Source organism: Eurosta solidaginis, chromosome 2 (genome assembly GCF_040869045.1).
Source record: "Eurosta solidaginis isolate ZX-2024a chromosome 2, ASM4086904v1, whole genome shotgun sequence".
Taxonomy (NCBI): domain Eukaryota; kingdom Metazoa; phylum Arthropoda; class Insecta; order Diptera; family Tephritidae; genus Eurosta; species Eurosta solidaginis.
The window spans coordinates 184,447,338-184,519,426 of record NC_090320.1 but is presented as its reverse complement, the minus strand read 5'-3'; positions in this window follow the sequence as shown (position 1 = coordinate 184,519,426).

The following is a 72,089-nucleotide window of genomic DNA, read 5'->3' as shown; positions in this document are numbered from 1 at the left end:
TCTCCGAAAAAAGGCTCTGAAAATTGGAAAACCCCAAAACCGGTTTGCCTAAAAACCAAATTTGACGAGGGATGGCGGAATATTGTTGCATTATACATATGTACATCACATTTTCTTATAGTGCACTTTTATTAAAATAGAAATTTTGACTTTATTTATAAAGTCTTTGGGTCAAATTAAACATATTTAGGAAGAAAATAGTTCTGCACAGAGAAGTTTGCAATTATAGTTTTCGATATTTTATGACTTTTATTTACTTTGAGACTACAAATATACTACTGATTTTGCGTTCATATATTAACGGTTTTTGTAAAGACTTTTGTAAAAATTTGGTTCCCGAATTTGATTAATTGTAACCAATTATTATTTTTGTCCTTCTGGGCAGTATTTCTTGGTCAACGGTCTTATTGCCGAATTTTCACTTTCTTTACCGTCTGGAATCAAGCAAATAAGTATGTTTAACTTAATTATACCATAAGTTTTCTACTGGGATACAATGACACTCAAAGAAATTTATAATGTTAAATTTTAAGAAGTAATGAGGGTTAAAACTACAAATATTTCTTAAATGGTTCAAGAAATATTCAAAATGCATGAAATTTTATAAGTTAGGCAACATCTCATCCACACTCACAATCATTGTTTAACTATGGAAACCGCGCAAATGTAAACAGTTTCATATAAATTTGCGAGGTTTAAATGTCCTACGAGCTTAGGCGAGGGGTTTGCGAGCTTTCATGAGCTGATCTAATATTTTTCAATACAAGAATTTCAAACTTAGCTTACTAGGTGAATACAAAATTGTCTTTCTTATGACTTAGACACAGAGCATAATCAGGAGTTGAACGAAAATTTCAATCATCAATTATGATATAATAGTGAACAGCGGAATTACTACTTATAAAAGCACTGCTATAAACCCAATGTTGCAAGCTTTCGATAGCGCGCCTATAAGTATTCCACACAATTAGGATTAAAAAACATATAGAATTAATATGTACCTAATGATGTATAAAGGAATAACAACAAAAAGGCAATACTTAGAGACCAATTGCAAAGCGAGTAGCGGGACATTCGTGCTGGCTGAGTGGATAAAGACATGGTAGATGTTTATACTAGTATAAAGTATGAATGTTGGAGATTTCGAGTTCATTACTCAGATCTCGAAAAGCTGGCTGATGAAGGAGTAAAATTCAAACACATGTACTAGTAACCATCGCTGTTTGCATACTTTGTAATTTTTCTCTAATATCAAAAACAAAACATTTGTATAAAGCAATTTGAACATGTCTCGCTAACTAAATACAGATAAAATTTTTTGTTTGATGTTGGTACTTTTTTACCTAGCAAAGTAGATTTTTTGGCTATTTAGTACCTGAAATTGTATTTATCATACCTGGCAGGAAAACGTCTGTGAGTGAGAACGTCAAAGAGAGCTAATGCGAAGCGGAGGAGAATTAAAATAAAGCATTTAATGCTGTACAAATTAAAAGTGTGTGTGTGTTGCCCTTGTTGCATTATTGATGCATTAAAATACAAATGTGCTAAAGTGATTGTAACTTATGTCAATCCTCATGGTAGCGGGGTAGTAGGTGGCGTAACCACAGGAACGCGACCATTATTGGTGTTCGTTTTGTTTAAATTTATATTAATATTTTAGTGTATGTATGTTTAAATGAGAAAACATATTATAGCAAGATTAAAAATTGTTCTTAGCTGCTATCTTTGCTAGCTAACCATAAAACTATATTCGATACACGATGCCTTCAATTTACATCCATCCATGCATCTTTTATCATGAAGTCTCCAAAGTTGGATGCTTTTCCTTTCAACAAAGTCCATGATTTCGAGACATACATCATAACAGCGATGATGATAGACTTATGTAACGTATTATTTCTGTACCGGGCTAGAATTTTACCTTAGAATTGTCTAATCAGACCGCGATAACATAAGTTGACATGATCGTCCGATGGATGGATCCCCCAGCGGGTTAAGGGGTCAGAATATACCCGCGGTAGGTTTGCCTATCGTAAGAGGCGACTAAAATACCAGATTCAAAGGGCTGTGTATAGCGCAACCCTTCAGGTTGCCAGCGCAATATACAGGTTCTCCAAACACAATTGTCAACTTCACCTATCCGCGGCGAATCATGTTTCACTAACAGACGAGGCTCTGGCGACCCCAAGCTCCTCACGGAACCTGGAGGTGGGGAGGGAGGGATGACCTGAAGGTTTAATGTGGCCACATATAAATCGTTCCGAGATGGTCGGGCTAGCACCTTAATGGTGCTGTGTTACCGAAGCGTACCGGATCTGTATCCGGCAAAGAACCATCACATCGATAACACTCCCCAAAGCCTTCGGGGAGCAACCTTATCGCTACAACAACAACAACATCGTCCAATGGACGATGACTGATATTGCTTTGGTAGTAATGCTGATTCTCAAACAGACCCAGTCATTGACAGTTTCTGGTGTATATTTCAAAGCAGTGATGTGATTTTCAAGACGGAAGTAATTTGTCTGGTCATCACTTAGCATAAGTCTATTTAATTAGGCGATTTTTGTCGTTGCATAGCAAGTCACGTCAGTTATGCCTTCATGATAACTAAAGCACTGAGAGAGGTCAAGGCTTATTCCACCTTCATCTTCAAGCTCAGTGAGATCTCTCACACATAAAACACACATGAATAGAAAGCGACCTATGAAAAAAATCGCCGCTAAGTGGCGAAGGTATCGAGATATTCAAAAAAATCGTATTTTTCTCCGATTAGGCTCATATTTGGAACACATATTACATACATGAATAGAAAGCGGCATATAAAAAAATCGCCGCCAGGTGGCGCAAGGATCGAGATATTATTATGATCCGATTTGGCTCATATTTGGAACAAATATTACTTACAGTCCGGTAGAAGTGACATCAAAATACTTTGGAGTTCGAGGAGGGACAAGAATATTTAGCGCCGAGTCGAGTAAAGTCTTTGGAAGGATTATGTATTGAGGACTTAGATTGTAACAAATTGTCAGGAAAGACTCCTTGTGATAATGAGTCACTAAATGAAGTAAATAGAATGAGAAATAATAGGAAATTAAATAAAGACTAAAAACTTGAAAATAAAATAACTAAAAACAAAATTTTTAAGTTAAACGGTTTTATTAAAACAATACTTACATTAAGTAATAATAATACTAAAAGCTAGAAAATAATTAGGTAGGTCCTAGGTACTAGTCATCACAGTCGTCATCAATTTAGGGCGTTGATCATACAATTAAAAAATACCTTAAGCGCGTGAAATTTCTAAAAATGTGAGGCGTAGCATAGCCTGATTAAGGTTCAGTTGGTCTTACTTATGGCTATCAATAGAAAATTGACGCGTCCAACGCTTTTATTAAATTATCTTATCAACGCCCTAGATTGATGAGGAGTGTCATGACTAGTACCTAGTGCCTACCTAATTATTTTCTAGCTTTTAGTATTATTTTTACTTAATGTAAGTATTGTTTTCAATACAACCGTTAACTAATAAAATTTTTTTTCTAAAATTCACGAAAAAGAAGTGGCTTAATATTCTCACAAAATAAACCAAAAGGAGTAAATAATAATCACCATAAAGAAATGAGCCAAATAATAACAAACAATGGCAGACACCCAAATTACTTGATTTTCGAGTTTCAAAAAAATCACAGCAATTTTAAGAAATAAGAATTAAAACTGATACGGAAAAAGTTGGAAATAGTTGCAAAGATTTTTGTAACAAGTCCTAAAATGCCTTTCAATGCAACCGAAGACTTTCAGTTTTGCAATGAAAAATTTTCAAAACCTAAGCAAAATAAATATCACCCATAATTACTTTATTTAGACTTTTATAATATAAATTGTTTCATAAGTATTATGATACTTTAAAAAGCCCGAACAAAATAATTATTTTTGATTCGTACAATTTTCAGTCACTCCTAATTATTATAAACATTTTTTGTTCATATTTCAATATAATGATTTCGTTTCGACTATTACAAATATTTGTTATAATTAATATGTCCATGAGCAGAAGATACGTTTAAGAACCTCAAGTAGTAGCTTTAGACGAGTTTATTGAGGATTTCTGGAAGCTGGAGTTAGGGTCAAAAATCTAAATATATATTAAATCTGTTGAAATTCAACTGAGTTATCCCACTTTGACCACTAGTCGTCAGTTATTTGTACTGCAAACGCAAGGTAAAATTTTTTACTGCTTTTTTTTCAGGTTAAATCGTTGGAAAACAATCAAACAAAGTCATAACCCACAATCATGTTTTACCACTTCATCGGTCTTTGGTAATGAATTCTCGCCTTTTTTCCATTTTTCCAAATATTTTATATCGAAATAGTGGTTATCGTTCGATTTGGCCCATATTCAATACCAATATATTTTAGGTCCAGATAAGCCAATATATCAAATTCCGTAAGTATGTCTGTCGTAAGAGGCGACTAAAATACACAAATGATTCAAGGGGTTGTGTATCGCAACCCTTTCAACGGGACGCCACAGCAATTTACAGCTGCTCCAACCAAATTGTCAACCTCACCTTCCCGTGGCGTGTACTGTTTATATAGCAGCCGAGGCTCTGGCGACCCCAAGTTCGTCTTGGTAATCGGGGGTGGGAGACGGGATGGCCTAGAAGGTTCAATTTGCTCATATTAAATCGTTTTCGAGATGGTCGGGCTTATATCTTAACGATACTAGTTACCGGAATGTACCGGATTTATATCCATACACATCGATAACACTCCCCAAAACCTTCGGCGGATGCTTTATCGCTACAACATCAACAACAACAACCAAATTTCATAAAGATACATGTTTTAATTTTTGCTCAAGTTATCATGTCAACGCACGGACGCGGCTCAATCAAAATCTTTTTCCATGCTGATAATCTGCGTATCACCATTGCTGATATCTACCTTCTACCGTTATCGAATTAAAGTAAAAATAAGTAAGAAAGTCTAAGTTGGGTGCAACCGAACATTACATACCCAGCTGTGTACTTAAAACGCTGTTGTTGTTTTCTTTATGTGGTTAAGTGTTATAAGGCTGCGCAATAATACTGTAACGAATTTAGTGCAATTCCCCTTATTTGCAACCTTCTACTAACGTTGAATAAATAACTCCACTATTCAATAGTGCAAACAGGCCTTTATTAAAGTACTTCACAATAACACTAATACATCACAACTTATAGCTTGCTTAATCAAAACTGATTCTCGTGCCTCTACTGTTGCTGCCTTTTATACTCTTCGATTTCTTCGTTCCATACTTCTAGGAGTTTCTATTTCCAGAATTTACTAGTTAGTTATCTAAAATATAAAATTCTTCTGTCACGGTTTTAGAGGCTGAACTCCTCCGAAACGGCTGAACCAATTCTCATGAAATTTTGTGAGCATATTGGGTAGGTCTGAGAATCGGCCAACGTCTACCCCTTTTTTTGCTACGTGTCTAGGGTCTTGAGATCAAATCGTGGACCCGGATACCCCTAGAATGTGTTTATACAATATGGATATCAAATGAAAGCTGTTGACGAGTGCTATAGTACAGGATAATTTTCATACAACGGGAGGATAGGGTCTCGAGATATAGCCCAAAACGTGGACCCGGATACATCTAGAATGTGTTTTTACATTATGGGTATCAAATTGAAGCTGTTGACGTATGCTTTAGTACAGAGTAAATTTTACACCGCTGGGTGACTACGGTCTCGAGATATAAGCCAAAACATGGACCCGGATACACCTAGAATGTGTTTTTATATTATGGGTATCACATTAATGCTGTTGATGTGTGCTATAATACAGAGTAAGTTTTACACCGCTGAGTGACTAGGGTCTCGAAATATAGGCGAAAACGTGGACCCGGATACCCCTAGAATGTGTTTATACAATATGGATATCAAATGAAAGCTGTTGATGAGTGCTATAGTACAGGATAATTTTCATACAACGGGAGGATAGGGTCTCGAGATATAGCCCAAAACGTGGACCCGGATACACCTAGAATGTGTTTTTACATTATGGGTATCAAACTGAAGCTGTTGACGTATGCTTTAGTACAGAGTAAATGTTACACCGCTGGGTGACTAGGGTCTCGAGATATAAGCCAAAACATGGACCCGGATACACCTAGAATGTGTTTTTATATTATGGGTATCACATTAATGCTGTTGATGTGTGCTATAATACAGAGTAAGTTTTACACCGCTGAGTGACTAGGGTCTCGAAATATAGGCCAAAACATGGACCCGGATACCGCTAGAATGTGTGTGTAAAATGGATATCAAATGAAAGCTGTTGCTGAGAGCTCTGAAGTTCATTGTGATATTCGATTTAGTCGCATCAACCTGACAAAACTGATAAATATGCATGCGAAGCCGAAAAAAGACATGAATTAATAATACCCACATACTTATTTGCATACGCCCTATTTGATTTGCCTGAAATTTCGTATATAAATTTGCCTATATTAGTATTTACGATGCTTTTTGTCGGGAAGTATAATAGAGACGGACTGGGACTGGGATTAGGACTAGGACTGGGACTGAGACTGAGACTGAGACTCGGAGTTGGACTGGGACTGAGACTCGGAATGGGATCGGAACAAAATACATACCACCCTCTGGGACTGGCAATAAGAGATGATGAAGAAGGAGAAAAACTTGAGAGAAGAGAAAAGAGAGAAAGAGACTGAGAAAGAGATAGAATGAGATGAAGATGGAGATGAAGCTAAAAAGATGGAGGGAGGAGTGAATAAAGAGATTAGGAAAAAGTGTAGAGGGGTAGAGCAGAGCTAGACGGAAAAAGCTTATTAAAATGTATGCAGATAGGCCGAATTTAGGGCAGAACAACGTCTGCCTTGTCTGTAGTCATCTATAAATTTCTCAGCTATAACTGCAGATGCACGGTTTTTATAGCTTCTCTCATAGCCCATGCGCGTGTATATGGGAGTAATACTTGCACAATTATTGCATACTTTCAGGAGTATCTCAGATATATGCACGTGGTTGTGCGTTGCTTCTCCGCTGCGTATACGTACATATGTGTAGACATAATGATTAATTTGGCTATGTGCATACAAGTCACTGCTCAGAATCGGCTTAGAGATGGTAGTACCCCTTATCGTTGCTAGTATTCGTCACAATACATTTAAAGTTCTATTCTGAACTAATTTTCGTTAAAACGAAGCAAAAATGATACGGGGCTACCTCTAATGAACTTGAACGGTTAAAAATGCATTTTTCATTCAGATATGGGGATTTTCCTACAAATACTCTTGATTTTAAAATAAAGATATAACAGAACAATAAACATAAAATCACAAATTCCATTGTACTAAAAAGCGTTATTGCCCGTTAACGGTTGTTTTTTTTTACCTAGCTATGCCATAACCAAAACTACATCGCTGCAATGGTACTGTGTGTTATATAGTACCAGGTAGTAAATTATTTAGAATTTTGTTAACTGTGGAATTGCGCTTTGAGTGGCTCTCATGCGATTTCTCTCATTTTCAGAGCAAACTGTTGTAGCTATGAAGAAAAATGTTTATGCTAAATTTCGTTCGGATTGGGAGATTTTTGTTCGACTTATGTCATTAAAAGTATTTTGGGGGAGTAATAAAAAAGCGGCGGGTCACGCCCGTTTTCAAAATTTGTTTAAGTTTTCTTCTTAGTTCAATCATACCAGTACTGAGGTAGAATATCAGTCAAATGTAGTTAAATCCCATTGAGTTACTGCAAACTTTGTTAAAGTTAGACCTTTAGGAAAAGTAGGCGTGGTCTTTAACCGATTTTGATTATCTTCACTCAGTCTAAAAATTTGGAAAGGATAGTGTCTCTGCCAAGTTTCAATGTAATATCTTTAATGGCTTGTTAAAGTTCCAAATTTTCTTCTTCTAAAGGTGGGTAGTGTCACGCCCATATCCCAAAATATTTTTTTGGAATCTGTGTTTACGCCATAAAGCAATAATTCTACCAAATTTAGTTAGCTTGGCGGTATTCGGTTTTCAATTAGCTAATTTTTCAAAATTTTCGATATCTAAAAAGTGAGCGTGGTTATAGTCCGATTTCGCTAATTTTTTATAAGAATCTCTTCTGGGTCTAGGTAAGCCCGTATACCGAAATTGGTTAAGATATCTCAATATTTGCTCAAGTTTTCGTTTTAACAGGCCACCCTTTTTGGGAAGCAGGCAACACCCTTGATAGTAAATACTCCAAATTAATTTATTTGGCCAGATATTAATCTTAGAAGTACGTTCAAACTTATGTTTTATATGTCTGTTGGAACAGAGAAACAGAATTAAACAAGGGGTGCAACAGGGTGATGTCCTATTCCCACTTCTGTTTAACTTCTACATATCAAAACTACATTCACCACCAGAAGGAATCACTATCATTTCCTACGCCGATGACTGCACATTAATGGCCACATACCCAAGCCCATAGATCGATGAACTTTTGTAACAAAATAAACAGCTATCTCCCTGATCTCTCCAGTTTCTTCACCTCGCGAAACCTGACATTGTCACCGACCAAATCATCGGCGATCTTAGTTACAACATGGACGTGCCAAATGTCAACCAACTTGAACATCCACGTCGATGGCATCACGCTACCGACTGTCTTACACCCTAAAATCTTGGGTGTGACAATCGATCAGGATCTACATCTGGGAGAGGATGTAACCGCAATTGTACCGAAAATCCAGTGCCGTAATAAAATTGTCAAATCTCTTGTCGGCAGCACTTGGGGTATAGACAAAGAAACGCTCATTACTACACTCTAAAACTTTTGTATGAAATTAAGATTAAAATGGGAGTAAATTCCTGTTGAAATAATTTTTTGGCCTAAAATGCCCATTTTTTGTACGTATTCTTGTTGAAAATAAAAAAAATGGATGATATTACTATAAAAAACGTGTAATATTTTGATTTACACCCGACAAGTTCGTAATGTTGCGCAAGAAGTGTGCAAAAGTATGCATGCTTTGTAATTTTGCGATAAACAAAATAATAAAAATATTTATTAATTTTTTTAATTTATTTCAAAAGGAAACTATTAAAAATTATTTAAAAATTAAAGTACAAATTACAAAGTACAATTACAAAGTATATATATATAAGTATGTATATGTTATAATAATTATCACTATATTGGGGAGCAAATCCAAGAAAATTTAAAAGAAATAAATAATTAATTAATATTAAATGTAACCTTTTTTCTTTTTTATTGTATTTGTGTTTAAATTAGTGTTAATAAGTATGTTTTGCGGTTTAAGTAAATCAATTGAAAAACTTTTAATAGTATCTTTGTATTGAATTGTAAATATTTTATGTTTCTTAGAGATAACTTTGAAAGGTCCTTCATAGGGTGATTCTAAATTAGATTTACGAAGAACTTTAAAACAAAACATACTCACAATTTTAAAATTTTATAGGAACGAAAAAGTTTTCTTTGTTATGATGAAAAACTTTAGAACGAAAAGCAAAAAATATTCTCTTATTTTATGAAGAGCGTCATTAGAAAAATCATGTTCTTTATTATTATTTGAAACAATTAATTCACCAGGTATTCTGAGTGTTTGGCCATAAGCAAGCAGATGAACATTTTAAATCTTCTTTAATAGAAGTTCGTAAACCAAGAAGAATGAATGGTAAAATGTCAGACCAATGAACTGGATCGTTTGATGCTATAATTGCTGCTTTTAAAGTTCGATGAAATCTCTCTACCATGCCATTTGCTTGGGGATGGTAAGGTGATGTATGAATTTTATTAGAACCTAATGGTTTAGTTAATTCAGTAAAAAATTTTGAAGTGAATTGTGAATCTTGATCTACTGTAATATTCAACGGTATACCAAATCGTGGTATATAATTTTGAATAAGGGTTTTTAGTATTTGTTGAAATGTCTTTAAGTGGATAAGCTTCAGGCCAACGTGAAAATCTGTCAATAATTGTTAAAATATAACAATTTTCTTAATTTATTTAATAATTTGGGAAAAATTAAACAACGTGACATCAGGACGGACAATTGCATAAAGAAGGCAATTGGGAAAGACTTCACAACAGGCATGACGTAGCTGAATGCGTTTACAACCATTTCAACTATCGTAGGGGTGCGAGTTCGACTCCCACTCCCGGGAGAAAAGGCTTTGAAGAGATTTACAAGGTATAATCGAAACAGCTGTCGCCTTGTCCGTCCTGATGTCACGTTGTTTAATTTTTCCCAAATTATTAAATAAATTATAAAAATTAAAAAATTGCTTCAAATAAATGTTTTCATACATTTAAAAAAAAACAAAAAAAAGCAATATGGGCAATCCCCGATTATTAAAAATCATACAAACAGACAAAATTGGTTAATTCGTTGTAGTTCTATAAATAGAACGAAAACAGCAACAAAAAAAACCAAAGTTTCTTTGAAAACCGCCGTACCAAGCATAGCTTTAACACATAATTGCATACGAAGTATGCAATGTGTAAAAGATTAAAATATGCATAAAGAAGGCAATTGGGAAAGACTTCACAACAGGCATGACGTAGCTGAATGCGTTTACAACCATTTCAACTATCGTAGCGGTGCGAGTTCGACTCCCACTCCCGGGAGAAAAGGCTTTGAAGAGATTTACAAGGTATAATCGAAGCAGCTGTCGCCTTGTCCGTCCTGATGTCACGTTGTTTAATTTTTCCCAAATTATTAAATAAATTATAAAAATTAAAAAATTGCTTCAAATAAATGTTTTCATACATTTAAAAAAAAAAAAAAGCAATATGGGCAATCCCCGATTATTAAAAATCATACAAACAGACAAAATTGGTTAATTCGTTGTAGTTCTATAAATAGAACGAAAACAGCAACAAAAAAAACCAAAGTTTCTTTGAAAACCGCCGTACCAAGCATAGCTTTAACACATAATTGCATACAAAGTATGCAATGTGTAAAAGATTAAAATATGCATAAAGAAGGCAATTGGGAAAGACTTCACAACAGGCATGACGTAGCTGAATGCGTTTACAACCATTTCAACTATCGTAGGGGTGCGAGTTCGACTCCCACTCCCGGTAGAAAAGGCTTTGAAGAGAGATTTACAAGGTATAATCGAAACAGCTGTCGCCTTGTCCGTCCTGATGTCACGTTGTTTAATTTTTCCCAAATTATTAAATAAATTATAAAAATTAAAAAATTGCTTCAAATAAATGTTTTCATACATTTAAAAAAAAAAAAAAAAAAAAAAAGCAATATGGGCAATCCCCGATTATTAAAAATCATACAAACAGACAAAATTGGTTAATTCGTTGTAGTTCTATAAATAGAACGAAAACAGCAACAAAAAAAACCAAAGTTTCTTTGAAAACCGCCGTACCAAGCATAGCTTTAACACATAATTGCATACGAAGTATGCAATGTGTAAAAGATTAAAATATGCATAAAGAAGGCAATTGGGAAAGACTTCACAACAGGCATGACGTAGCTGAATGCGTTTACAACCATTTCAACTATCGTAGGGGTGCGAGTTCGACTCCCACTCCCGGGAGAAAAGGCTTTGAAGAGATTTACAAGGTATAATCGAAACAGCTGTCGCCTTGTCCGTCCTGATGTCACGTTGTTTAATTTTTCCCAAATTATTAAATAAATTATAAAAATTAAAAAATTGCTTCAAATAAATGTTTTCATACATTTAAAAAAAAAAAAAAAAAAAAAAAAGCAATATGGGCAATCCCCGATTATTAAAAATCATACAAACAGACAAAATTGGTTAATTCGTTGTAGTTCTATAAATAGAACGAAAACAGCAACAAAAAAAACCAAAGTTTCTTTGAAAACCGCCGTACCAAGCATAGCTTTAACACATAATTGCATACGAAGTATGCAATGTGTAAAAGATTAAAATATGCATAAAGAAGGCAATTGGGAAAGACTTCACAACAGGCATGACGTAGCTGAATGCGTTAACAACCATTTCAACTATCGTAGGGGTGCGAGTTCGACTCCCACTCCCGGGAGAAAAGGCTTTGAAGAGATTTACAAGGTATAATCGAAACAGCTGTCGCCTTGTCCGTCCTGATGTCACGTTGTTTAATTTTTCCCAAATTATTAAATAAATTATAAAAATTAAAAAATTGCTTCAAATAAATGTTTTCATACATTTCAAAAAAAAAAAAAAAAAAAAAAAAAGCAATATGGGCAATCCCCGATTATTAAAAATCATACAAACAGACAAAATTGGTTAATTCGTTGTAGTTCTATAAATAGAACGAAAACAGCAACAAAAAAAAACCAAAGTTTCTTTGAAAACCGCCGTACCAAGCATAGCTTTAACACATAATTGCATACGAAGTATGCAATGTGTAAAAGATTAAAATATGCATAAAGAAGGCAATTGGGAAAGACTTCACAACAGGCATGACGTAGCTGAATGCGTTTACAACCATTTCAACTATCGTAGGGGTGCGAGTTCGACTCCCACTCCCGGGAGAAAAGGCTTTGAAGAGATTTACAAGGTATAATCGAAACAGCTGTCGCCTTGTCCGTCCTGATGTCACGTTGTTTAATTTTTCCCAAATTATTAAATAAATTATAAAAATTAAAAAATTGCTTCAAATAAATGTTTTCATACATTTAAAAACAAAAAAAAAAAGCAATATGGGCAATCCCCGATTATTAAAAATCATACAAACAGACAAAATTGGTTAATTCGTTGTAGTTCTATAAATAGAACGAAAACAGCAACAAAAAAAACCAAAGTTTCTTTGAAAACCGCCGTACCAAGCATAGCTTTAACACATAATTGCATACGAAGTATGCAATGTGTAAAAGATTAAAATATGCATAAAGAAGGCAATTGGGAAAGACTTCACAACAGGCATGACGTAGCTGAATGCGTTTACAACCATTTCAACTATCGTAGGGGTGCGAGTTCGACTCCCACTCCCGGGAGAAAAGGCTTTGAAGAGATTTACAAGGTATAATCGAAACAGCTGTCGCCTTGTCCGTCCTGATGTCACGTTGTTTAATTTTTCCCAAATTATTAAATAAATTATAAAAATTAAAAAATTGCTTCAAATAAATGTTTTCATACATTTAAAAAAAAAAAAAAAAAAAAGCAATATGGGCAATCCCCGATTATTAAAAATCATATAACAATTTTCATTTGAAACTGGAAAAGGTCCAACATGTTCAAAACGACCTGATGGTATTTCAATTTCTTGAACAGGATATTTAGTATGTCTTGAAATTTTGGATTTTTGGCAATTGATACAAGATGAAGTCCAATCGATAATTTCTTTACGCATGTTAGGCCAATAATATTTATTTTGAATTAATTTTCTAGTTGTTCTTATACTTGGATGAGATAGTGAGTGAATTTTGTCAAATATAATTCTTCTCATAGAATGTGGAACATAAAGTCTAAAAGGTTGTAGAGAAACATTGCACTATATATTTAAATTAATTTCTGTTGTTATATCGGCCTACTGATTTTAAGATCGCGGGTTCGAATCGAGCTCAAGGCCTAACAATAATTTTTTATCATTATTATTGTTATGATACATTTTTTCTTAATTGAAAAAATTTTTTTAAATTAGAATAGAAGAAAGAAAAAATTTTAGACAACTGCCAAAGCTCGTTGTATAGATCCATTTCGGGAACTGCTAAATTCCTTCATCGGCAACGTTTAGGCTCCGCTGCTATAACCATTCAGCCACCACAGCGGTTTTTTGTTTGTCTTCATTAATCCTACTTCTATTCTGGTTCGTGCCAATTGATATTCACAACACTGCGACATCTGTTGCAGAATGGCTGTGAAAATTGGACTTGTTTGTTGGCAATGCTGCCATAGTGTCATATTTTATTGACACTTTTTTCCCCGTGCTCTGGGATGTATTAACAATTTTTGTTGTTATATCGGCCTACTGATTTTAAGATCGCGGGTTCGAATCGAGCTCAAGGCCTAACAATAATTTTTTATCATTATTATTGTTATGATACATTTTTTCTTAATTGAAAAAATTTTTTTAAATTAGAATAGAAGAAAGAAAAAATTTTAGACAACTGCCAAAGCTCGTTGTATAGATCCATTTCGGGAACTGCTAAATTCCTTCATCGGCAACGTTTAGGCTCCGCTGCTATAACCATTCAGCCACCACAGCGGTTTTTTGTTTGTCTTCATTAATCCTACTTCTATTCTGGTTCGTGCCAATTGATATTCACAACACTGCGACATCTGTTGCAGAATGGCTGTGAAAATTGGACTTGTTTGTTGGCAATGCTGCCATAGTGTCATATTTTATTGACACTTTTTTCCCCGTGCTCTGGGATGTATTAACAATTTTTGTTGTTATATCGGCCTACTGATTTTAAGATCGCGGGTTCGAATCGAGCTCAAGGCCTAACAATAATTTTTTATCATTATTATTGTTATGATACATTTTTTCTTAATTGAAAAAATTTTTTTAAATTAGAATAGAAGAAAGAAAAAATTTTAGACAACTGCCAAAGCTCGTTGTATAGATCCATTTCGGGAACTGCTAAATTCCTTCATCGGCAACGTTTAGGCTCCGCTGCTATAACCATTCAGCCACCACAGCGGTTTTTTGTTTGTCTTCATTAATCCTACTTCTATTCTGGTTCGTGCCAATTGATATTCACAACACTGCGACATCTGTTGCAGAATGGCTGTGAAAATTGGACTTGTTTGTTGGCAATGCTGCCATAGTGTCATATTTTATTGACACTTTTTTCCCCGTGCTCTGGGATGTATTAACAATTTTTGTTGTTATATCGGCCTACTGATTTTAAGATCGCGGGTTCGAATCGAGCTCAAGGCCTAACAATAATTTTTTATCATTATTATTGTTATGATACATTTTTTCTTAATTGAAAAAATTTTTTTTTTAAATTAGAATAGAAGAAAGAAAAAATTTTTGCAGTTGTCTAAAATTTTTTCTTTCTTCTATTCTAATTTAAAAAAATTTTTTCAATTAAGAAAAAATGTATCATAACAATAATAATGATAAAAAATTATTGTTAGGCCTTGAGCTCGATTCGAACCCGCGATCTTAAAATCAGTAGGCCGATATAACAACAAAAATTGTTAATACATCCCAGAGCACGGGGAAAAAAGTGTCAATAAAATATGACACTATGGCAGCATTGCCAACAAACAAGTCCAATTTTCACAGCCATTCTGCAACAGATGTCGCAGTGTTGTGAATATCAATTGGCACGAACCAGAATAGAAGTAGGATTAATGAAGACAAACAAAAAACCGCTGTGGTGGCTGAATGGTTATAGCAGCGGAGCCTAAACGTTGCCGATGAAGGAATTTAGCAGTTCCCGAAATGGATCTATACAACGAGCTTTGGCAGTTGTCTAAAATTTTTTCTTTCTTCTATTCTAATTTAAAAAAATTTTTTCAATTAAGAAAAAATGTATCATAACAATAATAATGATAAAAAATTATTGTTAGGCCTTGAGCTCGATTCGAACCCGCGATCTTAAAATCAGTAGGCCGATATAACAACAAAAATTGTTAATACATCCCAGAGCACGGGGAAAAAAGTGTCAATAAAATATGACACTATGGCAGCATTGCCAACAAACAAGTCCAATTTTCACAGCCATTCTGCAACAGATGTCGCAGTGTTGTGAATATCAATTGGCACGAACCAGAATAGAAGTAGGATTAATGAAGACAAACAAAAAACCGCTGTGGTGGCTGAATGGTTATAGCAGCGGAGCCTAAACGTTGCCGATGAAGGAATTTAGCAGTTCCCGAAATGGATCTATACAACGAGCTTTGGCAGTTGTCTAAAATTTTTTCTTTCTTCTATTCTAATTTAAAAAAATTTTTTCAATTAAGAAAAAATGTATCATAACAATAATAATGATAAAAAATTATTGTTAGGCCTTGAGCTCGATTCGAACCCGCGATCTTAAAATCAGTAGGCCGATATAACAACAAAAATTGTTAATACATCCCAGAGCACGGGGAAAAAAGTGTCAATAAAATATGACACTATGGCAGCATTGCCAACAAACAAGTCCAATTTTCACAGCCATTCTGCAACAGATGTCGCAGTGTTGTGAATATCAATTGGCACGAACCAGAATAGAAGTAGGATTAATGAAGACAAACAAAAAACCGCTGTGGTGGCTGAATGGTTATAGCAGCGGAGCCTAAACGTTGCCGATGAAGGAATTTAGCAGTTCCCGAAATGGATCTATACAACGAGCTTTGGCAGTTGTCTAAAATTTTTTCTTTCTTCTATTCTAATTTAAAAGAAATTTTTTCAATTAAGAAAAAATGTATCATAACAATAATAATGATAAAAAATTATTGTTAGGCCTTGAGCTCGATTCGAACCCGCGATCTTAAAATCAGTAGGCCGATATAACAACAAAAATTGTTAATACATCCCAGAGCACGGGGAAAAAAGTGTCAATAAAATATGACACTATGGCAGCATTGCCAACAAACAAGTCCAATTTTCACAGCCATTCTGCAACAGATGTCGCAGTGTTGTGAATATCAATTGGCACGAACCAGAATAGAAGTAGGATTAATGAAGACAAACAAAAAACCGCTGTGGTGGCTGAATGGTTATAGCAGCGGAGCCTAAACGTTGCCGATGAAGGAATTTAGCAGTTCCCGAAATGGATCTATACAACGAGCTTTGGCAGTTGTCTAAAATTTTTTCTTTCTTCTATTCTAATTTAAAAAAATTTTTTCAATTAAGAAAAAAATGTATCACAACAATAATAATGATAAAAAATTATTGTTAGGCCTTGAGCTCGATTCGAACCCGCGATCTTAAAATCAGTAGGCCGATATAACAACAAAAATTGTTAATACATCCCAGAGCACGGGGAAAAAAGTGTCAATAAAATATGACACTATGGCAGCATTGCCAACAAACAAGTCCAATTTTCACAGCCATTCTGCAACAGATGTCGCAGTGTTGTGAATATCAATTGGCACGAACCAGAATAGAAGTAGGATTAATGAAGACAAACAAAAAACCGCTGTGGTGGCTGAATGGTTATAGCAGCGGAGCCTAAACGTTGCCGATGAAGGAATTTAGCAGTTCCCGAAATGGATCTATACAACGAGCTTTGGCAGTTGTCTAAAATTTTTTCTTTCTTCTATTCTAATTTAAAAAAATTTTTTCAATTAAGAAAAAATGTATCATAACAATAATAATGATAAAAAATTATTGTTAGGCCTTGAGCTCGATTCGAACCCGCGATCTTAAAATCAGTAGGCCGATATAACAACAAAAATTGTTAATACATCCCAGAGCACGGGGAAAAAAGTGTCAATAAAATATGACACTATGGCAGCATTGCCAACAAACAAGTCCAATTTTCACAGCCATTCTGCAACAGATGTCGCAGTGTTGTGAATATCAATTGGCACGAACCAGAATAGAAGTAGGATTAATGAAGACAAACAAAAAACCGCTGTGGTGGCTGAATGGTTATAGCAGCGGAGCCTAAACGTTGCCGATGAAGGAATTTAGCAGTTCCCGAAATGGATCTATACAACGAGCTTTGGCAGTTGTCTAAAATTTTTTCTTTCTTCTATTCTAATTTAAAAAAATTTTTTCAATTAAGAAAAAATGTATCATAACAATAATAATGATAAAAAATTATTGTTAGGCCTTGAGCTCGATTCGAACCCGCGATCTTAAAATCAGTAGGCCGATATAACAACAAAAATTGTTAATACATCCCAGAGCACGGGGAAAAAAGTGTCAATAAAATATGACACTATGGCAGCATTGCCAACAAACAAGTCCAATTTTCACAGCCATTCTGCAACAGATGTCGCAGTGTTGTGAATATCAATTGGCACGAACCAGAATAGAAGTAGGATTAATGAAGACAAACAAAAAACCGCTGTGGTGGCTGAATGGTTATAGCAGCGGAGCCTAAACGTTGCCGATGAAGGAATTTAGCAGTTCCCGAAATGGATCTATACAACGAGCTTTGGCAGTTGTCTAAAATTTTTTCTTTCTTCTATTCTAATTTAAAAAAATTTTTTCAATTAAGAAAAAATGTATCATAACAATAATAATGATAAAAAATTATTGTTAGGCCTTGAGCTCGATTCGAACCCGCGATCTTAAAATCAGTAGGCCGATATAACAACAAAAATTGTTAATACATCCCAGAGCACGGGGAAAAAAGTGTCAATAAAATATGACACTATGGCAGCATTGCCAACAAACAAGTCCAATTTTCACAGCCATTCTGCAACAGATGTCGCAGTGTTGTGAATATCAATTGGCACGAACCAGAATAGAAGTAGGATTAATGAAGACAAACAAAAAACCGCTGTGGTGGCTGAATGGTTATAGCAGCGGAGCCTAAACGTTGCCGATGAAGGAATTTAGCAGTTCCCGAAATGGATCTATACAACGAGCTTTGGCAGTTGTCTAAAATTTTTTCTTTCTTCTATTCTAATTTAAAAAAATTTTTTCAATTAAGAAAAAATGTATCATAACAATAATAATGATAAAAAATTATTGTTAGGCCTTGAGCTCGATTCGAACCCGCGATCTTAAAATCAGTAGGCCGATATAACAACAAAAATTGTTAATACATCCCAGAGCACGGGGAAAAAAGTGTCAATAAAATATGACACTATGGCAGCATTGCCAACAAACAAGTCCAATTTTCACAGCCATTCTGCAACAGATGTCGCAGTGTTGTGAATATCAATTGGCACGAACCAGAATAGAAGTAGGATTAATGAAGACAAACAAAAAAACCGCTGTGGTGGCTGAATGGTTATAGCAGCGGAGCCTAAACGTTGCCGATGAAGGAATTTAGCAGTTCCCGAAATGGATCTATACAACGAGCTTTGGCAGTTGTCTAAAATTTTTTCTTTCTTCTATTCTAATTTAAAAAAATTTTTTCAATTAAGAAAAAATGTATCATAACAATAATAATGATAAAAAAAAAAAAAAAAAATTATTGTTAGGCCTTGAGCTCGATTCGAACCCGCGATCTTAAATTAATTTCTTTTAAATTACTTTTATATTTTAACAACTTTATGTAAATTATTTAAATTTACTTATTTTTTATATAAAATTAAATATTTTATTTAAATTGTTAACTCCCTTTCCAAAAAAATTCTTTAATATTTTCTAATTTTCAAAGTGTTCATTTAACATTTTTTTTTATATGTTTCCACGTTCACCAATACGAACTCGTAATTTTACAAATTTAGAAAATCAAAATAACAATTATATAACTAACACAATGACTCACAATACAACTCAACCGAAATCGGTTATTTTGTGGCAGTATTTTTGGTACATTGGTTCTTGTAATTTGACGTCTCGCTAAATTTATAGGCATAAACTATGTATATCTATACAAATTTACATGTATATTTTTGTCTTGTTTACATGTTTTTGCCAAAGTGTTATTTCTGTGAAATGTGCTAAACTGTAGCTATTGTTTTCTTGGACAAACACCTACCAACTTCTACCACTATTTTCATTTTTCGTCTACCAATATTCTCTTTCTAAAGGTCCGCGCACTGCTTATTATCGTAGTTTGCTCCAGGTAATTGTAAATTTTCATTTTCTGTAAAATCGTCGCGTTTGCCGCCTCGTAGTGGAAAAAAGTGAATAAGCTTTAAAATATAATTATAAATAGGTGAATAAGATATAAAATATAGGTAAATATAAATAAGTGAATAAGCTTTACAAATATTGGAAATGTTTGTGTGTAAAGTGTGTGCAAAGCAGTTCTGCAAATTAAGGAGTTATCATTTGCATTTATATGCGCATAGGGAACTGATTTCCAATTTGTTTGAATGTTTGCTTCCAAAATGCAATAAAAAGTTTTCAAGCTACAATGTCTGCAGTCCATTTTTCAAAAAATCATTCTGCCAAAGATGCCGTCGTTGAAGGTGTCACCACTGTGTACAACAAATTCAATTGTTCGATGGCTTCTTGCGACTTTTCGCTACAAAAATTAGGCCGTTAGTATTTAAAATCGCGCTCTTAGGGTGTAAATATGTATAAGCAACTGGTGCGTACAATTTTAGGCATATAATTTCTAAAGTATTACACATTTTTCGCGTAAAATTCAGCAAGAGATTTATAAAAATAACATGTGTAATATTACACATTTATAGTTGGTTAAGTGTTGCCTACCATTGGGGTAGTAAATTTACGATTTTCGCTTTAGAGTATACTTGCAAAGCAATTGGCCGGCCGATTGCATGCTTCGCGTCTCCGCTATGGTCGCCAAGCCTAAAGGTTACTCACTGGAAGAAAATACAGGCCTGACAAAATACTGCCCTCATAACCGCTCCGGGCTGGTTTCTTATGCCCCCAGAACACCACCTACACAATGAGGCGAGGTTACTCCCCATTAGGGAGAGAAATAAAATGATAAACAAACATTTTCTGTTGAGTACCCAGAAACCTGGGCATCCCAACAGACATCTGATTGATGAGGCTACACCTCCCAGGAGCTTAAGGGGTCATCTCCGTAAACATTGTGAGGAAATACGGCACTCGAGAACACAGCCATATGAAGCAAAAAACAAAAGCAGGTCCTCAGTGATATCCACAAACAGGCGTCGGATCTCTATGTCGGGAATTGCCCGGCGAACCCTGTACTTAAAGAAAAATAGCCAAAACTAGTATAAGAGGAATGTACCCTCCCTATGGAAACGCACGTAACTCTAATAAACTCTTATCTATCCAGAATCAACCCCGACATACAAAATGTATGTCCTGCTTGCAATGTGTCCCCACATGACACCAACCAACTTTTCAATTGTAATGTGGAACCAACGCCTCTAACACCCGTCTCATTATGGTCCACCCCTTTTAAAACTGCAAGTTTCCTTAGACTCCCGTTAGAGGACATTGATGGCAATTTGTGATTGGTCGCACCGATTGGATGGGACAAAGCACTGCTACAACAACAACAATTATTACTTTTTGATTTGGAATGGAAGATAAAAAATTTTCAGACACTTGCCATAGTTGCGCAGATAGATACACATGCTACTTCTATTCCTCATTTTACCAACTATATTTAATCTATTGCAAATCACTGATAAGATCTGCTTTTGGTTTATTGTCAATTACTTTTTGACATATCAATGACCTCTTGGTTTATAAACAATTGCTTTTTTATCGGCCTATTGATAAAGGATTCAATGTTCGAACTCGAGCTCAAGGCCAGAATGTACTGATGATGAAAGCTTAAGCAACCTTCGAAATGGATCTAACAATTTTAAAGGGACTTACCATTGAGCTACAAATTGGAAACTGCTTATCAGAAACACAGCTACCAGTGCGCAATTAATAATTGTTTAATACATTCTTTACTGCGAAGTTTCCAATCCAGATGGACTTAAATAACTGCTCACTTAATTTCGACTGCGGACTATCTGCACAGGTTTGTATCTGATTAGTGTTTTACCAAAGCTGTTGCTAAATTTTTAAGATCGAAACTCATCAACATTATATCTGTGTTCAAGAAAACATTTTCTGTATGGTTTTCATTAAAGCTTAGAGGTCTGCTCGAACTTAAATCTCGCGAGCTTCTTGACATTCAATTTAGTCGCTATATTGACAGAATTCATGTACTCAGTGTTTTTCTTGTAGATTTGGTTCATTATATTGCCTTTCTAATCATACTTTAGGGATGTTCCATCGCCCCGGGCGGGACAGTTATGCGCAATATTTCATCTTTGTTGAAGCATTCTGATAAAACCAGCTAGGTGTTTTCATTTATTTCACTTATTTTGCAGTCATTGGAATAAATCCTTACAGAATAAATATATTAAATAGTTCTTAAATTAAATGTAGAGCTTAAAGTATGTTGTGGTACTATCAAATAGATTGAGACGCTTAACATTTTCTCATCACTGTTATGTATGTAAAAACAACTTCCAATTTCTAAGTGTATATATATGCAAGTTAAAACAATAATTGTCACGGGTTGGACAATAAATAGACGCTATCAATTAGAGAAGTTATATTTATATTATAAAAACTCTGCGAATTATATATGGAAGCAGCTTGTTTTGTTCCAATACTTTTAGATAAAATAACATTTGAGAAACAAATGTTTTAAAAATAAGTAATTTTTCTTAAATAATTTTATTAGTATACGTAAAATATATGTGCTCCTGGTGGGACGGCATTTGTAACGGGTGGAACATTCCCGTCATAAAATCATTTTATGAACTCGATAATAGTAAATAAAGTATTTCAACTCTTAAAAATATGATTCACAACGGAATCAGCCTATGGACTAAATAAATTTGAGCTACGGAAAATTTCAAAAATTTTCATTCTCTAAGGCTTTGACTCAGATTCAAGTATTTCGAAAAAATCTTCTTCATAGATGTCGTATTTTGATTAAAATTCATAATGGATCTAATTATTTGATATCTCTATGGGGACTATAAGGCGTATTAGCAGTGCCTACTTATTCCTACCAACGGGGTCTGCATACATGTCACGGGTGGGACATAATTCATTGTTGAATAATTCTTTAAGAACTTCTAAAAAGTTGAATTTTTGTATTAAATTAAAATGAGGTTATAACATTGTTAAACAAATATGAATAAAACAGACACTTGTAAAATGTGGAACAACAACTTTGGACTTTTTTTGGTCACGGGTGGGAAAAAGCTAATACTGTTCGGTACATTTATTAAATTAAGATGAGTTACGGTAGTTATTAATCTTATTATTCACTAGAGTAGTAAATCACAAATTGTTTGGCAGCTTTTTCAAAACAAGCTATTTCAACCTAACTGAAATAGTTATATCAGCTGTTTACTTTCAGAATAAAAACAAGTAAGGAAGGCTAAGTTCGGGTGTAAGCGAACATTACATACTCAGTTGAGAGCTATGGAGACAAAATAAGGCAAAATCACCAGGTAGGAAAATGAACCTCGGGTAACCCTGGAATGTGTTTGTATGACACGCGTATCAAATGGCAGGTAATAAAGAGTATTTTAAGAGGCAGTGGGCCATAGTTCTATAGGTGGACACCTTTTCGAGATATCGCCATAAAGGTGGACTAGGGCTGACTCTAGAATTTGTTTGTACGATATGGGTATCAAATGAAAGGTGTTAATGAGTTTTTAAAACGAAGTGGGCCTTAGTTCTATAGGTGGACGGCTTTTCGAGATATCGCCATAAAGGTGGACCATGGGTGACTCTAGAATTTGTTTGTACGATTTGGGTATCAAATGAAAGGCGTTAATGAGTATTTCAAAAGGGAGTGGGGCTTAGTTCTATAGGTGGACGCCTTTTCGAGATATAGCCATAAAGGTGGACCAGGGTGACTCTGGAATTTATTTGTACGATACGGGTATCAAATGAAAGTTGTTAATAAGTATTTTAAAAGGTAGTGGGCCTTAGTTCTATAGGTGGACGCCTTTTCGGGATATCGTTATAAAGGTGGACCAGTGGTGACTCTAGAATGCGTTTGTACAATAAGGGTATCAAACGAAAGGTGTTATTGAGTGTTTTAAAAGGTAGGGGGCCTTAGTTCTATTGGTTGAAACCTTTTCGAGATATTGCCATAAAGGTGGACCAGGGGTGACTCTAGAATTAGTTTGTACGATATGGGTACCAAATAAAAGGTGTTAATGAGTATTTTAAAAGGGCGTGGGCCTTAGTTCTATGGGTGGACGCCTTTTCGAGATATGGCCATAAAGGTGGACCAGGGGTGACTATAGAATTAATTTGTACGATATGGGTATCAAATAAAAGGTGTCAATGAGTATTTTAACAGTGGGTGGGCCTTAGTTTTATGGGTGGACGCCTTTTCGAGATATCGCCATAAAGGTGGACCAGGTATGACTCTAGAATGCGTTTGTACAATATGGGTATCAAACGAAAGGTGTTAATGAGTATTTTAAAAGGGGGTGGGCCTTAGTTCTATAGGTGGACGCCTTTTCGAGATATCGCCATAAAGGTGGGCCAGGGGTGACTCTAGAATTAATTTGTACGATATGGGTATCAAATGAAAGGTGTTAATGAGTATTTTAAAAGCGGTTGGGCCTTAGTTCTTTGGGTGGACGCCTTTTCGAGATATCGCCATAAAGGTGGAACAGGGATGACTCTAGAATTTGTTTGTACGATATGGGTATCAAATGAAAGGTGTTAATGAGTATTTTAAAAGGGAGTGGGCTTTAGTTCTATAGGTGGACGCCTTTTCGAGATATCGCCATAAAGGTGGACCAGGGGTGACTTTAGATTTTTTTACGATATGGGTATCAAATGAAAGGTGTTAACGAGTATTTTAAAAGGGAGTGGGCCTTAATTCTATAGGTGGACGCCTTTTCGGGATATCGTTATAAAGGTGGAACAGGGTTGACTCTAGAATGCGTTTGTACATTATGGGTATCAAACGAAAGGTGATAATGAGTATTTTAAAAGGGAGTGGGCCTTAGTTCTATAGGTGGACGCTTTTTCTATATATCGCCATAAAGGTGGACCAGGGGTGACTCTATAATGTGTTTGTACAATATGGGTGTCAAATTAAAGGTATTAATAAGAATTTTAAAAGGGAGTAGTGGTAGTTGTATTTGTGAAGGCGTTTTCGGGATATCGACCAAAATGTGGACCAGGGTGACCCAGGACATCATCTGTCGGGTACCGCTAATTTATTTATATATGTAATACCACGAACAGTATTCCTGCCATGATTCCAAGTGCTTTTGATTTCGCCTTGCAAAACTTTTTCATTTTCTTTTACTTAATATGGTAGGTGTCACACCTATTTTACAAAGTTTTTTTCTAAAGTTATATTTTGCGTCAATAAACCAATCCAATTACCATGTTTGAACCCTTTTTTCCTATATGGTATAGAATTATAGCACTTTTTTCATTTTTCGTAATTTTCGATATCGAAAAAGTGGGCGTGGTCATAGTCGGATTTCGGCCATTTTTTATAGCAATACAAGGTGAGTTCAGATAAGTACGTGAACTGAGTTTAGTAAAGATATATCGGTTTTTGCTCAAGTTATCGTGTTAATGGCCGAGCGGAAGGACAGACGGTCGACTGTGTATAAGAAATGGGCGTGGTTTCAACCGATTTCGCCCTTTTTCATAGAAAACAGTTATCGTCCTAGAATCTAAGCCGCTACCAAATTTCACAAGGATTGGTAAATTTTTGTTCGACTTATGGCATTAAATGTATCCTAGACCAATCAAATGAAAAAGGGCGGAGCCACGCCCATTTTGAAAATTTCTTTTATTTTTGTATTTTGTTGCACCATATCATTACTGGAGTTGAATGTTGACATAATTTACTTATATACTGTAAAGATATTAAATTTTTTGTAAAAATTTCACTTTAAAAAAAAATTTTTTTAAAAGTGGGCGTGGTCGTTCTCTGATTTTGCTAATTTTTATTAAGCATACATACAGTAATAGGAGTAACGTTCCTGCCAAATTTCATCATGATATCTTCAACGACTGCCAAATTACAGCTTGCAAAACTTCTAAATTACCTTCTTTTAAAAGTGGGCGGTGCCACGCCCATTGTCAAAAATTTTACTCATTTTCTATTCTGCATCATAAGCTCAACGCACCTACCAAGTTTCATCGCTTTATCCCTCTTTGGTAATGAATTATCGCAATTTTTCGATTTTTCGAAATTTTCGATATCGAAAAAGTGGGCGTGGTTATAGTCCGATATCGTTCATTTTAAATAGTGATCTGAGATGAGCGCGCAGGAATCTACATACCAAATTTCGTCAAGATATCTCAAAATTTACTCAAGTTATCGTGTTAACGGAGAGATGGACGGACGGACGGACGGGCGGACGGACGGACGGGCGGACATGGCTTAATCAAATTTTTTTCGATACTGATGATTTTGATATATGGAAGTCTATATCTATCTCGATTCCTTTATACCTGTACAACCAACCGTTATCCAATCAAAGTTAATATACTCTGTGAGCTCTGCTCAACTGAGTATAAAAACGTATTAAAAACTCTTTTAAGGATTAAATTTAATATTTTAGGATAATTGAAGGCTTTTGCAACATTTACATATATCTACAATGTCTCCAGTTTTATAAGTAATATTCTAATTTGTCATCAAGTGGTCGAGAACCCAGCTTTTCTCCAGATTCGAGAAATGAATGTCGAGAAGCTCGCGAGCTTTACAAGTATTTCGAGCTTCAACAACCTCGTGAGAAGCCGAAACTCGCGAGAAATTTGTTCTCGAACAAACTCGAGAATTCATCAGCTCTAGTTTTGATTGGACTGGGAATCTATCCAGTGTGCCTGGATGGTGTGTGTCCACTTTTCAGCGCAACCAATTCAGCTATAGGTTATACACTATGGCCACCAGAGGTTTGTGTCTGCGCTTTCGGTACAACATGTTCTGTAGCTAGTTGCCGCTAGATGGGTCTCCTAAGCATTATCTAAGTGAGGATAATCGTTTTTTTTTTTACACGGAACCGTAAACGTATATACGTGTAAAAAAACGGCTGGTAGCTCTACCGTAAGTGACAAATATACAAATATATGAACATACATATATACTAACATGCACCAGTAAAAAAGTAGCCCAGGGTATCTGCTATCTGCTGTATTATAAACATGTTGATGTGTATATTAGTAGGTCATAAAAAACGTAAGAACAATTTAACGCCACATATTGGAAATATAAAAATAGTCGATGAATATTGACGGTCGCTAGTTCAATTTCAAATATGTATGTACATATGTAATTACAATAGCAACCCAAATGGGTTACTATCAGCGAAAAAGGAAGCTATGGTTTGTATTTGTATATCTAATAAAAATCATTTTTCAGAATATCGAACTATTGAAGAGCCTAAAATATTCATAATTATATATGTACATACATATGATACCTAACGCCTACACAAATAAATAAATGTAAGGCATATATGCACGTTTATAGGGTATATAAATTAGCAAACATAAACATTAATTAATATAATAACTTCTTCCAGTCAGTAACTTCTCGCTCTAACTGCGTCAACTTACATTTGTATATACCACTCTGAAATTCTAAACGTGGCATTTCGACTTTGTTCACCTAACTGCATAAGGATTCTACATAAGTACTTACAAATGTAAATAATAAAAATGAAATATTTTCAAATATGGAATTTTTTTATTTATCTCAACCAAAAAACTATAAAACAACCATATATTCATATACTGTAATCAGACCTGTTAAATTTGAATTAGCATTAGTAATCAATTAATTAGATGCCTATTTTAATGGCCAATGATTATTTCAATTGTTTTCCGTAAAAAGCAATTACTAATTGATTACCATTAGAAAAAAATCATAAAAAAATCATGACTTTTTCCGGTAATTGAAAAAAAATCAAAAAAAATCAAAAGTAATCAAAAAAGGCCCTATATTGCTAATAGAAAATGATCGCAATGAGTTTTGAATTCGAAATCAACACAAGACAGCCTACACAATTTTTGTGATTGTAGCAGCACAAGTGTGACAAGAAAACATTTAAATTTAGAAACATTCGATTATTGAATACAAAAACATTTACACAGCAATATATCGACAGTCTGATGTATATGAGTGTACCTCATGAACGACATTGGGGATAAAACAAGTGTGATATCTTATCCGTCAACTGGGGGCTAAGATACTTGGCTTGGATATCATAAGTGGTTCCAGGCTCTGGATCAGGGACTGTTATCAGTCTTAGACCGGCCATAGTGACGAATGTCACGCGTGATTAGTTATCACGTCCTGCACGAGGTGCCCCTGCTTCTACTGATAATGGCGGATCTAGAGAGGACAACTCGATAAAACCCGCACCCCTGAGTCATTGTGCCGAGCTCAGAGGAGGGAGGACCCTGTTAAGGGTCAAGATCGGTACAGAACGGTGACGAACTGGATTGTTAGGGACTTTGATTTTGACTATAGGAATTGATGACTTTGGGCTGGTAGGTGCGGTATTTTGCCACCTTAGTAGGTCGGGGTGAAACCCTATCGAAACGGCTGGTAGGCTAATGCTGCACCCGCCCACGTCCCGTTAAAACCGTGGCGGGCCTCAAGGTACGTTCCGGCTCCGTCGCTGTTAAGTTGGTGGTGTAGGTGCGGTTGAAGATTTTCCCGCTTTGCGTCCGGTCTGGCTCTGAACGCATTACTCATAAGGTAATGCGTCAACCCTCGCGTGGCCTCCCTGCGTAGCATAGATAACCACGAGGCCGTCGAAGGGCGACTACACAATCGGCTACGGATAGCGGCCTTGAGGGCCTTGAATCCGCCAAGGATGGGGTGCGGAGGAAGAGCGGTTTTGATGGAGATCCGTCAAATCAATCTTCAGCACTCTAAGGCGGCTTCCGCAAATTCGTTGCTCTGCCTTGAAAAAGGCGGAGTGGATATAGTCCTTGTCCAGGAGCCGTGGCTGAGTAGTAACGGCAGTAAGATTTCTGGATTAAGGACTGGAATATTCAACACCTTGGTGCATGGGGAGGCAAGTAGGCCTAGATCCTGTGTGCTTGTTAAAACAGAGATTAAAGCTTTTATTCTCTCTAATTTCAGCAATGCTGACGTAACCACGGTCTGCCTCGAGCGAGGAAGTAATGAAATGTGGGTGGTCTCAGCGTACATGCCACACGGGGACGTAGCGGGACCACCACCTGCGATACTGGGCGAAATCACCGCTGAAGCAAGGCGGAGAGGTTTTGGCGTGATCATCGATGCCGATGCTTATACCCATCTGGGGAAGCTCGGATACCAACACTAGAGGTGAGTCTTTATTAACTTTTATTGTAGATGAGGGACTTTGTATATGTAATAGGGGGAATGACCCGACTTGTATTACTGCGGTAAGGGAGGAGGTCCTGGACCTCACCCTGGTTAGTAGAGAACTGGAAGGTCGGATATCTGGCTGGAGGGTTTTCAACGAGCACTCCTTCTCTGATCACCGATATATTCAGTTCCCGGTGAACGAAGAACGCTCCAGTAAAATATCTTTTAGGAACCCTAAAAGTACTAACTGGGACTTGTATTGTAGAAAGCTGAGAGATATATTGCCTGCAGCGCTTACCGTTAGTCCGGACCTGTCCGAATCTGAGATAGACGTTCTGGTGGAAAACTTCACCTCGGCAAGCAATAGCGCCTTTCAGCTGTCCTACCCATTGAAAATTTACAGGGGGAAGGGCAAGCCGCCCTGGTGGTCTGATTCTCTTGACGACCTAAGAGCGCCCAGTCGGCGGCTCTTCAACAGAGCCAGGAGGAGTAAATTACCCTCGGACTGGGAGCTCTATAAGGTGAGTCTGGGGATTTATAAATATGAAATAAGGATATCCAAGCGAGATGAATGACGAAGCTTCTGCGAAAACGTAGAAGGCTGCAATGAATCCGAGAGGCTTAGAAAATTACTTTCTAGGAATCCCGCTCTTCTGAGGTATCTGCGAGATGATGGTGGGGACTGCTCGATGAGTAGCGAGGAGCCCCTAAAGCTTTTACTGGACAATCATTTTCCCGATGTCCCAGTTGCGCAGAGATCTTCGCCTGCATGGTCGGCGGTCGTTGGCCATGCAGAAGTGCTTGCCATTCCAATACGGGAAAGTCAAATAACCTGGGCTATAGGGTCGTTCAAGACATATAAGTCTCCGGGCTCGGATGGAATCATTCCTGCGCAACTTCAAAAGTCTTTGGGGGTTTCCTGCCGCTGGTTGGCCATCATCTATACTAACTGCCTCAGGCTTAACTATATTCCGGAATCTTAGCACACGGTTAGGGTTATTTTCATTCCGAAGGCCGGCAGAAGCTCTCATGTATCACCTAAGTATTTCAGGCCAATCAGTCTCTCGTCGTTTCTTCTTAAGACGTTTGAGCGGTTGATTGAACTGTACCTACGGGAAAGGATACCTCGGGGGTTACTGTCGGCTTCACAGCATGCGTACTGCAAGGACAGATCGACGGAAACGGCTCTCCATTCGATTGTAAAGCAAATAGAGGGGTCCCTAGAACACAAAGAGTATGCTCTGGGTGCCTTTCTAGACATCGAGGGGGCTTTGAACAATGTCTTACCGGGGGCAAGTTGGCTGATCACTGCAGTGTATTCCAAACGGAAGTTGCTGCGATTAAGGATGCGGTGGATGGAATGCTATCCAGTGCTACTACGGTTACGGAATTTAACATTTACACTGATAGCCAAGCGGCTATCAAAGCCTTGAGCTCAACTACAGTGCGATCGAGGGTGATATGGGAGTGCCTGACCTCGCTTGCGATTACATCGAATTATTTTACAATTAAGATTATCTGGGTCCCGGGCCATAGTGATATCCCGGGTAACTGTCAAGCGGATCTCTTAGCCCGTATCAGTACAACTGAACCGGATGAAGATGGCTGTAGGGATTTCGGGATCCCGCTGGCCACCTGTGGATTGCTCCTCAACAGCTGGGCCTCGATTCAGCTCAGCAAACGTTGGGCGGACACCACGTCTTGCAGGGTAGCAAGATCTTTCTGGCCGAAAGTGGATGGCAGGAAGTCTGCTGAAATAATTGGGTTCACTAAGGCTCACCTATCAATGGTCATTGGGGTTTTGACAGGGCACTGTCCCATTAGTATCCATGCGGTACGTCTCAACATACTGGAAACTCCATCCTGCTGCAGCTGTATGGAGGATGATGAGGTGGAATCACCAAATCACGTTATGCTTGATTGCCCAGCTTTTGCCAGAACTAGGCGAAAGTACTTCGGTCGCGACTCACTTGGATCTCCCGAGGATTTATCCAAAGTTGAGATCGGTATCATTCGGAGCTTTATCGTTGCTACCCAACGATTCTCTAAGTAGCTAGATCTAAGTGACCGTTATTTTTGGTGTATGTGGTATCACAACGGTCCTTCGTGTTGTCCAAGTGAGCTATCCTTATCAGTGCAGCTACCATCTAACCTATCCTCTCCTATCGTATCCGTCAACTGTCTGACAGGATGTTCAAGATGGATGTTCAATGAAGCGAACCCATTCAAACGTTTGAGGGCAGAAAATGTGCGTTCTGGTGTTGCTGTCGAAGCTGGTAGAACGGCTAATATGCGCAATATCTTATTTACATGTTCGAAAGCATTTGGATTCACCATCTGAAAAAATAATATAAATAAGAAATATAGCATACAAATTCTGTAGGTAATCATCAAAATTGTACCCACCTCAAGGGCATCAAACACGTTTTTAAACCTCTGAGAAGGCGAGTCTTCTCCACATTTTGACTTCCGTTGCAAACTCTGCTTTGCAACAATTTACAACACTTTCATAAAATTCATGCAGTTTATTGAATTTTTCAGCGTTGTACTAATTTTTGGGGAACAAAACACCGAAATTTTCGAAAATTAGTTGGTATTTCATGTAACGGCTCTTGATATGAGTTATGAATGCATCAAGGAATGGAATATAGAATGCGATTCTATAATTTCTATAATAATCTTCGAAGCTCTCAGTATCAACGTAGTATCTATTTAATTGATGTTTACTTATGCGTGGTTTCTTGTGTAGTGCAACTCTCTCAAGGGGTTGCTAGCGCATTATATAGCTTATCCAACCCTATTGTCAACCTCATCTAACCGTGGCGAATCCCGTTTCATTAACAGCCGAGGCCCCGGCGACCCCGAACTCCTAATGGATCAAGGGGGTGGGAGGGCGTTATGGCTAGCATGTGGTCATAACAAATCGTTTCCCGAGATGGTCGGGCTGATACCTTTATTGTGCTTGTTACCGGAACGTACCGGATCTGCATCCGGTGTCCTTATCGCTGCAATAACAACAGCAGCGTTTGGAATTGCACGCTAGAAATAGCAGCTTGAAATTGAGAAGCTTGTGCTGAAGTTTTGTCATTTTTCCCTTCTGCTATCTCTTCAAAGGCTTCGAATATTGCTGGCTGAAATTCAATGTAAGTGGATATCGCTTCATGACATTGGCCCATCTTGTTGGGCAGACGCTTTGCAATTTTTGTCTTCGACTTTTTTTTATACCCAGCTGTACTTGTACACAGGTTATTATAATTTTAATTGGATAACGGTTAGTTGTACAGGTATAAAGGAATAGAGATAGATATAGACTTCCATATTGCAACGAATTTATGGAAATTCCTCTTATTTGATAATTGCCTCCAGCTTTGTTATTAAGACCACCCACGCTGTTGAGCCCACTAGGATCAAGATCGCAATGATGTGCAATGTGACCGGGCTTCCCGCATTTGAAGCATTTGATAACTCTTTCACTCCGCTTTTGCAATTCTTTCAGCGCCTCCAATATTGTGTTCACCCAGTCTGGCCTTTTTGCTTTTACACGGCGTGCTTTGAACGCTGGCTTGCACAGAAGCGATGCTGTTTCCTGAATCAGAGTATGTGATACCGTTTCTATGAATTAGGTTTTGAGTTCGCGTATGTCGTTCGCTTCGTTTCCACGTCACGTATGCCATTTATAAAGCTCTGGATTTTTACCCTTTCAGTGTATTCCACGGGTTTGTCCGCATTTGCCAAATGTGCCAACCTTTCAACATCCGAAGCAAACTCATGCAATGTCTCAGTTGCTTTTTGGTAACGGTTTTGCAACTCAATTTGTTATATCTGTTTTTTATGCTCGCTTCCATAACGTCTCTCAACAGCGGCCATCAATGTTTCATAACTGTTATATTCGTACTCTGTAATCGTCTGTACGATTTCCGCTGCAGGCCCTTTCAATGCCACGAACAGTCCAGCAAATTTATCTTCCACATTCCAGTTGTTCACTGTTGCGGTCTTTTCAAATTGTAGCTTAACGGCCTGGAAAGGAACAGAGCCGTCAAAAGATTTAGTTTGTTACCTTCGTATTGCTTGCTGAAACAGCTTGGCGATTTAATTGCAACTCCTGTATACGACCTCTCAAAGCATCCACCTCGGCTTCGACTTCGGCTGAAGTTCGATTTTATTGGCGGTTGTATTCAATCCCGGGCTCTCCAACTCCTTCTTAAATTGCTGGATCCTCAATTCACTCAATTTTGCCACGTCCAAGTTGTATTCGCAATCTTCGGAATTTATTCAACGATTCCTCTTCTGACACCAATTGTAACGAATTTGTGCAAATTCCTCTTATTTGCAACCTTCTACTAACATTCGAATCACTAAACTGTTGAATAAATAACTCCACTATTCAATAATGCAAAATGGCTTTTATTCAAGTACTTCACAATACTACTACTTCTCGACAGATAGCGTGCTTAAATCAAACTCACTGCTGATTGCTCTGATTGCGCTCTTTTATACTCTTCGATTTCCTCGTTCCATATTGCTAGGCGCTTCTATTTCTAGAATTTACTAGTTAGTTATCAGCTATAAAACTATAACTACAGATGCACGTTTCTAGCTTCTCATATGCGCGTGTATATGTGAGTGATACTTGCACAAATTATGGCCTACTTTTGGGAGTATCTCAGATATATGTGTTTGTGCGTTGCTCTCCGCTGATTGTATGGACATATGTGTGCGTTGCACCGCCCACTTGTGATAAAATCAATTTTACAAATATTATTAATCATAAATCAAAAATCGTTCAACCTATCGTAACAAAATTCGGAAAAGAGTTTGCCTTTACTATAATGAGTGCTTTGAAAAAAAAAAATAACGAAATCGGTTAATAATGAAGTTGAGGACTTTATTGCGCCTTAGAACTGTGGAGGAAAGAACCTCTGACCATTTTTCGCCGGGGTTTCTAAAATCCATGGCTAATGTCTTAAAATAAAGTTTTGTGTAGTTTTTATTTAAGTTTTCTCATACATTAATAGTTTGAATTTAGTTTTAACTATAGAAATTTCGAAAAACTCATATCAATAAAATTCCAATTCAAACCAAATTTTTTGTCTTTCCTTTAATTACATTTCACTTCGTTTGAAACATTACTACAAGAAGTTTCACTTTTTGTTGCTGTCTTTATTTAGTTATCTGTTACTTGGTGCATGAGTGTACCTAGCCTATAGCAAAAGAGCCGTCACTCGATACTTTATAGATATAAAAATGTCTTCTATACATTTTTGTGGCGTATTTGTGTTTATTTTAATGATTGCATTAAATTTATTAATTAATTCTCTTTCCAAAAATTGCAATTATGCAAAGTCACTTCACCGCATAAATATATATTGAGCAGTTGAATAAAATTAAGCAAAACTTCTTTGAGAAAACATTCGGCATGAATTCGTTGCTTTGTTGTTGCCAAAGTATCGAGTGACGCCTCTTAACAACAATGTCAAATTGAAAAGCTTTATGATTTTTTTTATGTTTTATGAAAATAGCGGTGATAGGTTTGCGAGAAAGCGAGTCCAAAAGTTTGTATGCATACGAAACCCAACTGTCCAGATATAGTCCGGTTTAAAAATATCGAAATTGAAGAAATGTATTCCTTCGCACGACCCCTCCTTGGTCTGATAAACAAACACATAGAAATATAAGTTGTTTTGAGGATCTTATAGACTTCTGCGTATTCCAAGTTTGATTTCATCAGAACTTACTCAACATACTTTACTTGGTTAGTATTTCTTTTTATTTGCTTAGTCCAATTGGAGGAGCTAATTACAACTTTTGTGGCAAGGTTATATATGTATATGTATATATTTATTTTTGTGTACGTTAATTGATATTGATGGTATCGGCAAAAGCACGTACATATTCATACATGTGCACATACAAATTGGATTTAATCCTGAATTGCAATTTAATGAAAATATATTCAGTAGCGCGTGAATTATATTTAGTACATACGTGCATAGATGAGAAGAGGTCTATATTATTAGAACAAGGGTTTGACTTTATACATAAAGAAACTTTATACATATTATTTGTTGTATACTATTGTTTTTGACGTATATTAGTTTTCAGCATGCTAAAACCGATTGGGACAAAGTACTCTTTATGCTTTTTTCATACTCCGTTTAGAAAAGCTCACAGAATACATTAGTTTTGTCCACATGACGGTAGCTCACGGGGTGCCTGGACTGTGTTTTAATTCAAGGTCTGACCACCTCAGATTTTTTTGGACTCCTGTGTTGTGAGCTAAAATAAGCCCTGCAATAAAATTTTACGAAAATTCCCCGATAAGATAGAAATAAGTATAGACTTCCCTATAACGTCTGTGAGCATGATACCTTCTGTAAATTTTGATATAGTGTACTGAAATTTAGTACGCGCGTTCTTTGTGATACCACAAAATACACTACATCCCCTCCTCTTCGAACCACTTTGACGGCCTGATAAAGGCACTCAAGACCTTCATGTCCTACTCCAACACCTGGAAAATGAAGCCAGAGATAATGCTCTCTGCTGCCACTGTTCGCAGGGCAACTTCAGATGAGGTCATCCACCGTTTCCTCCTCTTCGTCATATTGACAACTACTTCAGTATCGAAGAATGGCACTCCTCGCTTTTCTCCAGTATTACCAATATGCCAGTGGCCAGTTAGTAATCCTAAAAATGAGGAAATTGTATTGTCTTCGGGCAGGTTTGCTCTTTGTCATCTGCATATTCCGCCCTCCAACTGCTATTCCCTAATAATGGGTTTACGCTGGATTCTGTGTAACTGAGGAGAGAACACGACCCTGAGGTGTTCTCCTTGCGACATATGGCACTTTTTCAGCCTTCCCCAACCGTTAAAGTTATTTCGTTCGCCCAATAATGTTTCCGAAATAGGAATTGAAAGTTGTCCTCTCTAGGGTGTTGTGTATATAGGACGAAAGACTGATCGGTCCGTAGTCCTTTATCTTGTATTTAGAGGCTTTTCCAACCTTACGAATAAAAATAACCGTGGAACTTCTCCCCTTACACGGAATATAATTGGGAGCTGTGCGGGGACAACCCCATCTGATCCGGCGGCCTTAAAAGAGGTATAGCTTTTACTTGGCAATTAAACCTCTCCTCGCCGATAAGTTAATTTAAGATCAGGTTTGTTGTAGATACTTTTGGTGCGTTGTGCATGTTTCCAGGATCAGCTTTCGAGCTTCCCTTTCTGTGCTGGTTCAGGAACCGTGCCCCACAACACCATGGAAGAGGAGGGGTAGATCTTGGTCTTCGCTCGCTAAAGTAGACTAGTCCACTGCTGCGATGGAGATTCATGTGGAACTGCGATTCCCCCAGTGGCCTATTCCTGTAGCGGGTGACTAAGTTCTAGCACCATGGCAAGGTGTCTATCCTTCGCGAAAGCTTCTGGCACTCATCTCCTATCACTTCTTAAAATGAGCAAATTAAAGAATAACCACCCCGAGGTTTTATATGAAAACGTGAACAGGGGACTGAGAAGATATTACAATGTTTGGAAGGCACTACCAGAATGCTTCATTCCATAAAAATTTGGGTTACTTCAAACATTTAAGTACTTATATATTGATCATATATAATGCTGTTTGGACGCGGCAAGAAATAGAAGTAATTTTCTTTAATTGAGATTCTGGAGGTGAAAGAAGGCCTTGGTCGTAAATTTGCGAAATCTGAAATATATTTTTAAAACGCTGGATATAGGCGCTAAATTGCGGTTACGGACGCGACATAACGGACGCGGCACTTTTTTCTCTATGAATACGACATTGAAAATATATTTTTTTGCATACTTCCAGCTTAAGGTCTAGTGAGTAAACAAAATCTGCCTACATTGAATTTCGAATTCGCCCTCAAAATTCGGGCTTAGGTGCCAAAAACACCCTTTTCATAAGCGGGAACATATGCCCTATTTATAACTTTCCATCCGTGTATTCGCACCTCTTACCATGTACAAATGTTAGTTTTATTGATAGAAATACATATGAAAGAAATAGTACAAAATAAGCACTTACATTTTCGCTTTCCTTTACTGTCACTATGTACAAAACCATTAACTAAGAGGCCATACATAATTTTGCGTTCAAAAAGTCACAAGTATAATAAATTGATTGAAATTTGGCCAAGATATTTCTAGCTGAGAAGTAGTTATATGTTTTTTACGCAGATATGATTCAAAAGAAAAACGCAAGGTAGTTTGTACTGTTTCCTTTTGTGTCTTCATATGAAATTATTGAATAAAACCTAAACTAATCTTTAAAATTCGTGGCTTGTTGGAATCGGAACTGAGGAAAACCGTCATATAACATTAAAAACAGATGCAACAAATAAAAGTTTAGTTATATTTAGTAAGATTTCTCTAACATCTCAAAAATCAATTAACAGTTATACAGATTTTATAGTTTACATGAAAGCACGAAATGTCATCTTTCTGACAACATAAAGTTTTGTTCGTTGACTAAACAGAAATAAAGTTGTAGGTCGGTATATGGATCAACCAATGAAAGAGGAGTTACGGACGCGGCAAATTTTAGACACCAATAAAAAAGTTTTCATGCACTTTCCGGAAAAATTTACTTTGTAATGTAAAGAAGTACATATAACTTTTTAACACCTGAAAGTTTTTTTAATTTCAAGTCCACGTTTGCTCATTAGAAAAATGTATGTAGTTTTTTGGTAACGTGCGCGACAGAAGGATAAGGGTGAGCTCAATTGAGCCGTTTATTTTGAAAGTGGCATAAGTCATTTCCCACTCATGGTCTTAAATGCATTGTTATTTTTGAACGAATGCATATATAGATGGTTCCACAATTAAAAAATAATAATAAGAATTGCATCTTTTGGATATTGGACTCTAAAAAACTGGAGGCGAGGAGAGATACAAACAAATTACCACTGAACCTAAACGACATGAAATGACTTATACCACTTTCAAAATAAACGGCTCAATTAATAGAAACTCCATTTTCCAAAGCTTTTACACTATTTTTTAATGCTAAAAAAAAGTTAAAAAAAAAAAAAATTATAAAGGCAAATATATTTCTAGGTTGAATAGCGCAACTATATAAAGAAAGGACGTTATATTTTGTTAGTAAAACAGCCAAGTTCGCAAAACCGATAAAGCTTTTCTTTGAAATCATGTTTCTCTGTCCATGAGGGGAAACAATAAACCCTTTTATTATTTTTTTAATATCAAAATCATATTTGACCTTAAATCCAAAGTGATAAATAAGGTCTGACCACTTTTGATTTTCGGTTCATATAAAAAATTTTGGAAAACACCAAAGTCGTCATTATTCCGTAAAAATTGCAAACAAAATAATCCAAATTTACTGTGGGGGTTGAAATGGTGATGTTTATTTATTTAAATGTTACTGGTAGTACATCAAAAACCGTTTAAGTCGACATCACAAAAGTTGGTAAAATCGATGAAATCGGCTAAGAACTTCGCGCACTTTTATTTCAAAGATTTTAAAAGGGATCATAGACGAATATAAAAGAAAATACTTACTAACTTAGTTGGCGCTTAATCGTTTAAACGGTTATGGTCGCCCCGCAAAGCGCGCCAGTCACTTCTTCGTTGGGTCAACTGCGGCTAATTGGTCGCACCAAGGGAATTTAAATCGATTTCCATCTGGACCTTCCAGCAGAGTGGAGACGTCCACTTATCCTGCTTCCACAGCCGGCCTCCAAAAAAACTTCTTTCTTAGCCGAAGCATCGTCTCTCATTCACATGATATGGCCAAGCTAGTGTAGCCGCTTTGTTTTAATTCGCTGGACTATGCTGATTCCTGCGTAAAGTGCGTACAGCTCATCACTAAATCTTCTTCGGTACTCACCGTAGCCAACGCATAGAGGTCCGCAAATATTTCGAAGAACTTTTCTCTCAAGCACTTCCAGAGCCGCTTTATCTGCGTGGAACATGCTTCGGACCATATAGCAGGACAGGTACGATAACTGAATTGTAGAACATAATTTTCGTTTGGCGAGAGAGGACTTTAATTTTCAATTGCCTACCTAGTCCAGAGTAGCATTAATTGGCAAGAGTGATTCTTCGCTGTATTTTACAGTTGATGTTGTTATTTGTATTAATGCTGCTGCCCAAATGCTACAAATCCGCTGTCTCTTTGCTTGATGACTGCAAGTGCAGCATTAAAAAAAAATCAAAAAAAAAAAAAAACAAATAAGTAAGGACGGGATTGTCTTCGGCTATGCCGAAGACTTCATACCTGTCTTGAATGGGCTGAACAATAATCTTATCCCATTCGTAATATCCAAACAATCGGCTGTATAAGATAAGAAATATATAGTGAAAAGATGTGCATACCTAAGCGATTTTTAAGATAAATATAAAATATAAAAAAGGTAGGTAGTTTGTTTGAGGATGCAAAGTTTCACTTTTTTTTTTGGTCTGCATGTAAAAACTATGACCACGAATCACTTATTTCAACAATATATGACGTAAGATTTGATGAAATTTTATGCTTCTAGCAGTAAAAAAGGGGGCAGAAATGACAGTTTATATGAGGTATATACTATATATACCACCGACGTCTATGATTTTTTCAAACAACAATACATGGTATATACGTAAGCATTTGGTGAAATGGGAAGTTTCTAGCTGTTAAAATGGGGCAGAAATTGCGAAAAGTTTATTATATGAACAATCGGTTGTATGAGATATATACTACATATACCACCGATCTCTATGATTTTTTCACACACAATATATGCTATACATGTATGTAAGCATTTGGTGAAATTTGAAGCTTCTAGCTGTTAAAATGGGGCAAAAATTGCGAAAAGTTTCTTATCTGAACAATAGGTTGTATGAGATATATACTATATATACCACCGATCTCTATGATTTTTTCACACAACAATACATGGCATATGCGTAAGCATTTGGTGAAATGTGAAGCTTCTAGCTGTTAAAATGGGGCAAAAATTGCGAAAAGTTTCTTATCTGAACAATAGGTTGTATGAGATATATACTATATATACCACCGATCTCTATGATTTTTTCACACACAATATATGCTATATATGTAAGCATTTGGTGAAATTTGAAGCTTCTAGCTGTTAAAATGGGGCAGAAATCGCGAAGGTTTCTTATCTGAACAATCGGTTGTATGAGATATATACTATATATACCACGGATCTCTATGATTTTTTCACACAACAATACATGGCATATACGTAAGCATTTGGTGAAATGTGAAGCTTCTACTTGTTAAAATGGGGCAAAAATTGCGAAAAGTTTCTTATCTGAACAATTGGTTGTATGAGATATATACTATATATACCACCGATATCTATGATTTTTTCACACACAATATATGCTATATATGTAAGCATTTGGTGAAATTTGAAGCTTCTAGCTGTTAAAATGGGGCAGAAATCGCGAAGGTTTCTTATCTGAACAATCGGTTGTATGATATATATACTATATATACCACCGATCTCTATGATTTTTTCACACAACAATACATGGCATATACGTAAGCATTTGGTGAAATGTGAAGCTTCTACTTGTTAAAATGGGGCAAAAATTGCGAAAAGTTTCTTATCTGAACAATTGGTTGTATGAGATATATACTATATATACCACCGATCTCTATGATTTTTTCACACACAATATATGCTATATATGTAAGCATTTGGTGAAATTTGAAGCTTCTAGCTGTTAAAATGGGGCAAAAATTGCGAAAAGTTTCTTATCTGAACAATTGGTTGTATGAGATATATACTATATATACCACCGATCTCTATGATTTTTTCTCACACAATATATGCTATATATGATGCTATATATGTAAGCATTTGGTGAAATTTGAAGCTTCTAGCTGTTAAAATGGGGCAAAAATTGCGAAAAGTGTCTTATCTGAACAATTGGTTGTATGAGATATATACTATATATAAAACCGATCTCTATGATTTTTTCAGAGAACAATACAAGGTACATACATAAGCATTTGGTGAAATGTGAAGCTTCTAGCTGTTAAAATGGGGTAGAAATTGCGAAAAGTTTCTTATCTGAACAATTGGTTGTATGAGATATATACAATATATACCACCGATCTCTATGATTTTTTTAGACAACAATACATGGTATATACGTAAGGATTTGGTGATAAGCTTCTAGCTGTTAAAAGAGGGCAGAAATTGTGAAAAGTTTCTTATCTGAACAATCGGTTGTATGAGATATATACTATATATACCACCGATCTCTATGATTTTTTCACACACAATATATGCTATATATGTAAGCATTTGGTGAAATTTGAAGCTTCTAGCTGTTAAAATGGGGCAGAAATCGCGAAGGTTTCTTATCTGAACAATAGGTTGTATGAGATATATACTACATATACCACCGATCTCTATGATTTTTTCACACACAATATATGCTATACATGTATGTAAGCATTTGGTGAAATGTGAAGCTTCTAGCTGTTAAAATGGGGCAAAAATTGCGAAAAGTTTCTTATCTGAACAATAGGTTGTATGAGATATATACTATATATACCACCGATCTCTATGATTTTTTCACACACAATATATGCTATATATGTAAGCATTTGGTGAAATTTGAAGTTTCTAGCTGTTAAAATGGGGCAGAAATCGCGAAGGTTTCTTATCTGAACAATCGGTTGTATGAGATATATACTATATATACCACGGATCTCTATGATTTTTTCACACAACAATACATGGCATATGCGTAAGCATTTGGTGAAATGTGAAGCTTCTAGCTGTTAAAATGGGGCAAAAATTGCGAAAAGTTTCTTATCTGAACAATAGGTTGTATGAGATATATACTATATATACCACCGATCTCTATGATTTTTTCACACACAATATATGCTATATATGTAAGCATTTGGTGAAATTTGAAGCTTCTAGCTGTTAAAATGGGGCAAAAATTGCGAAAAGTTTCTTATCTGAACAATTGGTTGTATGAGATATATACTATATATACCACCGATCTCTATGATTTTTTCACACAACAATACATGGCATATGCGTAAGCATTTGGTGAAATGTGAAGCTTCTAGCTGTTAAAATGGGGCAAAAATTGCGAAAAGTTTCTTATCTGAACAATTGGTTGTATGAGATATATACTATATATACCACCGATCTCTATGATTTTTTCACACACAATATATGCTATATATGTAAGCATTTGGTGAAATTTGAAGCTTCTAGCTGTTAAAATGGGGCAGAAATCGCGAAGGTTTCTTATCTGAACAATCGGTTGTATGAGATATATACTATATATACCACGGATCTCTATGATTTTTTCACACAACAATACATGGCATATACGTAAGCATTTGGTGAAATGTGAAGCTTCTACTTGTTAAAATGGGGCAAAAATTGCGAAAAGTTTCTTATCTGAACAATTGGTTGTATGAGATATATACTATATATACCACCGATCTCTATGATTTTTTCACACACAATATATGCTATATATGTAAGCATTTGGTGAAATTTGAAGCTTCTAGCTGTTAAAATGGGGCAAAAATTGCGAAAAGTTTCTTATCTGAACAATTGGTTGTATGAGATATATACTATATATATCACCGATCTCTATGATTTTTTCTCACACAATATATGCTATATATGATGCTATATATGTAAGCATTTGGTGAAATTTGAAGCTTCTAGCTGTTAAAATGGGGCAAAAATTGCGAAAAGTGTCTTATCTGAACAATTGGTTGTATGAGATATATACTATATATAAAACCGATCTCTATGATTTTTTCAGAGAACAATACAAGGTACATACATAAGCATTTGGTGAAATGTGAAGCTTCTAGCTGTTAAAATGGGGTAGAAATTGCGAAAAGTTTCTTATCTGAACAATTGGTTGTATGAGATATATACAATATATACCACCGATCTCTATGATTTTTTTAGACAACAATACATGGTATATACGTAAGGATTTGGTGATAAGCTTGTAGCTGTTAAAAGAGGGCAGAAATTGTGAAAAGTTTCTTATCTGAACAATCGGTTGTATGAGATATATACTATATATACCACGGATCTCTATGATTTTTTCACACAATAATACATGGTATATACGTAAGCATTTGGTGAAATGTGAAGCTTATAGCTTTTAAAATGGGGCAGAAATTGCGAAAATTTTCTTATCTGAACAATCGGTTTTGTGAGATATATACTATATATACCACCGATCTCTATGATTTTTTCAGACAACAATACATGGTATATACGTAAGCATTTGGTTAAATGTGAAGCTTCTAGCTGTTAAAATGGGGCAGAAATTGCGAAAAGTTTATTATCTGAACAATCGGTTTTGTGAGATATATACTATATATACCACCGATCTCTGTGATTTTTTCAGACAACAATACATGGTATATAGGTAAGCATTTGGTGAAATGTGAAGCCTCTAGCTGTTAAAATGGGGCAGAAATTGCGAAAAGTGTATTATCTGAACAATCGGTTGTGTGAGATATATACTATATATACCACCGATCTCTATGAGTTTTTCAGACAACAATACATGGTACATACGTAAGCATTTGGTGAAATGTGAAGCTTCTAGCTGTTAAAATGGGGCAGAAATTACGAAAAGTGCATTATCTGAACAATCGGTTGTGTGAGATATATACTATATATACCACCGATCTCTATGATTTTTTCAGACAACAATACATGGTACATACGTAAGCATTTGGTGAAATGTGAAGCTTCTAGCTGTTAAAATGGGGCAGAAATTGCGAAAAGTTTATTATCTGACCAATCGATTGTGTGAGATATATACTATACTAGAAGACCCGTCAGACGTTGTTCTGCCCTAAATTTGGTCTATATCCATACATTTTAATAAGCTTTTTCCGTCTAATTTCTTATTTTAATTACACACACATTCTAGGGTATCCGGGTCCAGGTTTTGCCCATATCTTGAGACCCTAGTCACACAGCGGTATAAATATTACTCTGTACTAAAGCACTCATCAACAACTTCAATTTGATACCCATAATGTAAAAACATGTCCTAGTGTTACCCTGATGCACGTTTTGGCCTATATCTCGAGACTCTTCACAAATAGGTATGAAAACTACCCTGTACTAAAGCACTCATCAACAGCTTTCATTCGTTATTCATATTCTATAAACACATTCTAGGGGTACCCGCGTCCACGTTTTCGCTTATATCTCGAGACCCTAGTTACGAAAAACCCCGTATCAAAGCACTCATAAACAGCTTACATTCGATACCCATATTGTACAAACATATCCCAGGATTACCCAGGTCCACGTTTTGATCTCAAGACCCTATCCAGAACGGGTTAAAAGTTAGCCTATGTCAGTCTCCTAGTTCTAAGCTACCCCTCCACCAATTTTCAGCCATATGTTCATCCGTTACTTCCTCTTCATTCACTCTTTATCTATTAAAAAAGTGCATCAAAATCCGTTGCGTATTTTTAAAGGGACATAGGGGCAGAAAAAGCGACTTTGTTTTATACTATGTAGTAATGTACATCCAGACATACCTATAAACCTACGCCCGAAGTTAAATAACGCAGGAAATGCTATATATGTACGTATGTATGTGTCGCATCAAGCCTCACTCAAAAGCAATTAGCGCGGACAGTTCACAGCGAACAAACACACATACGCATTTTTTGATAAAAATGTTACTTTTGTTTAAACAATTTGGCTGATATAAGAAAGGAATCAAGTATTTTTTTTTATGCATATCGAAGGTAAATATTTCGAAGTTTTACTGAAAAGTAGAATTTTTTAAATCCATCCATCCGTTTATGAGTTATAGCTGTGTAAGCAAAAATGTTATGATTTTTTACTACATTTTGGCAATTTGCCACGCCCCTATAATATATACCTTCAAATTATATTAACTGTACCATCTCACGTAGATAAGCTTCTAAATGCAAGAAACCGTTTTAAAATCGGAGCATTCTGTGTGAAGTTATGTGCATACATGGCATTTAGCGACTTTATTTTATAAGATTTATAGAAGATATACCACCGATCTCTACCATTTTTTCAGACAACAATACATGGTATATCCGTAAGCATTTGGTGAAATGTGAGCTTCTAGCTGTTAAAATGGGGCAGAAATTGCGAAAAGTTTATTATCTGAACAATCGGTTGTGTGAGATATATACTATATATACCACCGATCTCTATGATTTATTCAGGCAACAATACATGGTATATATGTAAGCGCTTGGCGAAATGTGAAGCTTCTAGCTGTTAAAATGGGGCGGATATTGCGAAAAGTTTCTTATTTGAACAATCGGTTCTGTCACATTTATACTATATATACCACCGATCTTTATGACTTTTTCAGACAACAATACATGGTATATCCGTAAGCATTTGGTGAAATGTGAAGCTTCTAGCTGTTAAAATGGGGCGGATATTGCGAAAAGTTTCTTATTTGAACAATCGGTTGTGTCACATGTATACTATATATACCACCGATCTTTATGACTTTTTCAGACAACAATATATGCTATATACGAAAGCATTTATTTATTTATTTAAATTAAGTCTACAGTACAGGATACCTTACAGACTAGAATAATGTAAAATAATCTCGCGCAAATGAGAAGAAGTATGTATTGTAATTGATTATTATAACTTATAGACAAATTGAATTTAGAATTCTTACAAAATCCGATTTTGATAGTGCAAAGTCAAGCTTAGTTGATGAAGAGAACAGAGCATTTAATTCTCTTAGTGGCCGAGCAATAGGCGCATTGCTAGCATATGTTGTTCTAAAGTTTTCCAAATAAAAAGGGTAGAACTTACGAAGATTTCTCTGAGGAATATTAAAACTAATCCGCTCAAGTAACATTGGGCAATCGATAATGCAATTAATAACATTGAAAGCAAAAGAAAGCGAGAGAATTTTCCTTCGTTTTTCCAGCGAATCCAAATTAATTAGCAAACGCGGAGAATCGTAGGGCGGGACCGGCTCCTCAAAACTTAAGGAACGTAGAGCGTGTTTGAATTGATAAATTGTGTTCGACTTAGTACGTAAGCCAGATATATTATGAAAGTAGATACTGAGGGCACTGTTAAAATCAAGAGAAACACTCTTATCTAGCGTCACGTTTCGTGGTTTTGAACGGCTTGTTTCCGAAAAGAATGAAACGGCTTCACTTTCACATTATCCGGCCAAAGAGATGGTTGTAGGATACTTTGGAGGTTAGTTGAGGGAATACCCAATTTAAAATTCACACGCCTATGCTTGCCTACTGGGTCATCTTTTTTGAGCAGCGCAAAACAATGGATAGCATTAGTGTCGATGATTTGGTGAAATTTAAAGCTTCTAGCTTTTAAAATGGGGCAGAAATTGCGAAAAGTTTCTTATCTGAACAATCGGTTGTGTCATATGTATACTATATATACCACCGATCTCTATGACTTTTTCAGACAACAATATATGCTATATACGAAAGCATTTGGTGAAATTTAAAGCTTCTAGCTTTTAAAATGGGGCAGAAATTGCGAAAAGTTTCTTATCTGAACAACCGGTTTTATGAGATATATACTATATGTATATACCACCGACCTCTATGATTTTTTCAGACAACAATACATGGTATATACGTAAGCATTTGGTGAAATTTGAAGCTTCTAGCTGTTAAAATGGGGCAGAAATTGCGAAAAGTTTATTATCTGAACAATCGGTTGTGTGAGATATATACTATATATACCAGCGATCTCTATGATTTTTTCAGACAACAATACATGGTATATACGTAAGCATTTGGTGAAATTTGAATCTTCAATCTGATAAATTGAGGAAGATATGACAAAAATCCTCTTTTTCAAAAAATCTGATGTATGTAGGATATATGCTATAGTGGTTCAATCCGGCCGGTTCCGACAAATGTCTAATCGAACCCCTAAATACACCCGCTCAACAAATTTTATCAGGATATCTCAAAATTTGAGAACTAGTTTGCATACAAACAGACAGACGGGGAGACGGACATGGCTAAATCAACTCAGCCCTTCATTCTGATTATTTCAGAATACTTAATGGTGGGTCTATCTATTTTCCTTTAAGGACATATAATTTTGGGATTCGTGACGAAGTTAATATACCATTTAATTTTCATGAAAGGTATAACTATTTCTCCGAATTTTTATACAATGAATATTTTCCGACTCCTTATTCGTCATATTTCTAATAAGGTGTGACAAGGATATCTTTCCTATTTTGCACATAACAGTTCTGGTGTCTAAAGATCCTTTTCTTATTTGCGACGAAAAAAAACTTGGCTTTGAATGGCAATTCTAAAGCGTAGACTCAAGTAGTAGGTATTCTTAATACATGAGGTAACATCGAAGAGAGTATTGGAAATATATTTCAAAATAGGAATTTTTATACCTTTCAAGAACATGAAATGGTATATTAACTTTGGTCCGTTATTTGTAAGGTTGAGAAATATAGAAGATAGACTCACCATTAAGTATACCGAATTGATCAGGGCGATGAACTGAGTTAATATAGCCATGTCCGTCTATCCGTCCGTCCGTCTGTCTGTTTGTACGCAAACTAGTCCCTCAAATTTTGAGACATCTCAATGAAATTTGGCACAATGATGTATTTTTGTATTATATTATACATTTGTCGGATCCGGTGGGATCGGACCACTATAACATATATCTCCCATACAACCGATCGTTCAGATAAGACGATTTTGGTCATTCCTGCCGCAATTTAGAAAGTATAAACGTGAAACTCGGTGATATATATTTTAATATATCATAGAAGATTTTCTGAAAAAATCACTTTGATTGGAGCTATATAAAGTATACAACCCATCGTTCAGATAGAAAGATTTTTGGCAATTTCTCCCTTAATTTCCAATATAAAAACGTTAAACTTGGTGATATTTATTCTAATATATCACAGAAGATTTCCTGTAAAAATCATTTCGATCGGAGCTATATATCATATATATCCTATACAATCGATCGTTCAGATAAACCCCCTTATCTTTCATTTTTTATATTTATCTTAAAATCGTTTAGGTATGTACATCTGTTCACTATATATTTCTTATCTTATACAGCGCATTATTTGGAGATTACGAATGGGATAAGATTATTGTTCAGCCCCATTCATGAAAGGTATGAAGTCTTCGGCACAGCTGAAGACAGTCCCGTCCTTACTTGTTTTAATTAATTTAATATCAAATTCGAACGAAAAGCGGCCAAATTTAATAAAAAAAAGACTATTGTTTCTATGACAGTGTCTGTCTTTATATCTGCTTACGGAAGGCCATATTAAAGTATGTGTAGGTACTGTGCCCCAGCTTTCATATCATTTTATGTTGGTGACATTTCTCTTAAATTTATCCTTAAACTATATATGAAAGAACACGCTGAGTATATATGATTCGGGTTTTTCTGAACCTAGACTTCTTTACTTGTTTTAAATGACAGTAGTTGATGTTAAGTCTGGCAACTTACTGCAATCAAAATGCTTTAACAAATATCAAATATTGAACACAATAAATTCAACCGTATCTATGGCCCAACTGTGAGGTCCTTACGGACTGGTCAGTAAAACCTAATCTAACTCACATATTTCTACTCATATATACGTTTGTTTATGTGACTTTTTCATGAAGACATTAACATGTTTTTATTTTATTTAAAAATTAATAAATCAACACCTTTGATGACATTTTTAACTGTCAAAATGATATAAAATGGTGTCAGTTTACAAATAAGAACACTTAAAAATTTCATTAAAAGTGTATCACTTATCTACGTACATATATACATAAGTATATATTTATATTTACATATAAGTGATGTGTATATTCACACCACATATATTTATAAATAGGGTGTGCCATATTTGCATGGAAAAAAGGAAGCCTGTGTGAGATTGTTCATCTCTTGCCAATCAATTGGGGTGGGAACTCAAAGTTGCTCAATCGGGTGTTTAATAAATGCCAAAACCGCCATGGTATTGGGATGGTACTTTCGTAAGCCTTAGCTCAAACAGAATACCGAACAACTATCAGAAACCGCTTCAACAAGCGATGTGCCAAGATTTCTCTGATCGAGCCATTCTAGTGATGAACACATCTAGATGGAATATATGGGCTGTTCTCTAGAAATTATCAATTTTTCTTATTTGAAATTTAAAAATTTTAGTGGTGAAATTTTTTTAAATTTTTATTTCTTCATGTAGTCAGACACCAAATAAAAGTCCTCGAAATATTGTAACTCAACCCTGCGCTTTGATCACAAAACGTGAATTTTATATAGATTTCGTGAAAGCCTATATTATTCTTCCCACATTTTTGGATATTGGTACTGAGTTCCATTATATTATTATTCTAAATCTGAAATTGCCTTTACGAGTTTAACAACATTTTAACAAATTTATTTTAAAATTTTAGTATTTTTGTGATTGGCGAACGTGGTACTACCATTTTCGACATGAGTAGGAATTTTTAATCTACTTAAAAAAAACTTAAATAAATAAACTTAAAAATATCCTATTTATAGCCCCATTAATTCGATAACTACTTCCTTTATATATGTAGGTTTCGTTTGATGTTTTCCGCCAATTTCCATACAAAATTGGAATATTTTCTAATCCATTTTTGAGTTTCCCAGAGAGCAAGACTCTTGAAGCTTGAAATACACATCCGAACCCAATGACAATTTCACATTAAGGAAAAACAACCATGCTAGGTGGTTCAGGAGTCGTGAAAATTATAAAGAACGTCCGAGCTTATAAATTTTGCATTCGAGCTTTAACGCTTTTCCCGATAATTCAGAGGCCTTCTTTTTTAGAACGAAGCCTTGGGCTGCGCTAAAAACATGAAACCTTACACATAGTTCAGGTCACCTTGACAATGCAACAAAAGGAGGGAACAAGGAGAAAAAAAAAATTTAAGCACTTTCTTTATATAAATTGACCAAAAAACCGAAAAAAGTCTTGAGCTATTGAAATTTTAACATAACCAATCCGAACATTTTTATGAGGAATAAAAATATAAAAGTAGAGCGCACATTGCAGAACTTATTTAAAATTATATTGAAAGTCTATTTATTCGAAGTAGTACTTAAAAATTTTTTATCTTGTTTTTATGTTCTCTGAAATCGGATGAGCTCTTAATTACTTAACGTTTGCGGCCACCATTTTTACTGATACTATGAATAACATTTATATTTTATCACCATTTAGCGATGAAAGATAGCAAAGACACGTATATTAATGCTTTGTATAGAATCCGCCATATATTATAGGCCAATGCTAGAAAATAAGGCATACCATAATGTTTGCAAATGCTTTCATACTCACAAATGCTATATGCTCGTATGTACAATCTACACATGTGATTCTATAAAATACATTTATTATTTGAAGTAAACATTGCAGTAATAACTTTCCACGCAATATTGCAAAATGCAATATTTGAAATTGGCAACATAAGTATGTATACACATGTATGTATGTTTGTACGAACTTACAAGGTAAACCAGCGGCAACTGTATCCAAGTGCCAACGTAAGCAAAAAATATTCATAAAAGTTTTTCGACAATTACAAATGATCTCAGTGTTAACAACACCAAAAACCAACCAGAACAGAAATGTTTTGCATTCAGCAACAGCCGCTAAATCATAAACACACAAACACATTCAAACATACATATTAGTGGTAAATATTTATGTACTCATATGCATAACATACTAAAAATCCCGTAAATTTCGGGATTTAAATTTTTTTACAAACCATTTGAAACTTGCCATGAAAGATTACCGCTTATACAAACATTCAATGAATAATAAAAACTTTCTTCCGATTCACGAATCGCTTTTTCTGCCTAACATGCAAAAGCAGTATCTATATTTAAAATATTTAGGCAACTCACAAGGCCTTTTGTTTTCTTATGTAGTATATTTTGAAACACCACCCTTGTGGACATTACAATGAGTTGTATGTGTTATGTAAATATGTCCGTAAGAGCCATCAGCAAAAAGCATTAAAAACCCTAAATCTATACAACCGGTAATATTTTTATTGAATCGTCCTTGTTTTTCGTTGTTTTTTACATTTTTAATTAATACGTTTAGACGGTTAAGCGCCAATTAAGTAAGTATGTAAGTAATTAATACGAGTATCTAAATAATTTTTTTATTAACAACTTAGCACTACATGGGCTGTTGAATTGTATTTTTTTATAAACATTTTATATGAGAAACAACAACAAAGCACACATTACAGGTTTAAAATTATAGGCCATAAATTGCATAGGATAGCTTGTGAATTGCCCAACTATCATCAATATCATAACTGTCATATGTGTACCGAAAATCAAACCTGCTTCACGATAACTGACGTCTACTGGTAGCACCAAGTGAGATCAAATCCACATCCATAAATATTCAATCAAACACACCGATGGCATTACGCTGAGAAGAATGCATCTTTGGGATAACTTTTCTCTCGAATACTACAGGAGCAATCCCATCATTTATCTACACCGTCTATGATTCCGAGTCATCAGGACAGGTAGAAAAAGCGGCTTAAAATCGATCTTCTGATCGTTGGTAGATGATTTTAATTTTCAATGGCCTACTCGATCAACTTTCAAGAGGTAGGGTAAGTTGGATTCTTAGACTGACATTACTTGCGCTGTTAATGGTGGTTCCAAGATCCACAAAATCGGTCATAGTTTGGAATTTATATATGTATGTTAAATGTGATGTTGCTGATAAGACTCATCGGCGTCTATTATTTTTTTATATTAGCAAGAATTTTGTGCTTTTTTATCCACCGCAAACCCCACTTCTTTCATCTCTTTATCCAGGCCAGACAATATTAGCTTAAGTCGCGTTTAATCCAAATATCTATAGCATCAACATGCGCCACCAACTGATCGGTTTTTATCATCTTATGCCATCGTGGTTTAGGCATTATACTTGATTTATTTTACCATCATTATAAGAATGGAATGGGCGGAGTAGCTTTTGTTTCCTACTCAAGTGTATATAGTAAAAGATTTACAGGGAGCTTAAATTCAGACATAAAGATCAGCCTACGGCCAACTCCTTTGCACGCTTTTAAAACTGATTTTAAATAGTTCGCGTCGATTCTCCTATCATATATCTTATGTGTTACTAGGTCTACCATATTTGTAAAAAGAAGTCTAGAAGTTTTTAGAAGCCACAACTCGAAATCGGTCACGTCAGAATTCTTAAGTGAGTTTGCTGTTGCTATTAGATAAGTATATATAGCCGTACAACATCCCGAAAGCAAAAAAAATTTTCAACCCTACGGGGCAGGTGTATTGTCTGGGGGTTTTTGTTGTATACACCGACGTCACGTACAGGATTGCTACATCAACAAACAAAAACAATGTTATGAAAAACTGAGCGCCGAACAAAGCCATTAAAAAGTATACGGAAGCTCACATAAAAATGCAAAAACAGGAAATGAGCAAGTGAACTGAATGTAGTGAATAGCTGAATATGTAGTATAAATGAATAGTATGAAAAATGGCTAAAACAAAGTCGAGTGAAAAATGCAATAAGTACACGCGCCGACGCACTGTCGTCGCAGCTCCAACTTTGCAAATAATTTTAATTCTTTTTCTTTTGTTTTTATATACTTTATGGCATATGTATGTTCATTCAGGGGATGCGAACTGGTATCTTCTTGCATTTGAGCTGAATCATACCTGTGTTAGGTAATCTGTGGCGTCTAAGGGTTATCGTTATGAGGGTTTAAATTTGGGTTTTATGATATATTGCAAAACCTGTTTCCAATCAGGCGCTACCGCCTTTTTAATATTTTGGGTGAGAAAAACTGTTGTGAAGACGTTGAAAAATGCATAATGATTTGTAAATCCGATGTCAGTTCCTAAATTTCATGTGCCATATTAGCGTAAAAAAATGCGGATTTCAACATAGTTTTGTATAAATGAATATCATCTTTGAATTACTTAGAGTTACCATCGGAGTCTTAGCTGGGCAAAAAATATTTTATTTTCAAATTTGAAACAGATCAAACTTTAGGACATTATTATGATGCTGGAAGTATTTTTCTAAAAATTCTAACGATATCTTGATGAGGAACTTATCTCCACATGACCTAAATACATTTGCCTCAGATATACTATAACTTTACTATATACAATTTTCAAATATATGGCAACCTCACCCAAATTTCAATTAATTGAAATAAACAATGAGAAATAAATTTCGACTGATATCCATATTGACCTATTTTCTTTAGTTGTTTAAAAATTTTATACAGGTGGCAACACTGAAAAGAACATCCCAAGTAGCCAAATGTCATTGGGAACTTTTAGCGAAAACAATTTTTATTCATTCGTTGCAAACGTGTTTTCCAAAATTAAGTGATATGCATTTTTTTTTTTTTTTTGTGAACGACGAGTTAAGTCAGATGCCAAATGTAATAATTATTTTTAAATTTAAAGCTAAAGGGCTTCTTAAAATAATTTTCACACTTTACTATGATGTTAAGAGGAAACATTTTATTCATAGCGAACACTTTAAAACGTCAAAAACTACCATACAACAGATGACACACGTTGAATGAATGCAACAAAAAAAATGTATGCTCAGTAATTTGACATAAAATCCAAACCTCGATGGGATCGAAAATACTCTTCAGTGAGTGCAGAAATTTACTGTTTGTGTTTAATGAAAGCGCTCTTTAGTTGCAACCCTTCTTAAATATATTTTTTATTGAAATTCGACATACATTTACACGCAAGCGGTTGAAAGATTACGTTGGACCCCTGAAAAATTCATAACAAAAGAAAGTATGAGGGGAGAAGGAGAGTAGGGTCGTAAACCAGGTAAGACTATAGCGTTTGGAGCGATGAATCTAAATTGTAATGTGACTGAAATGGTGGTTGCGAATTTGAGGGAGTTCGCTGAGAAAAACTTTGCCGCGAATATTTCCCGATACCAACACCAGATTGAGGTGAAAGGGGCCATGAACAGAAAGAAAGTGGGGTGATCGGATAAAGGGGGAAAGCCTCCTTTTAAGGGGAATAAAATGGGTCACAAATGACCCAGTTGCAGCACTTTGAGGAAAATAAGGCGCAATAATGGGACATGGATCTCTAGATCCATATGAAATGGAGAGAGAAACAGCTTAACACCCTCCGTGTGTAGAAGTCCACGTAAGTGGGAAACTTCTGATCGCCACTCACCAGGGAATTATTTTGCATGCTCGCTGCCGTTTGGTGATGAGCTAATGTGAGATGGCGAAACCCTAGCTAGGCAACTCCGTCATAATCCTTCTAAAGGAGCTGCTGCATGCAAAAAAGTACAGTTTTGGCATCGTATTTTGTTTGGAGAGAGACTTTGTAGCCAAGAATTGACGTTCACGCCTGTGAAATAACATGTAACCGCTGTCCGAATAAAAGAACATTTCGCCCATGCACTGACAGAGGAGAAGGACGATGCGCTAAAACCCGCTTTTTATGAACGCTTAAAACGCCGATACGAGCGCTGGCCCGCCATGATATAAAAGTCGTGTTTGGCAATTTTAAAGCCAGGGTGGATAAGGATGCATTTTTAACCCCACGGTCGGAAAGTTCATCCTACACAATGAAACCTCTGCTAATGGACTGAGGCTGATTGCTTCGCCGGTGCTTGAAATACGCATGTCGTTAGCTTAATGTGAAAATGTGCAAAGTCAACTTTTACGAATTTTACAGGAGACGAAAAAAATTAATAATTTTTTAAATAACCTTTTTTTCAAAACTGTAAATGAGTATACCTTAGTTGCAATAAAATTGAGAAAATTCGAAATATTTATACAAAAATCGATTCGGTAATGTTATTAATTTTAATAACAGCTTATATAAGCTTAAGCTTGAATTGGTGAATGTAGTTATCGACATGTAAGAATTGATGTAGATAATGATCAGCGCAAAGCATTTATCAAACACCAAAACTCAATAGGGTGAATCCAATTTAAAGGGGTGGATTGTGTTGCGCAACCCTCTGAAGGGGTTGCCAGGGCAATATATAGCTTCTTCAACCCAATTGTCAACCTCACCTACCCGAGGCGAATCCTGTTTCATTGGCAGTCGAGGCTCTGGTGACCCCAAGTTCCTCATGGAACTAGGGGGAGGGGAGGGGAGGGCGGGATGGCCTAGAAGGTTTAATGTGGTCATATAAATCGTTCCCGAGATGGTCGAGCTAGTAACTTAATAGTGCTTTGTTACCAGAACGTACCGGATCTATATCCGGCAAAGGACCATCAACATCGGTAACACTTCCCAAGGCCTTCGGAGTGTGTCTTCATCGTTAATACTACAACAACAAAGCATGTACTTTTAGACTGAATGAATTAAATAAATAAAATGCGCGCACAAAGAAATGACTAGTAATTCAGATTGATATTATTGACAGGTTGACTTAGCACATTCTTTTTAACAGCTGACGACTTATCACATTTACACATCATTGCCCACAGCACGTAAAAATTAAAAATAAAAATATTTTTTTTTTTTTTGTGATCGAAGTATTTTGAATTCAGTTTAAAAACTGCATTAAAATAAAATTTTTCAAAAAAAGTGACTTAGCACATTTTCACATTAAGCTAACGATATGAACATACATCAAGCTACATGGCTGCCCATCGATCGAAAAACACGCAATCATATCGAGAACTTTATGATTAACAGACGGCATGCCACCAGTGCTTTATATATGCGCTAAATGCGGCGGCCACCGTGGAGTGATGGTAGCGTGCTCCACCTACCACACCGTATGCCCTGGGTTCGCACCCCGGGCAAAGCAACATCAAAATTTTAGAAATAAGATTTTTCAATTAGAAGAAAATTTTTCTAAGCGGGGTCGCACCTCGGCAGTGTTTGGCAAGCGCTCCGGGTGTATTTCTGCCATGGAAAGCTCTCAGTGAAAACTCATCTGCTTTGCAGATGCCGTTCGGAGTCGGCATAAAACATGTAGGTCCCATCCTGCCAATTTGTAGGGAAAATCAAGAGGAAGCACGACGCAAATTGGAAGAGAAGCTCGGCCTTAGATCTCTTCGGAGGTTATCGCGCCTTACATTTTTTTTTTTATTTAAATGCGGAAAAAGAATGTGAGCGCTACCGCGAGTTGGAAAGAGAAGTGAGACGCCTTAACAGGAGGAAAAAACAGGGGCAGAGGCTGCTAGCCACCAGGAATAGCGCTTGCAAACTTTACCAAAAAATTCGGTAACAGATGGAAGGTTTTAAGTCCAGGAAAAACTCCTGTAATAGAGAAAACGTCGACCGTTGTCCATTCCCGCAATCAGTGTTGATGGAGTTAATGTTTCCCCCAACCGATTATGACGGTCAAAATACAAATAACCCGATAAAAAAAAAAAACAAAACCGTAGGCCCGACGGATTTCTTGCTGAGCTTTTAAATACGGCGGCGAGAAGTTGGTTATCATCTTCTTTTCAGTTTGCCCAGTCCACAAGAAGGGGAATCCAGCCAACTGCGCCACTATAGTGGAATCAACCCTAATAATATTGCGTTTAAGGTCCCGTCGATCATATTGTGCGAAAGGTTGAAGCCCACCGGGCTGCTTCAGACCTGCTGGAAATACCACCAACAAAACTACTTGGAAGTTATGAATTATTTAATCAATGCCTCATTTGGTGCGACATCACACCAGTTTCATTTGACTATTGACTTTGGATAATTCAACACTCTTATTAATATTTTCTCTTCAAACCTTAATTGTACTCACACCCTTAAGCTAATGACAGATTAAATAAAAGAAATAAATAAATGTAAGGCGCGATAACCTCCGAAGAGATCTAAGGCCGAGCTTCTCTTCCAATTTGCATTGTGCTTCTCTTGATTTTCCCTACAAATTGGCCGGACGGGACCTACATGTTTTATGTCGACTCCAAACGGCATCTGCAAGGCAGATGAGTTTTCACTGAGAGCTTTTCATGGCAGAAATATACTCTGAGCGCTTGCCAGTCACTGCCGAGGGGCGACCCCGCTTAGAAAAATTGTCTTCTAATTGAAAAACCTTATTTCTAAAATTTTGATGTTGCTTTGCCCAGGAGTTTAACCCAGGGCATACGGTGTGATAGGCGGAGCACGGTGACCGCCTAATGACAGATTAAGCAGCTAAATATTCTTTGCATGCATTCTTATGGAGCAATTCATACCTAGCAGATGCAGCAATTATACGATGCGGCAATGATCGACAATGCTGGTCAAGTAGGCAAAAAAGGATCGCGCAGCTGCCGCTATATGTGTGCATAATAATATACGCTAAATGAAAGTATTATGCTCACAAATTAAAAAGTCGACGCGTCTTTTTTCTAAAATAGAGCGAAATGTTTTTGATTCGTAACAGTGTCAAAGATGAGAGACAGAGATAAGACAGAAGCAGTCGAATGTTCCTGTTTCTCTACATCAGATCATTTACTCCCTTGAAATGCAATTGAAGATCAATTTAATGTTACGCATACGCCGTGTGGTGTTAAATGGTATTAAACACATTTCTCAAAAGCTTTCTGGTATGCAGTTCTATAGCACTTTTGGTTAGTTGTAATATTAACTATGCAAACTTTAAGGGATCCGTACAAAAAGTCGAAAATAAAACTGTCGAAATAGAAATGTCGAAATTTAAAATTGTTCAAAGTTCCGTATGATATGTCGAAAAATAAATTGTACAAAAACAAACGGCCGAATCGTTAAAAATCTCCTTATAGAGAAAACTTCTTTTATCGAAAAAAGTCGAAATTGGTATACTTAAAACTCCAAAAATAAAATTATAAGGCGGTGGTTATGGCTATGGTTGTAAATTAAGACAGCATAAAAAAACTATGTTTGTACATTGAGTGGTGGGCGTTAAGACGGCACCAAAATAAAAAAACTGTTTCATAATCACAATAACGTAATTTGTGGAAACAGTATTCATATATAGTATATACAATAGACTGGGTCGATTTATTGACCTATATCGCGCCATCGATTTTTCGATAGGTTTTGGGCTCAGGAAAAAAAGTTCCACTACGCATACCCAAAAAAATAATTTTTGAGCCTGCAAAATTTCAACAATTTTTTCGATTTTATATGCATTTTTTCATTTTCAAGGCTCCAAATCACTTTTTATGTATTTTTTTTTTTCGTGTCAATTGGCAAATGCAAAATTGGTAAATGCAGTTTTTTGAAAAAAAAAAAAATAATAAATGTCTTTAAACAAACATACATAAATATGTAAAACTGAGCCCGAGTTTACAAAGCTTCTCATTCGCAACGAAGAAGAACTTTACAAAAACAAAATCTACATGGCACACAAATTAATATAGAGACAAAATGTCTCAATTGTGTTGTTAGTGTAGAAATGAGAAAAACTGAATTAAGCATGAAAACAAATACCAGCGGGATAGCCTAGTGGTTAAAGACAGCTGCAGTTTCGCCATGTGATTCACGGTTCGAATTCCGGTGAAACCTTTGATAACATTACAAAATTGCCTGATGATGATTACGTTGGCGGTTTTCGAAATGGTTCCATCGCAATATGCCAGTAAATGTTCCTTTATTTTCAGTTTCTCTTAGAAAATATAATAATTGGAATTCAATTATTATAAGCCGGTGTTAAGCTCATGAATTCTTAAATATAAGTATAAACTGAACACACCATTAAATAAACATACATCTTTTATGGAGATTTAGAAGAGTTTTGGTCAAAAAATCGATTTTTTTTTTGCAGGCTCAAAAATTGTTTTTTTGGGTATGCGTAGTGGAACTTTTTTTCCTGAGCCAAAATTCTATCGAAAAATCAATGGCGCGATATAGGTTAACTTTCGTCCATACAAATCGACCCAGGTTAATATACATAGATAATAAAAATACAAAAAAAAAGAGTTATATTTAACTCACAAAAATTTATCAAACTTCGAAAATTTTTTGCCAAAATTTATAGCTTATTATAAATATTTGGAATATGCAAAATTTTTCAAAACTGAAATTTTTGTACACTGTGTCTTTTCATCAAGAATATTTCGAATGCGTTCTTTTCTTTGTTGATATACTTTTTTAGGTTTTGTTGCATCTTCAGTACTAATTAAGCTGATTTTATTGAGAAAAGCTGATGGTTTGTTGTGCATATTAAGGTTTACCGTTAGCTCGAATATACATATTTAGTTGGAGCATTGACTCGAATAACCCTGTGCAAATCAGAAAGAAAATAGGAGGTACGAAATATTACATTGGAATGGATTTGGCATGAAGTGCACCACAAGTATTCCACAAGACAGCAAAGTGGTGACATTTTTTCGGGAAATTTTTATAACTACGAATATAACTACTACTCATACTATAAATAATTGGAAAATTTATCAAAAGTTGGACATTTTCCTGTATTGTGGTATTTTCCATGACTTGGTTGTAAAAAAACACAATTATGCAAAAAATGTTTTCTGCAAAAATACTTAGTCGATGCTGGGCTCAACCAGTGGCAAAGGGATTTTGTGCAGAAAACTGTTGACCGGGCCCAGACTTTGGATTAGCTCGAGGTTATTTTTTGGTTTCTTGTAAACATCTATCGACGGAATAAAAATTTCTACTTTCAGTCTTCGGTTAATTGATACCCGTCAAAATTCGTCTACATTTATATTTATCTTTCTAAGAAATAATATTAAACTTATCTTAAATTGCATTTAACAGGAGTAAATAACTTGAAGTGGAGAAGCAAAGATATATGATTCCTTCGGGGTTTCCCCTCTTCGCCTGGTGAGCATCCAAATGAAGACTTGCGGGACAGTGCGTATATTGTAACAGAGTGTTGCAGAATGAATTCGGATTCTTAATTTGAGCACAATTAAGGCGTGTATAGAGGAATGTGTAAAATCTCTAGGAGCTCTAGGAGTTTTCGAGAGAAAATGCCTTGAAAGGTTCACAAACCTCTACGCGTTGGAGATGGCGCATGAGTTGTATGAGCTTTAAGCAGATATGAACATAATTCATCGATTTAAAATGCAGCGGCTATGCTGGCTAGCCACGTCATGTGAAAGAAAAACGATGATCCGAAAAATATTTAGGATTGCCATCGTAGTTCGCCTACGAAAGCAGAAGAAGAAGGTGGCCCCCACTTAACTGCAAGGATGAAGCCAGCGGCCAAAGCTGGTAAAGACGGTTAGGCGTTAATTAAATAAGTAAGAACGAATACGTCTTTGGAAACTGGCATATCAAATTAAAATTCAAAAAACGTATATAATTAACTACTTTGCAAAATGTTCAATGACCCCTCCAGAGGGTTAGATTCTAGATATCGTTATTTGCTTGAAAATTGATTGAAATGAATAGCTAATTTGTAGCGGAGTTGAAATTCGGTCAAATAAATTGTACAGCAGACCTATAGCTTAAACCTTATTGGTATTTAAAGGAAACAGTTTTGTTGTTTTAAACATATTCGAGCTCAGGAAATCAAAAGCTATAAAAGGTTAAGCATTTAAGAAAAACAAACATTTCGTTTTTCATTTATAATAAGAGAAAAATCAAAAAATTAAAACCAATTTTTTTAATTTGAAATTTTAACCAATATCCAAGTTTCCTAATATCGGCGAAACATTTATATTTCGAGCATTTTTTTTTTAATAATCATTGCTGAGAAATTTGGGTTTGAGAGAACTTTTTTCAATCCACCGTATTTTAGAAGTGCTACGTATTGCTATTTGGCTACAAGCCAGTTGACTTAATAATGGCCACTGTAATTAACAAGCAATGAAAAATTAAGTCCATACCAACTAGTATATCTAAGATTTCCTCTAGTATATGATTACTTATTTTTCATATGTGGATGACAGCACAGAAATTTTAAGGCGGTCGACGGTCGACGTGTCTAAGAAAGAGGAAGAAATCTAACTGCACTAACCGCCTGACGCTATGGCGTGTACGAACTAATGGGAAATCTACAACAATAAGTAAGCATATATACGGTAGGGTGGCACAAAAAAATTAGGTTTTTTGCTTTGGTGCAGAGAAAATATTTTTAGAACACCCAAAAGCTAGCCTATAAAAATCTCAGGGCTATAAATTTTAATGCCAAAAATTGGTTATGGGTGTCAAATAGGTAGGTTTAAATAAGGGGTGGTACTTAAGAAGTAGATCGAAATGGAGAGTTATACGAAAAGCCATTGGCAGAAAAGTAGAAATAGAGAGTAAGGGGTAGAAGGAGTGGGGATTTTAGTGATAAGGGTAGCGAGAGTGGGAGCGGCAGTGGGAGTGGGAAAGGGAGAGGAGGAGAGGGGGAGTGGCAGTTGGACTGGCTTTGGCAGGGGAATAAGAATAAAAATACAAATTAAAGTAGAAAAGAATGGGAAAGAAAGTTATGACGGGAAGCGAGGCTCCGTTTTTATAGTATTTAAAATTAATATTTAATATTCTGAGTGCGCTTAAGAAAACAAATTAAGCAGGATATTTTAATTAAGTATATTTAATATTAAAGATTCTAAAAATAATTCGGAAAAATGTACCCCAAAAGTGGGCTGATTAGTATTTTTTGGAAAAATTGGTAGGTCTGCCATACATTCTTACTCTTAGAGTTGCATAAAAGAAGTATGGGAGGATAGAACAAATTAGCAAATAGTTGGAAACTAATAAGACATTTTGCGGCTCTGCTACCCATCCAAGTATGTGCCGCCACATTTCTTCTTCAATCTTATCGCTTAAAAAGTTGGGGTTTGGTAGGATTTTTTTTTTTTTTAATTTTATTGAGCGCAAAGCATACGGCCATAGTAAAATAGTATCATCATATATTGGACGAACAGACTACCTGATTCCGGATCTGCGTTTCGTTGGTGGCCCTAGAGCCATAATATAGGTGAATATTTGGATTAGGCAATACACGCGGTCAACGTTTGTTTTTAAGTGATGGAAAGAGTATACTGTGCTCATCCTGAAGGAAATTAAATTTACAAGCTGCCAAATCACTGTGATGTTTTTAAGCGGAACTAAGAGCTGTGATCAAAGCAAAGAAAACTAGAGGAACACAGCTTAAGCTGCAGCCGCTTCAACATTTATATTAACAGCCAAGCAGCAATAACGGCAAAAGTATCGCATAGCTCAACAACTTAAATTGTGGTAGAGTACAAGCCATCATTTGAAAGAATCGGGGTAGTGGTGAATATACATCTATAACAGGACCAAGTTATTTTATAACATTCGTCTTGAATCTTAGTTTGGGTTTTCATTTTAGTCGTTGAGCAAAACTTCTGAAAACACTGGTATCATTCAGTCTGAGTGGGGTCCTCACGGACCAGCCAGTTCAATTTAATCCAATCTTGCTGGGATTTCATATCTACTATTCTTTCACACATGCATGCACTATATTTAACTCTGTCACAATAGAATGAAGTAAAAGAAATTATAAAAGGGCGTCACTAAATTTAAAGCTTGGAGGATTTCTGTAATTCTATTACTTTTGCTTATTCTTTTAACAGCGAAAATTGTTTTTTTTTTGTTTTTAAGTTACTTGTTACTTGACATTCGATATTTAAATTTGAGATGCCATTATTTCGGTTTTGGAAAGCGCGTTACTGATATAAAGCGGTGGAAATTATACCCAACTCTTTCAATCCGATTCTATCCAAACGAAAATTGTGCTCAAATTAAGAAACAGAAAATAAAATTTAAATGGCAACGAGTTTTTCCTAAAAAAGTGACAATGTTGTTTGTAAATCCTTGTATACAGATACACAAATTGATGCTTTTTCTTTGCGCGTCACTTTGTTTGTTAAACGGTTGTAACGTTACGCTTTTTGATAACGCTTTTATTTGAAATTCGAAAGCTTTGCCGCAGTTAGTAAAACTTTTCGGCATTTTCGTATCGTGTTATAAGAACAATCTTACCAGCCTGGAACCGACCCGCTAATGTTCTTTTGAACTCTGTTGTCGTTTTCAAATCTATTTTTCCAGAAGGGTAATTTAACAATGCAACTTTTGGTCTACCTAGTCTAATGTATATGTATGTGTTAATACGCACATATGTGTTCACGTATAAGTTGAAATCCAAGTGGTTTTGTTCTACATCTTGGCAGTTAGTGCATAAATGTGTAAAAGGTGAACAACACCTGTAAATCAAAGCATCTACACATCACAAAGTGCTTCAACTTTAATGTTGCTGTCATGTCAATTTACGAGTGTCTCTCCCCTATCGCATACCGTCTTATGTTTGCAAGTATACACTATGGGAAAACTTTCCGTCTACCATATCTTCGAAGTTCACACTGTATTCTATTCTGCCACTTTCTTTTCTAAGATTTTATATTCTTTTACTGTAGCAACTATTGTTACTCTATGTAAGTTTGTGTACACGTTGATATGACCTCCAACACATCGACCCGTTTAAAGCAAGTGACATTTATAAACAGCTAAAGGAGATGTGGGACTTTCCTTCCCCCCTTTACTTCTCACTGGATTTTGCGTTTCTGAGTTTGCAGAAATCATTGAATCTTCGCTACTTTCACAATTTTTTGTTTAGTATATTAATTTTTTAATAACTTATCTGTAGGTCCTGCAGTGGCAAGACGCCTAGCTCGATAAACACTTTCTGATGGTACTATTACCATGCCAATGGTGAGTATGTTGATATAATGTGTTTCCTATAGTTTGATACTCTTATAAAATACTCGGATCAAAGTATCGATGCCAGTACTCATACTCAGTAAAAGGTATCGAGTATACTCGATCCAAGTGAGTACTTGAGAATTTTTATCAAAAATAAACTTTTTTTAAAATTAGATCGTATATTTTGAATTTAAGTTTGGGCCATTTGTGTGCTCCTACATATATTTTAAGGAAAACTTTAAAGAGAAACGACACGAACATTAGTGCTTTAAAAGATTTTTGGTCGACTTATAGCGGTAAAAAATAAAGTTCAGTTAGAACAGTTTCTCTAAAAAAGTCGCCACAAGGCAGTGGATTGCCAAGCACCCCGAGTGAATTTCTCCCATGACAAACATCCCAGTAGGAATTCATCTGCCTTGCAGATGCCATTCGGAATCGTCATGAAATATGTAGCTCGAAACAAATTGGAACAAAAGCTGCGTCTAAATCTCCTCGGGGGTAAATCGCGTCAAGTATTTGTTTATGGCATTCAAAGCTTTTTGGAGAGATTAACTTAATAGAACTTATGTACCTTTCACTGCCATATCTCCACTAGTTGTTGTTGTTTTAACAGTGGTTCACCCCATCCAATAGGTGCGACCACTCACAAATTGTCATCAATATCCTCTTACGGGAGTCCAAAGAAACATGCTGTTTCAACAGGAGTGAACCACGGAGAAAGGGGTTTTAGAGGCGTTGGTTCCACATTGCAATTCAAGAGATGGGTGGTGTCATGTGGTTGATTCTCATTCATTTTGTTACCGCTCTGGATTCCAGCTACAATCGCGGATGCATGCACGCCAAAATGTAGATCCTGATCGAACGTCATACCTAGTATTAGTGCTCGGCAGCATAATGCTAGGACGTGGTTGTCCGATATGGTCAAAATTTGTATTGTGTATGTTGTAAATAATGCCGACTATGATTTGGCCGGTGACAACGTTAGGTTTCGCAAGGCGAAAAAACCGCAGAAATCAGGGAGATAGCTGTTTATTTTATCACCTAGGTCATCGCTGGGTGGGCCGGGACCTGTAGCCATTATCGTGTATTCATCGGCGTAGGAAACAATCCTTAACTCCTGCTGGTGGCTAATAGAGTTTCGATATGTAGAGTTAAACAAAAGCGGCAATATAACACCACCGTGTTTATTCCTTCTGGTTTTAGATGTTACGTTCGTGAATTGCACCGAAGCTTGCCGACCAGACAGAAAATGTGCGGTCTACCTTTTGAAACTAGGAGGAAGGGAGGACCCTTCCAAGTTGTGCACTAACGTGCTTTGGATAAGTCTATATATTGCTGTTGTTGTTTTGTTGTAGCAGTGCTTCGCCCCATCCAATAAATGCGACCAATCACAAATTGTCATCAATGTCCTCTAACGGGATTCCAAGGAAACTTGCTGTTTCAACAGGGATGGACCATAGTGAGAGGGGTGTTAGAAGCGATATGTAACACCAAGAACCATATTTTCGCCATATTGCAAAGAGATATCAACAGATCTTGATTAACGGTTTGCAAAACCTTTAACTTTACTTCTGCTTAATGTGGGCGGGCCACGCCAATTTTACAAAATTGTAATGAATTTATATTGTACTTCGCAATTTTTTTTATCCACTCTTCAAGTTTCACCACTTCATCAGTATTTTTATACTCAGTTGTGCAGATCTCACAGAGTATATTAACTTTGATTGGATAACGGTTGGTTGTACAAGTATAAAGGAATCGAGATAGATATATACTTCCATATATCAAAATCATCAGTTTGGAAAAAAAATTTGATTGAGCCATGTCCGTCCTTCCGTCCGTCCGTCCGTTAACACGATAACCTGAGTAAATTCTAAGGTATCTTGATGAAATTTGGTATGTCAGTTCCTGAGCACTCATTTCAGATCGCTATTTAAAATGAACGATATCGCCCACTTTTTCGATATCGAAAATTACGGAAAACCTAAAAAGTGGGATAATTCATTACCAAAGACGGATAAAGCGATGAAATTTGGTAGGTGAGTTGAACTTATGACGCAGAATAGGAAATTAGTAAAATTTTGGGCAATGGGCGTGGCACCACCCACTTTTAAAAAAAGGTAATTTAAAAGTTTTGCAAGGTGTAATTTGGCAGTCGTTGAAGATATCATGATGAAATTTGGCAGGAACGTTACTCCTATTACTATATGTATTCCTTATAAAAATTAGAAAAATCGGAGAACGACCATGCCCACTTAAAAAAAAATTTTTTTTTGAAGTCGAATTTTAACAAAAACTTTAATATCTTTACAGTATATAAGTAAATTATGTCAACATTCAACTCCAGTAATGATATGGTGCAATAAAATACAAAAATAAAAGAAAATTTCAAAATGGGCGTGGCTCCGCCCTTTTTAATTTAATTTGTCTAGGATACTTTTAATGCACAAAAATTTACCAATACTTGTGAAATTTGGTAGCAGCTTAGATTCTAGGACGATAACTGTTTTCTGTGAAAAAAGGCGAAATCGGTTGAAGCCACGCCCAGTTTTTATACACAACCGACCGTCTGTCCTTGCGCTCGGCCGCTAACACGATAACTTGAGCAAAAATCGATATACATTTACTAAACTAAGTTCACGTACTTATCTGAACTCACTATGTATTGGTATAAAAAATGGCCGAAATCCGACTATGACCACGCCCACTTTTTCGATATCGAAAATTACGAAAAATGAAAATAATGCCATAATTCTATACCAAATACGAAAAAAGGGATGAAACATGGTAATTGGATTAGTTTATTAACGCAAAATATAACTTTAGAAAAAAACTTTGTAAAATGGGTGTGACACCTACCAACCATATTAAGTAGAAAAAAATGAAAAAGTTCTGCAGGACGAAATCAAAAGCCCTTGGAATCTTGGCAGGAATACTGTTTGTGGCATTACATATATAAATAAAATAGCGCTACTCGACAGATGATGTTCTGGGTCACCCTGGTCCACATTTTGGTCGATATCTCGAAAACGCCTTCACATATACAACTACCACCACTCCCTTTTAAAACTCTTATTAATACCTTTAATTTGATCCCCATACCGTACAAAAACATTATAGAGTCACCCCTGGTCCACCTTTATGGCGATATCTCGAAAAGGCGTCCCCCTATAGAACTAAGGGCCACTCCCTTTTAAAATACCCATTATCACCTTTCATTTGATACCCATATCGTACAAACAAATTCTAGAGTCACCCCTGGTCCACCTTTATGGCGATATCTCGAAAAGGCGTCCACCTATAGAACTAAGGCCCACTCCCTTTTAAAATACTCATTAACACCTTTCATTTGATACCTATATCGTACAAACAAATTCTATAGTCAGCCCTGGTCCACCTTTCTGGCGATATCCCTAAATGGCGTCCACCTATAGAACTATGGCCCACTCCCTTTTGAAATACTCTTTAATACCTTCCATTTGGTACCCATGTTATGCAAACACATTCCAGGGTTACCCTAGGTTCATTTTCCTACATGGTGATTTTCCCTTATTTTGTCTCCATAGCTCTGAGCTGAGTATGTAATGTTCGGTTACACCCGGACTTAGCCTTCCTTACTTGGTTTTTTTTTTCATTTTTCCCATTCTGGAAAGTAGACTTGGATACAGTCTCAAATTTTCAATACCAATATACCGTCGACGATGTTGTTAAAGCCGCTTACTCCATCCACCAAGATTTCACAGTAGAACGGAAAAGCTCTATTGCAGGACAAGTTAAAATGTATTCAAATTTTATGGAGTTACCAGCTTTTCATAATTTTTTTGGAGTTAGTGATTCTGGACAATAAACACATACTTTTCTTTTACTACCATATGCAGAAATCGTCTCCCATTCCACAATTATCAAAAATTCGGTTTAAATTAAACGCGGAGCTTTTACCGCATCGTTGACGATCTCAATTTATGACAAAGTTATAGTGTTAATGAACTGAGCTTTTTTCATCTTAAACATGTATACCATCGGCTCTCTGTAAAGTATAGGGGAAAAGTATCGAGGTAAAGTATCGATACTTTACTCAGTAAGGGGAAAAAAGTATCGAGTACGAAATACTCGGGTATTTTTTGAAAAGTATCGATACTCAGTATTCGTATCTTTTTATCACTAGGCATGAGAATACTTGAACCCGTTCTAGCAGCTGCTAGCCCCGTGAAATTATCAGCCGGAACGAGTAAGGAAAAATGCATCCTGCCATACACTTTTGACTTTAGGCTACGTTTTTTTGTAACATAACCAACATTGCATACTACATCGGAAGGGAATGATAATGATAATGGGACCATGAGAAAGTACTTGCCCAATTGGGTGCCTTGAACGGTTATAAAATTATAGCAAAAAAGAAGTACTTATTGAAAGTTGTTATGGTTGTTTTCTTAAGTTTAGTTTACGGAAAGTTAAAACATGAATCTTTAGATTGCTTATACCATTTTACTTTTTTTAATGAAATTCTTACTACATGCAAACAAAGAAAAGGTAAACCTAGTCTTGGAATAAGATAGGTTCAATTTTATATTAGTTTTTTATGTTAAATACATTTCCAGAAAAAAAATTTTTTGTTATTGATATTGAGAAAAATTACAAACTTTTTTGCACTCGACGTTGGTTACTACGACATGTTTCTGAATTTCACTTCTTAACTTCCTTGAGTTTTGAACACGAAATCTCCAAATTTCGTACTTCATACTAATGTAAAATTCGATGCCTCTATCCACTCAGCCATATGAAAGCCCCGCCGCACGCTTTGTAATTGGTATCTAAGTATTTCCTTTTTGCTGATATTCCATTTATATGCAATTACGTGTATATATATTCCACCCTGGTGTGATGGTAGCATGCTCCGCCTACCACACCGTATGCCCTGGGTTCATACCCCGGGCAAAGCAACATCAAAATTACAGAAATAAGAAGAAAAGTTTTCTAAGCGGGGTCGCCCCTCGGCAGTGTTTGACAGGCACTCCGGGTGTATTTCTGCCATGAAGAGCTTTCAGTGAAAACTCATCTGCCTTGCAGATGCCGTTCGGAGTCGGCATAAAACATGTAGGTCCCGTCCGGCCAATTTGTAGGGAAAATAAAGAGGAGCACGACGCAAATTGAAAGAGAAGCTCGGCCTTAGATCTCTTCGGAGGTTATCTCGCCTTACATTTTTTTTATAGTCTATTTATTTTTAATCCAAAATCTGTGGAATATTTCAGGCGCGTTCAACAGAATTGATTTGTAAAAGTGGATTTTTAGCAGTGCGTTATTAGCAATGTGGAAATAGATTTGTAATCTAGCTCTAATATCAATAAAAAAAAAGTTGTATAAAGCAATATACTAATTAAATACAAATAAAATTTTGTTTATAATTGTCTGCCTTTAAAAACTCTGATTAGGGTAGGCACTTGGTCGTTTTTCTCAGGGCTTAGCCGAACTACATAGCGCCCGACTATGAGACGGAGCGGTTTAGGACTGGTTTTTACGCCGTTTCGCCTCATAGGAGGGTGGCGAGTTGTCGGTGACCAAGAACTTACTTACTTACTTAATTGGCGCTTAACCGTCTAAACGGTTATGGCCGTCCAACAAGGCGCGCCAGTCGCTCCTTTGCTCCGCCAACCGGTGCCAATTGGTCACACCAAGGGAGTTTTAATCGTTTTCCACCTGGTCCTTCCAACGGAGTGGGGGCCGCCCTCTACCTCTGCTTCCATAGACGGGTTCCGATAGAAACACTTTCTTGGCCGGAGCATCATCATTCATTCGCATAACATGGCCTAGCCAGCGCAGCCGCTGCGTTTTAATTCGCTGGACTATGTGGATGTCTGCGTATAGCTCGTACAGCTCATCATTAAATCTTCTTCGGTACTCGCCGTAGCCAACGCGTAGAGGTCCATAAATCTTTCGAAGAACTTTTCTCTCGAACACTCCCAAAGCCGCTTTACTTTTCAATTGCCTACCTAGTCCAAAGTAGCATTTTTTGGCAAGATTGATTCTTCGCTGGATTTCAGTGCTGATGTTATTGCTAGTGTTGATGCTGGTTCCCAAATAAACGAAGTCTTTTACTATTTCGAAATTATGGCTGCCAATAGTAGCGTGGTTGTCAAGGCGCGTACCAAGAACTGCCAACCCCCTAATCCAGGGTGTTATGCGGACCGTGCCAATTGGACTATTTTCAGCCAGGGTATATATTCGTCTGTATTCAGACGGAGCCTTCCCGATACTGGGCCACCTCCGGAAGTATTGATGGCCTTGCCACAGAAAGGGGCGCTGCTGTGGAGGACGGTTCTTCCCCGTATATAATATTGGAACGCCGAGCCCCCTGTTTCGGACAGGTGGTCGGACGACAAGATGAACGACTCAGTACCTAATTTTAATAAGGGGAGGACTGAGTCGCAAGCCAAAAACGACAAAAACGCACTAAGCGATGCTTCGTACTCTGGAAGCGAGAGTAGTGCTGATTCAATGAACTCCGTGTTGGAAAAGCATACAAATGAAAACGGAGAAATGATGTTTAAAATGGTACAGAGCAGAGGAATTAAGAGAGCTCTGTCGCTGTACCGTGCAACACTAATAAATGTCCAACGCTTGGGGGCAGTGTTTGACCCAACGGAAGTGAGATCGAGAGCCTGGATTGGGCTCATGAGGAGATAGAAGTAGGTGGAGGCAGTTCAAGAGGTTTGCCTCAAGAAACCCTCGGTACTGCAAAAGGCCCCAGGATCAGAGCTGCAAAGCAGAGCAGCTGCATAGCCAAGACAAGTAGGCCTTAAACTGTAGGACATATGGGCCCTAATAGCGATGTAGCAACTACCTCGAAAGCTGCAAGTCAGATGGAGGACGTGGAAATTGGTGAAGTGCCAACCACGAAGGTGGGATATAAGTAAAAGGGAGATAACGCTTATAATCCGGCTTTCTCGGAGGTGCTTAAGGTAGGTAACGCTAGACTCCGGCTTTCTTGGAAGTGCCAAAGGGAGATAAGACTAAGACTCCGGCTGCTCCTGAGAGGGTGAGTGATGTGGCAAAGCGGTCACTGACTGTGACAGTGATTGATCGTAGCAATCCTTTCGGAGAGATGACTACTGAAAGGAGGAGATCTGTAGAAAGGGAGCTAATTAGCTTAATGCTCAAGATGGTGCGGGAACAACCAAGAAAGCCCCTTCCAAACTTTAATTCATGGGGGTGGTATAATGGTGTGAAGGTGATAGCGTGGGTCAAAATCGCGAGCTTGTGGTTCCTGGAGCAAGTGGTTCCAAACCTCCAAAGGCAACGCACGAATGCGCTGTTTGAGGTGGTGAATAAAGCGCAAATCCCCACGGTACCAAAACGTGTGGGACATTTTCCAATTACAAGATTCGAATGGTTCAAAATATGGTTCACGTCCAGTGTTGCTGTTTTTGGGTACTTGTAACCAAATTTGGTTACCGAAATTTCGTTTGGTTACGTGGTTATCGTTTGCCTGTTTTGGTTACCGTTTAAACTGTCGACTTTGATACCTATAAATTACCCCAGCGGGTTAGGGGATCAGAATACAGCCGCGGTAGGTATACCTGTCGTAAGAGGCGACTAAAATACCAGATTCAAGGGGCTGTGTAGCGCAACCCTTCAGGTTGCCAGCGCAATATATAGCTTCTCCAAACCCTATTGTCAACCTCACCTATCCGCGGCGAATCCTGTTTCACTAATAGACGAGGCTCTGGCGACCCCAAGCTCCTCATGGAACTTGTGGGTAGGGAGGGAGGGAATGGCTTAAAGGTTTAATGTGGCCACATAAATCGTTCCCGAGATGGTCGGGCTAGCACCTTAATGGTGCTATGGTACCGGAGCGTACCGGATTTGTATCCGGCAAAGGACCATCACATCGATAACACTCCCAACAACAACAACAACAACACACCTATAAATTATATTTTCGAGCTTTATTTTGCAACAAGTAACATGTAGAATGATTTTGATATATTAAGGGAAATTTGATTTAAAAGTCTATGGTGTAGCCTTTATGTAAAGCGGCGACACTGCCATATGTGATATTCGTTATCGCAAATCTAAGTATCGATCTTAGCCAAATTCTTGTAATCGCTGGTTATTATCGGTTTGTTTGGGAAAAAGTTGCATGTTGAAAGAATGGGATTGTGGCAGACTTGTTTTAAGACTCTTACGCATTTGTAATGAAGCTATTGTCATTGCCACATAGTACAGCGGCGGCGGAAAGAAAGTTTTCCGACTTAGCTTTAATTAAAACGAAGCTAAGAAACAATCTAGATTTTCAAACTATAAACAGCATAATGCCATCAAAAGAGCTGTGTCCAAAAGTAAATGAAAAGAATTACGTACGGTCGGCTAAAAATTATTTTTAATCGAATATATTTATTATTATTTGTAATTGCATTTACTTTTGATCTCATTAGACATTTAGGTATGTAATTACTTATAATGTTAAAAAAATAATTTTTCATACTTTAACACACAGCATATGTTATAATATGATTTTATGTTTTTGTTTTATCAAATTTTATGTAAAACAAAAAATTAATTCTAAATTTTTTTTTTGTAACTATGTTTACGTTATATGTACGCTAAAATAACATAAATATCAATGCTGCCAGCAAAAA